The sequence below is a fragment of the Tenrec ecaudatus genome, chromosome 7 (genome assembly GCF_050624435.1).
Source record: "Tenrec ecaudatus isolate mTenEca1 chromosome 7, mTenEca1.hap1, whole genome shotgun sequence".
In the NCBI taxonomy this organism is placed as follows: domain Eukaryota; kingdom Metazoa; phylum Chordata; class Mammalia; order Afrosoricida; family Tenrecidae; genus Tenrec; species Tenrec ecaudatus.
In genome coordinates, this window is record NC_134536.1 from 108,259,045 (window position 1) to 108,331,133 (window position 72,089).

Sequence of the window (72,089 nt, forward strand, 5' to 3'; positions counted from 1 at the left end):
ATAGCAACACTGTTGAGAATCACAGAGCTGGGCAATGCTTTCTGATGCAGAGATGGTCCCTATGCATTACAAATGGCATGATACCTCACAACATGAACACACAACTGCGATGGAAATGTTTCCAAGTTTATCCGAGTTTCTGTGGGAGTGATTTACAGGAAAGTGCAAATGAGACTTCACTTTAAGAGAAGAAGTAAGAATAAGAGATTATATTTTAGCTTCTAGAAGCAAGAGCAAACAGCTTGGCAATATTAGGCTTATGAAACTGGAGTTGACCTAGATATGTCGCGTGTATATATCATATCTACGCTAAGCCCACCTAATAGAGGTCATATTCTCTCCCATCACCTGAAGGTTGCCTAAGCTAAGCCCAGAACTGTAGTGTGGGTGTGTGTGTTGCCTTAATATTCTCCACTTGATTTCTAGGTTGTAATACACATTGAAATCGCTCCATAGAAATCTCAGAGAAACTTCATGATCAATGGATTTATTCAGGAAGATAACAGATTGTAAAGCTAGTGATAATAATTTCTCAGGGTTGAATTGTTTATAAGGACATGTGACACAGTTATTTCAGGTCTGCTAATAAATGCACAAAGGGGCATGCCACTTCTCCATAAGCCTCAACTCAAAGGCATTCAACTAAAGCACCATGCAAGCTCAGCCCCTTGAATTGAGTGCCCAGTGGAACCACAATCCAACGAGCCTCTGCTCAAAGGCACTCAGTTCCGCTTCTGTGGGTCAACAAGCTCAATTTTCTCGATTAATCACCCAGAGGCACCCTCCTGCAAAAGTCAGACTCCTGCATTTGCTCCATCGTTCAGGAAGTTCATAACTCTAATCTGTGCTCTGGCATTGGTTCTGCTCCTGCTACTCTCAGTGGTTCTCAACCTTCCTAATGCCACGACCCTTTAATGCACTTCCTCATTTTGTGGTGACCCCCAATCATCAAATTATTTTCCTTGCTACTTCATCACTGTAATTTGCTACTGTTAAGAATCAGGCAACCTCTGTGAAAGGGTTGTTTGACCCCCAAAGGGGTTGAGACCCATAGGTTGAGAACCACTGGCTACTCTGATGTCTCAGGATATCTTCTGTCTTCTGAATCCAGGAGGTTCAGTGCACAGGGATGTCAGGCCCAGAGAATATGCCCTACTTTTACTGGTAATGAGATCCCTCCTCCTGCTTCTCCAAGAGCTCATTTTATACCCCGCAAGATCGGATCCCAGAGAATCCTCTACACAATTATTCAAAGCATCTTCCCACACTCTATGATCAGACCCATGCAAGAATGGGTCATTTGGTAGGAATTAAAGACTTTTGCTAGGAAAAAAACCCCACACACAATAGATAACTCATTGCTCATACAATGTGTATGTCTGTATGCATGCATGTAAAATATTTGTAGTTTTGACTTGGGATTCATGGTGATTTGAACAGATGGGAGCACCAGTAATACCTGTTTTGTTTTACAGTAAAAGTTGACATTTTTAAGCATCAATGTTCCTACAGAAGGGAAGTAATGGAGGAATTAGTATGAAAAGTAATTCTGATTCCATATAAGGATATATTTAATAAACATGACTCTTGATTTATTAATTGCTGAGAATCTGCTATGCACCAGGAAGTGGTCCAACCTGCCGTCATGTCCTTCTTAGTGACATCATGGGAACCAGAGCTGAGTTATTTTTAGTGACTGGTTTTTGAAAGAAGATCATTGGCTCTTTTTTTTAAGATCATTTTATTGGGGGTTCTTACAGCTCTTATAACAATCTATTTATCAGTTGCATCAAGAATATTTGTACATATGTTGCCATCATCATTTTCTAAACATTTACTTTCTATTTTTGCCCTTGGTATCAGCTCCTATTTTTTCACTCCTTGTCACAGCGGTGGGATCCATAATTACTTAATGCTCTTTGACATTTTTGAAGACTTGGTTTATTCACTTCAAACGCACAGCAAACAACCTGACAATCTTAATATTAACTTAAGTCATTACACAAGATGAATTCAGCATCATATCAGTTACTGGCCCTTAGTCCCAGGAGACATTGCCTTCATCGGTGTACTCCCCCAGGTAGAGATGGAGAGAGCAGGAGCTGATGTCTCCTCATTGGTTGCTAGCTCTCTGAGGTCAGTCTCTCTATCCCAGCCTTTGACAGGCGGTCTTGATGGCTCTTTGACATCATTCAAGGTCTCATCAGGGGTCCCCAGATATGTCTGGGGAGCTTCTAGGTGCCACCCAGGTCGGTGGTTTACTTATTTTCAGTGAGTCTGCAGTGGTTCAGCATTTCTCACTGGGCTTTGAGTCTCTCTCAAAATGGAATCATATGTTCATAGACATAGGTGGAATGTCATTCAGCATCTTGCCATGACGTTCCGCATCTTATAAGGTACATCCACATCTTGAAAGGGAGTTTTATGTCTTGTAAGGTAGTTTTAACATACTCTCATCATTCCTTCCACCACCCTCCCACCCTCATGAACCCTAGATGCATTATAAATTATTATTTTCATATCTTACACGGACTGCTATCTCCCTACACCTATGTTTCTTTTATTCCTCTACCTGGGGACGGGGGTGAGTTATACATCAATTATTGTAATCGGTCCCCACTTCTTCCCCTCTCCTCCCCACCTTCCCTCTACCCTCCTGATATCACCTCTTCCATAAAGTGCCTCTGTATGGGCTTGAATCATCAGCTTTTAGCAAATAGCCAGGTGTGCTAATGGCTTATACTGCTGATTTTTTTCTAGGCCCTAGGTATTCAGAAAAAGACAACAGATGCAAAGAAACATGAAATATAATTTTCTTGGGTTAATTTTCATTCTGAAGCATGTGGAAAATCTTCTTGGAGTCCTTTAATAGATGCAGTTATTTTATTTTGAAGCTCATTTCTTGACAAACCCTTTTAGAGAATAATATACATTGCAGGTGTATCCAGGTTCCCAAACTATGGAGAAAAAAAAAACCACAAAAAAGATAGATCTGCTTTTATTCAGCTGAATCCAACTCATAGCAGCCCTATATAAGGTTCCCAAGGATTTGGAAATCTTTATAAGAGCAGACAGTCTCATCTTTCTCCAACTGAGCAGATAGTGGGATTGAACAGGTAACCTCTCATGGAATAGACCTATGCTTATCCAACAGTATCACCGGGATGCTGAAGCAAATGGTTTTTCTCTTTTTTGTTATCCCCAAGACCTGGCTAACATTTGATACAATATCAGCCATAAAATACCCTAGGTATGTGGATATTTTTTTCCATGTAATTCATTGATAGGACCACATTTTTGACTGGAGTAACAAAAAGAAAATTGAAGACTCTGTATAGATGCCAGATTTCACTTGGGCAGAAAACCCAACAGGAGAAGGAACGGGATCACCGCTAGTTGGGGGTTCACCGGCACATACAGCGTATCATCAACTACCTTGCCTTGTGCGTTGTGTTGACTCAGCAGTCAACTACCCTGGTGCAAAACCAGACCACATGTGCTGCTGCTCCCTCCTTGTTGTTCTTCCCCTCTCCCCACACCTGCCTTACTCAGTTAATTCCTCAGACAGGTAAGCACATTCTGTTCAGCAGATCTTTTTCTTTATTTTGGTACAGAAGTAACAGTATCATTTGCTGTAAATTATTACCATATATACTCTTGTATAAGCTGAGATTTTAGCACATTTTTAAATTGGTGGTAAAATTAGGTACCTTGGCTCATATTTGGGTAAGCTTATACTCAAGTATGTATAATAGTATTCCAATTGGGGAAATATTGTTTCCAAAATTTAAATATTTTATCTACTCCATCTCCTTCTTTCATAAAATTATTAGTATTTTAAAATTAAATTTTGATGACAAAACAGTACAGCTGAGGTTTCATTCTTCTGAATGACACAAAAGTGTGCTAGGAAACAAGCCAAGAATTTAGTTTTATGTTACGTGTTTTATTTTATTGCTTTATTTTACTAGATGGTTTTATTTTTCTTGTCCGTGGTGTGAGCCTTTACTGTGTCTTCATAATGAAATGCAGATACTCTGGTTCTATCCTCAAACATTTAAGCCCCATAGACCGTGATCGGGTCTATCCACAAGGTGGAAAATGTATGCCTGCCTAAGAGAACTCCAGGAGGTGTAGTGGCTTACACAGGGTCAGCGGTACAAAACCACCAACTGCTTCTTGGGAGAAAAATGAGCTTTATTTCCATAAAGATTTACAGTCTTGGAAATCCATAGGGGGTATATTTACTCTGTCCTACAGTGTTGCTCTGTGTACAAATTGACTCAGTGGCAGTAAAGGTGGTTGTTGCTTTTAAAATGCCTTTCTAAAAAACAATAAAGAAATTGTTCAACACCTCACGATTTGACACATTTGGAAAGCATGTTCAGTAAAATTAGTCTCATAAACATAAATACTCTATGAGGCTACAATTAGGAAAAATCAGGGAAAATGATTTTACACCAAAAGAAATAGACTTTGATGGTCACAGCAAGGCTGGGGAGAGGGAGCATGGAAAGGAAAGAGGGAAGAAGAACGCATACACACGCACACACACACACACACGAACACACACACGAACACACACACACACGAACACACGCATAGTGACCTACGTAGGCACTTACGTAGGCATTCATATTCTTGAAAGTTGAACGTCAAATAAGGAAGACTGAAGAAGAAATGAAGTTGAGTTATAGTGCTGGAGAAGAATATTGAATGTGTTATGGACTGTGAGAAGAACATACTACTTGGTTCTGAAGAAGTACATCACTAATGTTCCTTGAAAGCAAGGACGGAAAGACTTCATCATATATACTTTGTATATAACATTAGGAAATGCTAGTTCTCAAAAATGGACATCATGGTTGATAAAGTAGAGGATCAGCAAAATGTGTGAGACTGTTGTGGTAGGTACATAATCTATTCTCAATTTGAGACTTAGGAGTTTAACCTGTCAATCAGGTCACAGCGTGTATGGGGCCATAGTCTAAAGGCAAAGTGATCAGTGGGCACCCTGGTGAGGTTAAGTGAGGCAGCCCACATTGAGGTGACCAGAATCCGACCAGATGAGAAGATTTTTGTGCCTGTGAGCTGGTGCATAATGCTGAAGACTTTATGGATGGCCTGTCCTGATTTGACTTTGCTTATGAATGCAGACTTCACAAGGTTGCAAGTGGATTGAAGATTATTTACACCAAAGAATCTGATTGTATCCTCAGAGCACTGGATTGATTTAAGTGGGTAGTATAGATATTATATACCCAAAATGGGGCAGATAAAGGCATGAAGTAGCTTTAGATGTCAGCGACGTCATTTGCCAGGGACGAATTTCCTCAGAATGGAAACAGCGTGGACTGGAATGTTGATTTGTGACAATCTCCAATCTTGTTGGCTTGTTGTCCCCCTCCCTTTCGAGTCTTTGCTGGAGATGTGACCTCATTGTTTGCCAGTTCCCTACAGGTTCTATTGCCAGCATGTCTGCCCACCATTTTTGCAGCCCCAGAGGCAGTGCCCAGTGCCTCTAACCCCTTTTGCCAGGAGGGCAAAGACACAGCATCCCTGGTATTGGCACCGCCATGGTCCACTCTGGTGGCCAACCTCTCCAGCATCACACCTTTCCTATTGAGTCCCACGGTGGTGCGGTTCAGTGAAAGATGCACGGACCAGGAAATACAGAAGTGGCCAATTTGGATTTAAGAGACATTGACACACATCAGGGGACAAAGCAAGACTTGAGACCACAGAGGCAACTGCTCCCAAGCCCATCTCGACAGAAGGAGTCTTACTTCAGGCACATCTGATACACCAAATCTCCAGGCACTGCCGCATGAGGCATCTGTAACTTTTGAGGATGTGGCTGTGACCTTCACACAGAAGGAATGGGGACAGCCGGATCTGGCCCAGAGGACCCTGTACCAGGAGGTGATACTGGAGACCTGCAGCCTCCTGGCCTTACTGGGGTGTCCTGTGCCCAGGCCAGAGCTGATGGATGAGCTGGAGCTCAGGCAGGCAGTAAGGACCATGAAGAAAGACCTGGCTCAACACACTTGTCCAGGTGAGAATAAGGATGAGACAACAAAACCTATCACTTGTGAGCTGGCCTTGTCTGATGAAGTGTTACCCCAGGAAAAACTGAAGCAGGGTACCCCAGGGAACTTCAGGTTGGAGAGAACCATAGATCAGAAAGGACCATGGTGTATTCAGGAAGAAAATGCAAATCCAAGGATTGACCTCCAGAAGGAAATGTTTCCCAGAAACATGAGCCCAGCACATGATGGCATGTGGACAGATGAAAATATCCATTCATTGATTGCACAAAAGTGAATCTTTCCAGGAGATACTCTCTTTGTTCATGATGCAGGACAAGGACTCTGTGACCTTTAAGGATGTGTTGTGTATTTCTCCCAGGAGGATTGGGGGCTCTTTGATGAGGCTCAGAGACTCTTGTACCACAATGTAATGCTGAAGAATGTTGCCTTGGTGGCCTCATTGGGTTGTTGGCGTGATGTGGAGGAGGAGACACTCTCTGAGCAGGATGTTTCTGTGGAAGGAGTGTCACAGGTCATGATTCTGCCCACCCAGAAAGCCCACCCCTGTGAGAATTGTGGCCCATTCTTAGAAGACATTGTACAACTGGCTCAGCACCAGGGATCAGTTCTCATGCAGAAAACATACATCTGTGGGTCAAGTGGAAGAGACTTCTTGCCTCATGTAAACTTTGAGCAGTAGCAGGAGCAACACAATAGAGAGAAGCCTTTTAGATTAGGATGACCGTCAGACCTCATTTGAAAAGAGCTGTGCAGTCTATATTTCAAGGTGGCCTTTCATGTACAGGGAGGACGGAATGCACTTCCTGGACAGGCCTGATCTCTTCCAGGAACAGACTGGGGTGAGCTTATCCAAAAGGACTTCGTGCACAAAATCCTTCCCTCAGAATTCAGCTTTGGGGCAGCACCAAGGTGCCCAAGATGGACAGACCTTCTTCAAGTATAGCAAGTATGGGGAAGCCTTTCTGAAGACCTTTGCTCTGCTCAACATCTGGATCACTCAGACTGAAATACCCTTCAGATTCCTCACCTGTGGAAATGACAAGGAGAAATCAGCTCTTATAAAACGCAAAAAAAAACTCACAGTGGTGAAAAAGCTCATGTGTGTAAGAAATGTAGAAAAGCCTTCACTCACCTACCCAACCTCAGAACACACCAGAAATTTCATACAGGAAAAAGGCATCACTCATGCAATGAATGAGTGCCTTCAACAAGAAAGACACCCTTATTCAGCACTAGAGAGTTCACACCGAAGAAAGATCTTATGACTGCAGTGAATGTGGAAAGGCCTACAGCAGGACCTCTCACCTTGTTCGGCAACAGAGAATTCATACTGGAGAAAGACCTTAAAAGTGTGATGGATGTGGGAAAGCCTTTAGCCGCAGACACCCTTGTTCAGCACCAGATATTTCATGCTGGAGAAAGGTCTTATGAGTGTATTGAATGTGGGAAATTCTTTTTTAAACATTTTATTAGGGGCTCATACAACTCATCATAATCCATGCATATACATACATCAATTGTATAAAGCACATCCATACATTCTTTTCCCTAATCACTCTCAAAGCATTTGCTCTCCACTTAAGCCCTCTGCATCAGGTCCTCTTTTTTTGCCCTCCCTCCCCGTTCTCCCCTCTCTCATGAGCCCTTGATAATCCAGATTGTTATTTTGTCATATCTTGCCCTATCCAGAGTCTCCCTTCCCCCCCTTCTCTGCCACCCATCTCCCAGGGAGGAGGTCACACGCGGATCCTTTTAATCAGTTCCCCCTTTCCAACCCACTCACCCTCCACTCTCCCAGCCTTGCCCCTCACACCCCTGGTCCTGAAGGTATCGTCCACCCTGGATTCCCTGTGCCTCCAGCTCCCATGTGCACCAGTGTACAACCTCTGCCCTATCCAGTCCTGCAAGGTAGAATTCGGATCATGGTAGTTGGCTGAAGAAAGCATCCAGGATCTGGGGGAAAGCTGTGTTCTTCATCGGTACTACATTGCACCCTGACTGACCCATCTCCTCTCCTACACCCCTCTGTGAGGGGATCGCCAGTGGTCGACAAATGGGCTTTGGGTCTCCACTCTGCACTGCCCCCTTCATTCACTGTGGTGTATATATAAGGCATGATGCCTTATACCTGGTGCCTTTGGCACCTCGTGATCGCAAAGGCTGGTGTGCTCCTTCTATGTGGGATTTGTTGCTTCTGAGCTAGATGGCCGCTTGTTCACCTTCAAGCCTTTAAGACCCCAGACACTATCTTTTTTGATAGCTGGGCACCATCAGAAAAGCTAACTTTTAAGGTTTCAGTATTACCATTTGATCTCTTTCCTCCAGTAAAATTTTGAGTTAATAGTCCCAGACTAATAAAAAGGGCATATATGTCTTATACACAAATGTTAAATAAAAAATTACCACTTAGATATTTCAAAAACACCACAGTTTCTTGAAAAGGAAAAAAAAAACTTTCCATCTTGAAAAGGTGAAAAATGGTGGATACATCAGCAGTTTAAATTTTAATTAAAATACAGATTAATTTGAATTGGTGAAATACAGCATTTTTTAGTGTTTTCCTTACATTAAACATTTTTTAGACACACTTGTGCAGTACCAGCAAATCCACACTGGAGAAAGGCCTCATGGGTGTGGTGAATGTGGGAAATTGTTCAGTCATAGTTCCAACCTCATTGTCCACAGGAGACTTCACACTGGAGCAAAACCTTATGAGTGCAATGAATGTGGGAAATGCTTTAGTCACACTCTAGCCTTATTTTACACCAGAGAGTTCACACTGAAGAAAAGCCTTATGTGTGTGGTGTATGTGGGAAAATCTGCAGCAGAAGCTCCCATCTTGTTCAACACAAGAAGTACACACTGGTGAAAGGCGTCATGGGTGCAATGATTTTGGTGACCTTTTAGCTGTCACTCTATAACTTGTTTATACTAAAATATTCACACTAGAATGATTTTATGAGTGCATAAAATGTACTGTTTCCCAAAAAAGGCAAGAAGTGGATCACTTAAACATTTTCATAGGTGGAGAATATATTCATAGGATTATAGGATTAAGGTGTAATTGTTATTAATTGCAGTTGTTAGACATAGGATATTTTTGTTTTGTTAAACTTTGTGTTTAAGTGAGGGCGGCACATTGAATTATATGCATTTTAATTTTATCCTATTAGGTACTGATATTATTTTATTATTGTTTGTTTGAATATTATTTATGGTTAAAGAGTTGTATGAAAGTGGCAAATTGACATAAGGTTGTCTGTGGTAGGAACATACTCTGTTGTCAATTCGAGACTTTTGAGTCAATCAATGGTGACCTCATTTGGAGGTGCTAAGGAGCTAAGCTAAGTTCATTGGAGGCAGGACATAGGTTCGCTCCCTGTGAGACATCCCTGTGGAGATGACACTTGGAGAGAGGCTGATGGAGCCAGACTCCTGGAAGCCTGAGAAACCACATGGAGACCCTTGCTAGTGTTGATGTGCTTATAATGCCACTGGATCCACAACACTTCCCATTCACTGGCCTGTGATCTTTCTGCATTCAGTATGATTGCATGTATTTTGTGAGTCTGAAGATGTTTTTATAGATAGGTATCAGACATAGGGGCTAATATCAGACTTATGGACTTGATCTGGACTGGGCTGGGATGTTTTCTCAATATTCAATTGCTCTTGTATATAAAACTCTTTCTTATACACATATGCGTATCTTCCTGGATTTGTTTCTCTAGTCTACCTGGACGAACACACCTGTAAAGGAGATGAACTGACACATTGACTGCAAGCATAATTGTGAGGATGGCCCAGAACCGGGCCTGACTTCTTTTTGTTGCATGTAGGTTTCCTGTGAATCATAACTGACTTAAATGTACCAATCAACAGTAAGAAGTGGCATTTAACTGAGAACACAGATATGTGTATACCTTCTTAGGTTTTGTACAAGATAATGTATATTTTAAATGCTATTTCACAGCAATGATACTTGTGACTCAGATTACATGTTATCTATATTAAACATTTCATGGGTATGGTAAAATTTGAAGAAACTGCCCTCTGATTTTAGGATGTCCGAATTTTGCCCATAATTTTAAAATGTCAAATTAAAAGAAATACTTGTATAGATAAAATATGCAGAAAATTCAGGAAAATATATCCTTTAAACATAGGCACTTGGACAAGTAACCTCATTTATCTACAGGATCATATTTACTTAACAAAGAGTTCTCATAGTTTTCAAATTCTATTTAAATTTTAAAATATTCCAACACTATATTTCATTATAATTAGTGATTATTATACACACATAATTTTGAAAATTGAAATCAATTTTCCTAGTTCTTCTTTAGCTTTGAATTAAAAGTTTTACTGTAACTGTGCTATTCAGTCCATTCTGACTCCTAATGACTCAATAGGACAGGAGAGAAATCCTCATCAGATTTCCTAGGCTACAAGGTTTAAATAAAGAGCCCTGTTAGCACAGTGGCGAAAACATTTGGCTGCTAACCAAAAGTCTGTGATTCTAATCCACCAGCAGCTCTTTGGGGGTGTGCAGGGAGGGGGTGGGGTAGATGTAGCAGTCTGCATATGTAAAAATTTGCATCCTTGGAATCTCTAAGGGCAGTTCTACTCTGACCTATAGTCCTCTTTCAGTTGAAATCCATAGAACAGCCATTGATATTTGTTTTATTTTTACAAGTGCAGTGATTAAATGACTATTCCTTGATAGAAAGATGTGGTAGAAAACATCCAAAAAGATTAAAACTGGTTACCATCAAATTGATTTAAACTCAACTTCAGAGACCATACAGAAGAGCTGTCCTCTATTCTGTAGGGTTGCCATTGGCTGGAATTGACTCCATGACAATGGAAATCTCTATGGGAGCAGATGGCTCGATCTTTATGCCCATGAAGCAGGGACAGACCAAACTTTAACTGTGTTTGGGAAAAATATTGAAAGTTTTGCATGATAAAAAGTAAAGAATTCTGCTATTCTAGACCCCAAAATCATCTTGTTAAAAGTTATTAGATCTTTAGAAGTATATTTTTAACAAATAAATTTTCTTTGTAATATGCTTGAAGTTAACCTTTACAAGTTGCTAGGTAACAAGGCCACTGAGACCAGAAAGGCTAGTTTCATTATGCATTATCTTTTACCTAAATAAATAATTTCATAAAAACAATAAAAACTAACAACACACTGTATTTTTAAGAAAATGTTCCTCTTTTCACAAGTTTAGGAATTTTATAACCCAGACTCAATGATTTTTTGATTGCCTTCTGTAGTAAATTATGTGTCAACCAATTTGAAATTTTGTTCAAAAGTTAGTGATAACTTTGTGTATAAGCAATTAAAAAATTCCAATGAATCAAGTTTGCATTTACTGAGTAAATGATGAGCAGCCCAACTTTAAAACTGTCTAGTAGATCTCCTGATTTATTTAATTAGGACACCTTTCAGTTAGCATCTGAGGATTTAACCTGTTTTCCACCAAAGTTTTTTCTATTGTAATAATAACATAAATTGTATTTTATATTTTTAATTTTCCTAAGTCAAATATTTACTATATTTATATTTGCTTCAGTAGAGTTTGTATGTGCGTGAAATTTTAAAAAACACCTATATTTGTGCCCATCTTGTAACAAAGTCAATGAGATAAAACTGACAGTAAACATGGGTTCAGGAGTCCAGACTTTGAAGCATTTAGTGATGGGCACAAGTGGGTTGCCCTCTTCTTGGTAAACAAAAGGTGCAGACAATGCCAAACCGGAGGAAGAGAATCATCTGAGACACCGGCGTGCAATCTGAAATGTGAACCAGTTGCCCTCAAGTCTCAAAATATCCTATTTTTGGAGCTGAAATGGAGGAATGACTTTTCACCCGCCACAATGAGGAGACTCAGGCTGAAATGCCACATGGCCACACATCCTGGAGTTCCGTGTTTCTCCTTGGTGAGCACACTCTGAGGCAGATTTTCAAAGCCACACTTGGAGTGTGATACTTGCGCTTTCTCACTTCTAGGATTTGTATCAATTTTAGATTCATTTATTTTTCTTTATGTGTTCTGCTGACTGATTTACAATTTATGGAAGATATACATATCTCCACTAATGTTCAGTTTCATGTAGCACTGTCTCTTTTCTATAAAGAATTATACTACAAAATGCTTCTAGTTTTCTTGTAAGAGATATATTAAAATGTATATTAAATCCTGGAGATTAAGATGCATATTTTTTAATCCACATTTGAGAATAGTTTGTTTTACTTAAAAGGTTATTTTTCAGCTTTCAGATTTTAAAGCTGGAGCATGACTTTGTTATTTATCTGTACAATAAAAATGAAAACCTATTAGTTTTATTGAATTAAAAAAGAAATCTCTAGAAACAGCTTTAATTTGTTAAATAATTTCTTCAGAATAGGTGAAGAATAAAGGGGAAGCAAGAATAAATCTTTGCTATACCCTTAGAGTAGATTTATATTTTTATATAATTACTTTATTTTCTGATAATGGAAGTTAGGACAAGATAACATCTTACAGATAATGCAAGTTCCAACAACAACAAAAACAAGCTACAGGTCTATGGCTCTCTTAACCCAAGCCAGGGCATTTTCAATAGTCCCATATTCAGGTGACAGCTCAACAATGAATAAGCAAGACCATAAAAGAATTGGTACATTTGAATCATAGCACTGATGAAGAATATAGAATGTGCACTGGGCTGCCAGAATAATTCATGAATCTGCCTTGGAGGAAGTACAGCTAGAATATTCCTTAGAAGCAAGTATGGTGAGAATTTGTTAAAGCAAAGTGTCATTCAAAAGAGGAAGAACCCAACAAGATGAATTGACACAGTGAAATGGGTTATGAGTAAAAGAAAGCTAGAAAATAAAAATGTGTGTAGTCTCACAGATGTATGTGTGAGTGTATCTTATCTGCTCTCTCCTATACACTCAATTTTCAACATGCAGACATCAATCTTGACTAGACTGACGTGAAGTTCATAGGCATTTCCATCTCCAATTTACTTGTCAATATCAGAAGAAATTAAACTTTTCAATGAAGTCAGATGTTCTTATTTCCCTAGACAAACACTGTTTTAACTTTTTCCATTGGCTATTTCTTCATTTCTAATGTCTGTTTAAATATCAATAACCAAGTCAGTAATGTCATCATAATTACAAAATGGAGTGACAATAACAAGCACTAAGTATGGAAATTCACGGGCCCAATAAAGCAATCAATGCACCCTTACATACACAGACACACTACACATGTTTTCAGAGACAATCCTACTACAATGTAAATGTGTACAAAGCCACAGAAAACAAACAGGCAAATCTGTTTAATGGCTCTTAGATGCTCAGATTTTTAAACAGGCAGTTACATAATTAACTTCAGGGTAACTTCCTCTCAAGTTGTGACTCTCCAGATACAGTTGTTCAGTTTTTGTTATTGTTGTTGGGTACTTTCTAGCTCACTCAAGCAATCTCTATCATATGGAGTTGAGCTGCCCCATCGCATGTCCTGACCTTTAATATCTACACGAGCAGACTGCCAGGACTTTCTCCATGGAGAACTGCTACCCACCTTTGGCTAGCATCCAAACTTTTATCACTTCATCACGAAGACTCATTTTGCAATGAAATTTAATGTAGTTAATGTTGCCAACATGGAGAAAAACCATCAGAAGACAATATTTATGGGGGTAAATCCTGGTTGTTTTCATATTAATTTCATATTGTCACTGTAATAAATTACTACTAATTTAAAACAATGAAAACGTATTACATCTAGCTCTAGTAGTTCCAGATTCTGAAATGACGGTGAGATCATGGCTACAAATTCTTGAAACCTTAGAGCAGTAGTTCTCAACCTTCCTGATGCCGTGACCATTCAATACAGGTCCTCATGTAGTGGTGATCCTCCCCACCCCCAACCACCAAATTATTTTTGTTGCTACTTCATAACTGTAATTTTGCTACTGTTATGAATCAGGTGACCTCTGTGATAAGGTCGTTTGAGCCGATGTAGTGAATAAGATTTCTGTGCTTTACATATGGAGAAGTCCCCAGGTATAGTCCCCCCTTGAGTTATTGGCAAAAAGGTATTTGCTTTTGACAAATTGTTGATTGTTGAAAATTCCGTTATGTGATCTCCAGCTTTATTTCTTGCATCAAGACAATATTTTCCAATGACTGTTCCTTCTTTGTCTCCAATGTTTGCATTCTATTTGACAGTAATTATCCATACATCTTGATTGCATGTTTAACTAATTTAAGACTGAATAAGTTCCTAAAATCCTTCAGTTCTTTATCACTAGCTTAGTGGTTGGTGCATCAATTTGAATAATAGTTGGGTTGATTGGAGTTCTTTATATGTGTGCATGAATTATCCTAACACAGACAGCAAGGTACTTTGAGGAAGATCTTGAAACATCCTTTCTGATGATGAATGTGACACTATTCCTCTCACATGTGGCATTTCTGGCATAGGTAATCATATGGTTATATGATTTAAAATGGCCAACACTAGACTGTTTCAGCTCATTGACACCTACCATGCCTGTCTTTATGCATCCCATTTCACTTTTAATACTTCCAATATTCCCAGACTCATACTTCAGACATTCCAACTTCAAACTGTTAATTGCTGTTTGCATCTGTTTCTTCTCCGTTGGAGCCATGTCCCATCATCAAATGAAGGTGCTAAAGACTTTACTCCCATTTCTTTTACTGCAGTCTCTGTTCCTTTGAGAAGGCAGCTCCTCCTCAGTCATATGTTGCGGGTCTTCTGACATTTTCTGCCAGTATCTCTGACAATGTCCTGCTTCTCTTGATGAGGTTTTCGATATCTGAAAATGTGTCAAACTAGGTATAAGGGTTTACTTGTCTACTTTCTCAGAAGTAGACAACCTAAACCTTCTTATAGTCTGCAAGCTCTGCTGAAACCTGTTCACTCTGGATGACCCTGCTGGTGTTTGAAATACCAGCGATACAACTTTCAGCATCCCAGAAACATACAAGCCGCTATAGGACAACAAACTGACAGACAACTGGTGTCTGTAAAGATTACGCCCTTGAAAAACTATGAAGAAGGTTTACTATGTTCTACAGGATCAGTACAAGGCAACTCAATGGCATCAAGATCCCTGTAGTTAAAATCTCATTCGAGGACGAGGTTTCTTCTTTACATTAAGGATGCAATATTGGTATAGGATGTATTTTAATTCAATCTTGTTTGGGAGAGAAAAGAGCAGTTTAAGCAATTAGGAAGCTTCCAGAGATAGGAGAAGACAAATGCCACGTTACACAAATCTCACCAGGGAATCAAGGTACGGAAGATTAAAAAAAGAAGCAAAACTTCTCCAGAGCGGATAAGAAAGAAAGTCTTCCATTAGAAATTGATGCGCTGAATTTGGACACTTAACTCCCTAACCTGAGGAAATAAATGTCTCTGTGTTAAAGTTATCCGCTTGTAGTATTTCTCTTACAGCAGCACGAGGTGACTAAGATGTGATGTAACACTCACATTCCGATACAAGCTGGGATTCTGTTATAAGATCAGGATTCCTAATGTTATGATATCCCCTAGACATCTGCCCAATCTTTGAGAACTACTTTGATCTCTGGATCTGGAGGTTGGTGGTGAAGCATATATTGGAGTTATAAATGTGGGCAGCACAAGTTCACAGGCAATATTTCATGTTACCACAGTAGGAGCTGAGTATTTGACAAACAATGAGCAAGATAGTGATTAAGGGCAACTTGTTCTGAAATACATATTCCTAGACTCAAAATAGCTCTGACATTTATTACCTAGGCAAAAATTCCTGTGTAATTTCACCTATCTGAAGTTTTTCATCAGAATTAAAACAAAATGAAAAAAACTAGAAAATACTTTAATATAGGGAGAAATACGATACATATGTTTACAGGAATAGTAGTTTCTGAAAATGACTGAATATGCTGTTTAGGTACTCTGCGGGGGTACTCTTCTGAGTCATTCACATGAATTATTTCGGTGAAGTGTTTGTTTTTTATTCTTACCACCATTTTACAAGTGAAAGATCTGAGATACAGGAACACTGAGCTACTTAACCCTGAGCACATAGTAAGTGGTGAAGATTGATTTCAGACCCAAAGTCTTGTTTCCATACAATTGTTCTGAACCTCTGTTATGATAGGACACTTGCAAAATTTTGAACATTTTTTAAGTTTATGAAAACAATGCAATTGAAAGATAATGAATGATTTCATGACTTTTTGAAGCCCCCTCCCTTGTACATAATAGAGCCATAGTGTTATAACTTGATTTATAGAGAGGAATGGTGATATCTAGCCATGTGAATTTGAAATGCGTAATAACAAGGAATTAATATCCAAGTATAAACTGTAAGGCTTCAAATGGTTATTCAGAAATGGTATCCCAGCAGAGAGAGCAATCCAAGAATCCTTGCACAGTTTGTTGTTGCATGCAATGCAGTATCAACAGAAACTGCAATAAGACTGCTAAGCCAGGACAAAAGGATTGAGAAATGAAAGGCTCAGTGACCAAGAAAGAAAAAGCCAAGGATAGAAACAGGTTTAGGGAATTAAAAAGGCAGCCTGAAAAGGCTGGGACATACACGACCACGTTCATATTACATACCTTCACAGGTAGGAATGAGTACTCATTGCAATATGCCAGACTCAGTATAATCTTTTAGTATGCGTTATTATTGTTTAAAATCAAATTTTTATGAATTTTTGAGCTCCTAGGAAATTTGTATTATGCAGACTCAGAAATTTCCTTTGGTGGAAAAAAATTTCTGATCTGTAAACTCACATCTTCACTATCTGATATAGATAATACTGGATTAAAAAAGGAGGGGGAGGAGGAGGAAGAGATGCCAAGGTCATAAAACATGCAATTTAGAATTTATCTACAAAGGGTCAAACTTCAATTTGTGTCAAGTAAACCTTATATCCATGCAAAAACAGAGAACAAAAATCAATTTATTTTATATTGTAAAATAAAATGCAGTCCCTGAATCCTAGCCCATAAATAGAATCTTGAAAGATCATCTGTTGACTGGGAGAAATACACTGCATTAGAAGCAAGGAGATGAAGTATGCTTTGAAGAAATGTTAAGCCCATTTTACTGTGTGTTTCAAGCCGTGGGATAAGATTATCTAGTGGAGTTGACCTGGGGACGTGAGATTGCCACTGTGTGACCTAAATGCTCACTCTATCCAACTTCTGAGGCTCCTGCATAATTCACTTAAAATGAAAGAAGGAATTAAAGGGTCAGGAGAACAGTTAGACTTGAGCTATTTGTATGGTCTCTCTCAGTCTCTGTTTTATTTTTTCTTTCCCTTTTGGTATCTATCTATATAAGATAGGCAGGATAAGTAATCCCAAGGACACAGCAACGGAACTGATGGTTCTAGGGTGACATGGGGAGGAGGAGGCAGGGGGAGGGGAGCAATGAGCCAATAAGACCAGGGAAAGGGAATAGCAAGGGATTTAAAATTGACAAAGAGGAGGTGCGGCATTGCTCGTTCTGTTTGATCAAGTGTAATGTGTCTGAGAGGACTTCCTGAAAACTGTTCATTTTCCTTACTGGAGAATATATTTTTCCACTTATTGAATTTACTTTGAGTTACTTGTAGTAGTACTATTTTGTAGTTTTCTTCATGCAAATAGTATTTTTCTCTTGCTGAATTTTCTTCTAAGTATTTAATCTTTTGATTGCCTTTCTGAATGGTACTGTTTCCTTGATTTCTGTTTCTGAGTTATACTCCTTAGTAACAGGAATTTAGGTTTTTTTTAAATATATGTTTATCTTGAATTAGCCTCCATCACTGCCACCCATTTGAAGGTAGAACTTGAACTAGACAGAGTCTAGTTGATACTCGTCTGTACTCAAACCTAAAGAACCTCACATCCACAGAGTCCTTTGCAGCACACACTGACTCTATGGAGAAGAGTAGCACTGCCTCTGTGAGTGTCCGAGACGGGAACTCTTTTTGGAAGTAGGCACACCTTGTCTTTCTACTTAGAAAAGTTTAATGTGAAATTCTACCTGGAACCAATCTGGAATCTGTTGTAACCTAGAAGAAAACACAATAAAACCGATGACACTTGCTGATCAAACTTATATAGATTGAAATTTTTTAAAACAATTTATTAGGGGCTCATACAACTCTTATCACAGTTCATACATATACATACATCAATTGTATAAATTTGAATGTAATTAAAATACTTTATTTTAATTGCTACCACATTATATTTATTTATTCAAAATTGTAAAAGTGCTAATATTTTGAGGACTAGGTAAGCACTGGTGAGTTTATTTATTTATTTTTAAACAGCTTTATTTGCACTCCATCTATATATCATACAATTCAACAGTATAATCATATCAAGAAGAGTTGTACAATCATTACAATATTTTTTCTTTAAAAAAATAATTTTATTGGAGACTCTTACAGCTTTTATCACAATCCATACGTCTATCTATTGTGTCAAGCACTTTTGTGCATATGTTACCATCATCATTTTCAAAATATTTTCTTTCTACTTGAGCCCTTGATATCAGCTCATTTTTTCCTCCCTCCTGACCACCCTTCCTTCATCACAAACCCTTGATAAATTATAAGTTATTATTATTTTCATATCTTACATCATCTGTGGTCTTCCTTCACCCACTTTTCCGTTGTTTGTCCCCCTGGTAGGGGGTGGTTTATATGTCAATCATTGTGATTAGTTCCCCTTTTCTTCCCCCATCTTCTCCTTACCCTCCTGTTATCGCTGCTCTCATTATTGATCCTGAGGGGTTTATCTGTTCTGGATTACCTGTGTTGTGAGTTCTTATCTGTACCAGTGTACATACTCTGGTCTAGCCGGATTTGTAAGATAGAATTTGTAAGGATTTGTAAGAGGTCATGATAGTTAAGAGGAGGGGAGGAAGCATTAGTTAAAGAACTAGAGGAAAGTTGTATCTTTTATCTGGGCTCTACTGCACCCTGATTGGTTCACCTCTTCCTTGTAACCCTTCTGTAAGGGAATTTCCAAATGTCTACAAATGGACTTAAGTCTCCAATTCACCTCCCCTGTCATTCACCTCCATGTGGTTTTTTGATACCTGATACCTGACCCATCGACATGTCATGATCAGGCCATGCTGCTGTGCTTCTTCCATGCGAGCGTAGTTGCTTCTCAGCTTGTTCACCTTCAAGCCTTTCAGACCACAGATGCTGTATCTTTTGATAGCCGGGCACCATCAGCTCTCTTCACTACATTTACTGACGCATCCATTTTGTCTTCAGAGATTGTGTCAGGAAGGTGAGCATCACAGAATGCTGGGTTATTAGAACAAAGTGTTCTTGCATTGAGGGACTACTTGAGTAGAGGCCCAATATCCAACTGTTTCCTTAATACTTAACATTTAAGTGTATACACATAGATCTATTTCCCTATCATTATATATAAATATATTTACATATAGACATCTGTATTTAAACCTCCTTTGCCTACTAGTTCTTTCATCTATTTCTTTTTACTTTCCTCTTGTCCCACTATCCTGTTTGACCTTCATTTGGGTTTCAGTAATTCCTCTCAGCTACATTGATCTTGATCAGGCCCATCAAGCATCCTACACACTCCTTACCATTGATTTTAGATCACTTGTTGTTGCCTTGTACCTGAGTTTGTTGACACCCCTTATCTTTCCCTTGCCTACCCCTCTCCTCTGTGATCCCACCCTCAACCCCAACCCAAATTGTCAGTCCTGTTGTTTTCCCTCTGGATTGTTTATCTCGCCTATATTATCTAGATAGACAGGCAGAGACAATAATAAACACAAAAACAAGACCAAGCAAAACAAAATAACAAAAGAAAACAAAAATCAAAACAACAATTACAAACAGGCCAATGGCAAAAAAAGGAGAAATCTATAACTAGTTCCAGGTCTGTTTGTAGACTGTTAGGTGTGTTTTCTGGTTGAGTCTGATGGGGTGCCACACCCTGGCCCCAAAGTCTCTTTTTGGAACTCCCCAAGGACTTCATTGCTTTGCTGCTCTGTTGTCCAGCTTTAGTTTTTGCCACGGTGTGGTGGTGTCAAATTAGGTACAATTCCTGCACTGTCTCCAGTGCTGTCCCCTGTAGCACTATGTGTCAGTGAGGGATGTCGTGTCTCATGGTGGGACCTGCTCTATGGTCCTCTCTGTGCATTGGCTGCTCTAAGCAGAACTATCATCCTCAGGGCTTGGTGGGCCAGAATATGCTTCACTCTTTTTCCCTTCCCCTTTGGTAAGCAGGGTTGTGTCATCTGTAGGTCTCAGGTTGCTAGTTAGCCTTCCTCCAATCCTGATGCTGCATCTTCTTCATAGAACCCAGTTTATCTGACTATTTTCTTAGCATATATAATGAATAATGATATTGAGAAAATCTAAGCCAGACACACAAATATCTTGGTTTTAAACAATTCAATATACCCTTCTGTTCACCTGACCCTTGGTCCATGTTTACGTGAGCACAAGGAAGTATTCTGGAATTCCCATTCTTCTCAAGGCTATCCATAAATTATGACCCACACAGTTAAATGCTTTGACGCAGACAATAAAACACCAAGTTAAGAATGTTCATCTCGTGCGTTCCACCAAGAGCCATCAGATATCAGTAGTGAGATTCTTGGCTCCTTGTCCTCTTCTGAACCTGGCCTGAAACTCTGGCCAGCTCTGGCAGCTCCATGCAATTTATTGCTGGAGCCAATATTGAATGAAATACAGCAAAATTTTACTTCTATGTGATATTAATCATATCATTCCCTAATTTCAACATTCTATTGGGTCAATTTTATTTGGAATATTTACAAATAGGAACCTCTTCCAGTCAGTTTTCCAAGTAGATGCCTTCCAAATTCCCTAGCACCATTGATTGAGTTCTTCCAGGACTTCTTTAGCTTTTGGAAGCTCTTCAGTTGGTAATCCATCCAGTACTGGAGGCTGTTTCAGGCCGGTGCTTTCAGTGCAGAGCGAATGGTTTCCTTCAGTACCATTGGTTCTTGCGCATGTACTGAAATGGTTGCGTGTCAACTGAGTATTTTTAGTACATTGACTCTGTATTCTTTCTATCTTCTTTAGATGTTTCCTTTGTCATTTCATATTTTCCCATACAATATTTTAATATTGTAATTGGTACCTTGAATTATCTTTAATTATTTCAGTTTAAGATATGTTGATATTGTTTTATATTCCCCCTAACGCTAAGTTTTTGCACATTTTATTATATTATATTTATTTCATTATATTATATGTCATTATACCATATTTAATTTCATTTTATTAGTTGGTCTTTTCAAGGTACACTTTCGGAATTTGTGTTCTATTCTTGACTTACCACATATATTTGAATATAAGCCAACCCAAATATCAGCGGAGGCACCTAATTTTATCACAAAAACTGCATTAAAAATCTGCTGAACGAACCCCTCAACACCTGTGGTAGGAGTGGCAACACCAGGATGGAAGGGGGTGTAGAAAGGGAGAACCGATCTTGGAGATCTATGTGTAACCTCCTCTCTGGGAGATGGGCAATGGGGAGGTGGGTGAGGGGAGATGCCGGGGAGTGTAAGATAAGATATAATAATTATTTATAAACTATCAAGGGACCAGGGGGAAGGGGGGAGCAGGGAGGGAGGGGGTGGGGGAAAAAGGGAAACTGAGCTGATTCCTGGAACACAAGTGGAAGGTGAATTATGAGAATGATGAGTGCAACGAATGTATAAGGGTGCTTTGCTCAATTGATGTATGTACGGATTGTGATAGGAGCTGTATGAGCCCTAATAAAAAGATTTATTAATTAAAAAAATTGGAATTCTAAAAAAAAAATCTGCTGAAAAACTCGGCTTATCCATGCGTATATACAGTAATCATTTCTTCCATTTGCCTTATGCACTACAGCTAAAAGCAAGATCTAGCGTCTCTTCTGACATCCAACTGACATTTTTTTTCTCCCCCATTTCTTTAATCACTTTTGCTTTCTTCATGAATGATGACCTAGGTGTTCTCCCACAGCTTTCACATCTTGTATCATTAGTGCCCCTTCATTGAAGCACATTTGTTCATTACATGCTCTCGCAATCCAGATAGTTCTCAACATTTGGGTAGGTTTAAGGTTATATTTTGGTTCTTGGAATTATCTTAATTTCTGTGCTTCCATATTTTAATTTATGTATTTTAATTTTAATAAATAAATAAAATGTATACTTTTAAATTTTAATAAATACATTTCTGTGCTGTAATTTTAATTTCTGTGCTTACATATTTAATTTTAAATAATGGAATTATTTTAATTTCTGTTCTTACATAGGAACAATTTTTGGGTCTTTCCATAGTCAGTCTCTGGCATGGTTTTAGCTACTGATACAGCTTCGTGTACCCTTTTAATGATTGTAATGCCATTTCTCTTGATTGCATAATTTCCATCGTAATGAGCCATTTGATTTTCAGATTCAAAATGGCCAATATCAGTCCACTTCAGGTTACTACTGCCTAAACTATCATTATGCATTCCAATTTATTTTTTAAGATTTACAGTTTTTAGATGCATACTTCGTATTTCCAAGTTCTGATTATTAGTAGATTGTTGCAGCTGTTTCTTTTCAATCAGAGTTATAACCCATTAGCAAATGAAGGTCCCAAAGGCTTTGCTCCCACAGGCTTTACTACTTCCCCTAAATTACTTTGAGAAAGCTGCACTTCCTCTGTCATCCTTTGGGTGCCCTCTGATCTGAGGGACTTATCTTCTGAAACGACCTCTAACAATGTTCTGCTTCAATTAATTAGACCTTAAGAATGTGATAGTGTTTAGATTCTGTGCATATGGTTTTCAGCAGCTCAAACCTAAGAACAATTGTGAGGATGGAGCAGGACCAGAGAGTATTTTGTTCTGTTGTGCATAGAGTTGCTGTGATTTAGGCTCCCCTTGATGGCACTTAAAAATAACAATGCTTACTTAAGTAAAGTGCTAAGCCTTCTTCATGTACTCTAAATGGTGAAGCAGCTTCCAAAGATAGGTGATAGTGGAGCCGTTGGTGGCCAATGGTATAGCCCAATGGTTACAAAGGACTAACGAACATACATTTATTTTCACACAGTTTAGGAGACTAGACTTTTGAATTCAAAGTACCAGCTCTAGTGGAAGAGTCTCTGGTGCTTCTAGGAGGTGTAGTGGGAAGCTTTGTATAGAACTCTCCATCCTACAATCCTTGCAGTTCCTGGATTTATAGACTATTTTGCCTCTTCCTTCTTCTGCTAGCATGTCTTTCCTGTGCCACCCCCCTTCTGTGCCTGACATGCTCTTTTATATCTCAAGAGTAATAGGTTTGAAGCATACCCTATACTTATAGGTCCCATTAACATGATAAAAAAAAGCTCATTCCCAAATGGGTCTTACTTCTGCACTGTAAAACCAGTGTTCATAATCATACCAAGTATGTAAATCACTTACTACATTGCAGAAAAGGTAAAAATTCAAAAGTCATTGCTGTCCAGAACAAGATATTTTCCAAGACTAATTAAAAATCAAAATTCATAATTTAGGACAAAAATAAAGCTACAAAATTATCTAGAAAAGGATTCGACAGTATATCTTTCCTCCCTGTTATGAACATAAATTCAGAAGTGTAATCTCTAGACGTGTATCTGCACCAAGGCATATATAAAGTGTGCTTTATAATGTTTAATTGAGAATAAAGTATCTTTAAATAATGAGAGTAATTTTATATTAATACATTTAACCAACAAGTAATCAGTGGCAAACTTTAATTATAAAAATCATGCTTAGTACCTTAACATGAAATTTATTGAATGCACTACAGAGGACAGCACTGAAGATACAGTCCGGGGAGAGGGGCAGCTCTATTCTGAACATACGAGAACAAACTCGGAGGGAAAGAAAGAGATTCAGAGAGTAGACTACATCCAGGCACACCAAGGATGATAATCCTGCTCAGAACAGCCAATGCACAGAGACCGTAGGGCCAGCCAGAGTTTGAGACAGACCATCCCCTCCCTGACCCATACTGCTATGGGGGACAACACTGGAGATATAATGTGGGAATTGGGCCTGGTCTGACACCCCCATGCCCACTACCACAGGGTGAGAATTGAAGGGGGCTTTACAGAGCACCAAGGGGAGCAAAGCCATGAAGTCCTTAAGGAACCCCCAAAGTAGACTTTGGGGGCAGGACTTGGCACTTCATCAGACTCAATCAGAAAAAGTTCTTCAGGGAAAATAGACTGACCTAGAACTATTTACAGGCTTTTTACTTTTCTCATGTCTGTCTATATAAGATAGGAAGAATAAAAGTCCCAAGGAGGAAACAATGGGACCGATGGTTCAAGTGGTGGGAGGTGTGGTATGGGAGAGGAGGAGGGGAAGGAAAGGAAGATGAGAGTCAATAAACCCAGGGACAAGGGAACAACAAGTGATCTAAATTGACGGCAAGGAGTGGGTAGAATGCCTGGTGGGGTTTGATCAAGTGCAATGTAGCCGAGAAGTACAGAGAGACAAATGAAGGTGGTGGGGGAGGCAGAGTGGAGACCCAAAGCCTGCCTATAGCCAATTGGACATCCCCTCACAGAAGGGTCACAATGAAGATACAAGTCAGCCAGAGTACAGTATAACACTGATGAAAAATGCAACATTCCTCTAGTTTTTTAATGCTTCTTTCCCCTCACCCCTCCCCATCATGACCCCAGTTCTACCTTACAAATTAGCCTAGACTATAGAATGTACACTGGTAAAGATAAGAGCTCTCAACACATGGAATCCAGGACAGATAAACCCTTCATAAACAATAATGGGAGTAGTGATACCATGAAAGTGGTAATGTGGGGAAAGGGGGAACCAATCCCAATGATCGACATATAACTGCCTCCCCCCAGAGCAGTGAACAACAAAAACATGGATGAAGGGAAACAGTAGAAGGTGTAAGATATAAAAATAATAATCTGTAATTTATCAAGGGCTCATGAGGGTGGGAGGGTGGGGAGGGAGGAAAAATGAGTTGATACCAAGGCTCAAGAAGGAAGAAAATGTTTTGAAAATGATGGTAACATATGTACAAATGTCCTTGACACAAGGATGTACACATTGTTATAAGAGCAGTAAGAACCTCCAATAAAATGATTTATTAAAATTAAAAAGAAGAAATTTATAAATTATTTTGAGATTAATTTCCATATATATTAGATCCTCTTCACACGGTGGACAAAACCCATACATTAATTTCTGTTTGGGTAGAGACTTGAAGGATCTAACTTTTTTGAACTCAGGAACAAAATATACATTTGTAACTTCTAGCCTAAAAGATGATAAATAAATGCTATCATGTATTAGAGAGGGGGAAACAAGCCAAGCCTTAGAAGAGTATGCATTATCTAGCACACTTTAGCAGTTCGGTTTCTGCTGGTATTATCTGAAAAACAGAAAGACACTGCGAGAGTCATGAGCCAAGATTTCCCTCCTTGAATTAGGTGAGATGACTTGGCAGCTGACATCAATGATTTAATATTTAACAGTCAATTCAGTAGCTCCCATATATCACTAAAAAGTGGAAATATAAATACACATAACATCTGCATGAGAGTGATAACACACAATTCAATTTCTGTATCTATGGCAGGAATATAAAAAGCTTGTTGGAACTAAAATTAGGCAATTATTTAGGCTAATGTACCTGCAAATATGGCAGGTATTTCTTTAGCTGACTTTGTTCTGAGGTGACTTTTGAATTAAGTTGTAACAGGAAAATGTGTTAAATAAATGGTGTCCCTTAAATAATGTATATTTTGGTGTTTAAAATAGTATTAAAATATACTTCAAATTAGATGCAAAAAAGCATAGGTAACATGAAATCATCAGAACAGATTAAAAACAAGTTTTTACACACCTTCTTTAGATAAGCTAAAACTGAATATAAAAGTACATATAGATGGTAAATACAGGATAACTTTTCAATACTTTTCAGTACTATAAAATTTTCACAGTGGATGGTTTTCTGTACATTGAAAAATGTGTTATATATTTAGTCTAACTTAAAGTGTATTCAGAGACAGTCCCTTAATGCACTTTCTAGGGTATGTTTCTAAGACTTTCAACATTCTCCCTGAAATATTAAACTATAGCTTAAAATTAGTTTTAGTTCTGTTATATTTTTATTAAATATCTTAGCTTTAATTAGTTACACACAGCTTAGGTATTGTGACTCTACTGCCAATCACTTCATTTAGGATGAAAAGAAAGCTAATTATGAATTGCTTTGGTGGTATGTACCTCAGGGTAGGGAATGTAAAACAAGAGCAACTAAAAAGCAGAAAACATAAGGAAGTCAGGAAGATGTGGTTTGGAGTATTGAAGACAACAATGGTTGTTCAGCTACTTCATTTTTAACTTCCCTTCCCATGTTCTGGTTCTGCTTTAAGACTGGCTGTACTACAGAAAAGGCTGGTTTTTCGTGCCTGCTCTGAGTCTGAAAGGAGATAGTTTACTTTCTGCCACTCTGAAGATTACTGTCACTGAAATGCTATTCCAGGGCTGCTATGAGTTAGGATCTACTTTAAGGCAATGGATTTGCTTATTGATTGGTTTTTGCATTACTTTATTGATTAGTTGGGAGAGAATCTGTAGTGAATCAGAATGATTAATAACATTGGATATATAACTTATGCTTTCCTGATTGGTAATCATTCATACAAGAGGTGTTTATGTTTTTGGTAGAAGAAAGTATCATTCATCGAAAAGATTTTTCCTAAAAATTTATGAATAGTATGATTGATATCCTTAACTGGGAAATTCCATATGGATACAGTCTGGCTAGAGTTCAAATGGACCTAAAACTAAATACTATTAAAAATATAAATGCATCCTATGTCAAGCCTAATTATTATTTTTAGATAAAAAATTAAAAACAAGAGATGAATGTTACTGACTGTTATTAAAATTAAGATTTCTAACTTTCAATATTACATTATATAATGTCAATAAGATTTAAATTTACTCAATTACTTTAAAAATCATTAAGCTATTTCTCCTTGTGAAAATAATCAATTTGTAATTTAAAACAATCTATAGCAATGCAGTGCATGCAAGATATTTAGTTGACTCAGTACAAATCTAGGTGTGCCTACAGATTATTATATGAAGTACATATTACATTATGATCTCAGCCAAGTTCATTGTGTCCATTTCTCTTTTCTCTTTTTTTCATTTTCTTTTTTTTTAAACAATTTATTAGGGGCTCATACAACTCTTATCACAGTTCACACATATACATACATCAATTGTATAAAGCACATCTGTACATTCTTTGCCCTAATCATACTCGGTTCTGTTTCATTGTGACCTAGAGACAGAGGAGAACTGCCCCTGTGGGTTTTCAGAACTGTAACTCTCAGTGGGAGGAGAAAGCCGCACCCGCTCCTATGGACTGGCCGGTGTTTCCAGGTGCTGAGCTTGTGTTAGCAGCTGCCACCCCCCCCCCCGCCCCCACGCCCTGTCCCCCACCCCCTCACGCCCCCTGCACCTCACTGCTTCACCAGGGAGCATCGCTTTTCTCTCACTCGCCCTTAGATCAGGGAACTTCTGAGTGCCGGGGTTACTGTTAGATAAAAAATTACTATTACTGCCTGGAAGGTTAATTCTTCACAATCCGTAGCTATTTAAGGTAAAAATAACTCATTCATGCCATTGAGAAGTGTCGTAAAATGATGATTTTCTTTATTCTTTAATAAATATGGCCTGGTTGGCAATGAAAGTAGAAGATACGATTGATTTTAAAGTAAGTACATTAATTGTTAAGCAAAGATTTAAATCTCTAATCAACTGGAATAAAAAAAGAGGAGGGTTGAAAGGAAAGAACAGGAGATTCAGGCATTGCTTCAAATATGGGCTGTAGCTAGATGAACCATTAAAAATATTCCATAATGAGAAATGGTCAGCAAAATGCATTGTAGTGGTGACAAACGCCTTGGAGTTGGTGCTTATACAGTACTAAACTGTTGATTTCCGAATTTTCTGTTCAGTATTTGAGTCAAATGTTGTTCCGTTGTTTTATTTTAGTGATATTTTGAAAAATTAGAAATTAGTGTTGATAAACGTAGTCTAGAAATGTAATCATCATAGCAAAAGTGGAGATGCCAAATTCAAAGCCAGTTGGAAACTACAGGTGAAGTTGAGGGAAAAGCATTGGGAACAATAATCACAATCTCCAACTAGCCACACAGAAACAGCGGGGGCTATGTTTATTTTCCCATTACTTCAAAGTTCAAGCAATCACAATTAGCTAATGAAATGATTACTGCAATGGGTTGAAAGACTTTTATATCCACATCCAGCTCATATCTTGGTTACCAACACCCCCTCCCACCCCAATGCACACAAATACTTAAACTCACTGTTAAACTAAATTTAGTAAGTGCTTGTTCAGAATTTAGAATTTAAGAATGATAATAACAATATTATATTTTGCTTGGAATTTCATCATTATATCATGATTAATAGCTATAGCTCTAATGTACAAGTAGACAAAGAACTATAAAAAAGTCAAATAACAATTAAGAGTTATCTTAGTAAAAGTATCATAAAGGTTAAACTTTCAGTTTCACTACAATGTCAGTGTAATTTAGCAGGGGTCTCCAAAATAGCAATTGTTTATTTTTTAAATAACTTGATCAAACAATGTCACTCAAATGTTCATTCATCAGGCTTTTTAATATTCACTTTTATGCCAATATCTGTATTGCATGCTGTGAGGAAAATTTCCAAGCCTCCTTTTGCCATTCCCATAAGTAAGCAACTGATTCATACTTTCAACTAAAAGATGCAAATAAACCTGATGTTGCTATTTGATTTTGAAAAAAAAAAGGGCTTCAAAGGCTTACTCCAAATTTGCATATAACAAGAACAAATGAATTTGAAATTGGATGAAAATGTTTATTTATGATTTCTATTATTCTTTGTGTCCCACAGAATACAAAGATTGTTAGAAATTAGGTATTGATATTCAAAGTGCATAATACTTGTTGTTTGAGCTGCACCAAACTATAAATTAATGCAGTCATATTTAAAAGAGTAATACTTATTTTCAGTGTCAACTTCACCTCAATCATACCACATTTTCTGCTTTGAACAATATAAAAACACTGAAAACCACACTCACACGAAGTCTACTCCCACTCATGGCTAGGACACATTACAACTCACACTGTGGTTTCAGAGGCAATCCATCTCTAGCACACCAAAAGCTTATTATTTCTCCCTGGAAGTAGCTGGCAGGTTACAAAGGATGACCCTGTGCTTACCAGAGCAATGTGCAATCCTCTATGTCGCCAGGACTCCTTCTCATCTATATGGCTACCACTAAATATTTTGAGTACTAAAAATCATTATAAATATTTTATTGGTTGTGGATATATTTGACTATCAATTTATTTATAGATAAGTAGGAATTTGGATGTGGAGATCTGCTAATGGTAATAGCAATAACAAAACACTGGGTCGCAATTAGTAATTATTAACTTTTGATACCCCAGTTTTTTAGATTACACTAATCCTTCAACTGTGATGCAATTCCACCTCGCACGGTGTTCCTGCTTAACTATATTGTTTTAGAGTTTTATGGCAACTAACTGATCTTCAAGACCTGCCTTCATTTGTTACATGGAATTTTCTGGATATTTAGTCTCTATATGTGTCTTAAGAAAGAGGTAAAACCAACTGCTTTACTTGGCATATGAAAATTTAGTTACAGGGTTGTCATACATGTTGTCCTGCAATACATTTTCAATTAAGGATCACTCAACTTATCAAGAGATTATCATCATTCTACAGAAAAAGGCAAAAAGTACTTGATTACCAGAATAGTAATTTTTCAAAGAAAACTTTTGACAAAAGATCATGTGGTTGTTGCATAACCTGATGTCAATTTGGGACTTGAGAGGATTAAGAGCGAAGGGCCAGAGTCTAGTCTGTCAATCGGATCATAGCCAATGAGGCCTCTGCATGGGCATGGCTTTCTCGTGAGAATTCTGGGAAATCTCTCGTTTCCTCCTTGGAGGCAGAAGACTTCTCTCTCTCTCTGCTCACTCCCTGGGAGAAGTTCTATGGCATATGGCGCAAAACCCTGGCAGTTGGAGAAGCCACAAGGGCCTACTCTGAAGCAACCAGCCCTCTGAAGCAGGAGAAGCCATGCAGAGACCCCTGCCAGTGTTGAGATGCTAACAACGTAACTGGATCTACAAGACTTCCTGCCCACTGACCTGTGATCCTCCTGCATTCAGCATCATTGCATATGGGCTAATATTGGACTTATGGACTTGATTTGGATGGGGCTGGGACGTTTTCTCAATATTCAATCTCTCTTTTATATAAACCTCTTTCTTATAAACATATATAAGTGTATATGGATTTAGTTCTCTAGTCCACCCACAATAACATGGAGTGTTTTTAAAAAATTGCTCACTTATTTCAAAGACAATGAATTTCTAGTTCAATAATATTTACCGCTGAAGCATTATGTAAAAAGTTTGTACTATATGACTTGTCACTAGCGTCTAATAACAATTTGAATAATATGTAAATGAAACTGACAATTGCAAGCAATTGTAACCTAATTTTTCAGTAAATATAGAATAAACTATGAGAAACAATGCTTGAATGAAATTTAAATATAGTTTAATGTTTTCTCTAGTAACATTCCCATTACCATGTTTCAATGTTTCAATATGTAAGTTCTGTAAGTACTGATTTAATTATAACATACAATGTATTGATAGTACATTAGTCAGGGTCTCAGAGCCTGATTTTTCATCTATAATATTTAATATACATATTTTACAAGGTTGTTGTTGTGATAATGAAGTGATATCTACATCTTGTGAAAATACCTCATAGGTAAAAAATCAGGAACATCAAACATGTTAATTTTACCTGAGCTATCTCTGAGATAGATCTGGATAGATTTGAACCTTTCAGCTAGCATACAAGTATGTCACTTGTATCACCAAGGACCTGAGAAGTGTCTTAAAAAAAAAAAAAGATTAGTCCAAAGATCTACATAAACCATGAGATCAGAAGAATAAGATGGTCCGATGAGGTATGTTATCCACTCTTTTTATTGTTCCAGTGTATATAATAGTCCTCCTCTCGGTTCCCTTCAACACTTGCACTCCCCGCATGTCTTCCTGTGCTTCCATCAGTTGGTGCCGACCTCCTTCTTGCACATGCCTTTCCCTCACCAAAGTTACTATGCATCTAATCTTTGGTTAGCGATTTAACTTTTCTGCCCCCTCCACCCCTTGTAGCTATGAAAGAATGCTTCTTTTCACATGAAAGCTCTTTATTGACTAATAAGAATAGTGGTCTCATACAATATTTACCCCTTTTTGATTTACCAATTGAACTCAACTTAGTATCTTCCCAATTCATCCATATTCTATGGTGTTTTAGAGAATTATCTGCACTTGTTAATTCTGCTTATATCCACTGTGGACCGGCGCCATAGTTAATCATCTGCTGATAGGTGTTTAGATCATTTTCAATGATTTGCTCTTGTCTATAATACTGTGATAAACATGGATGCGCATTTATCTATTGGTGTCATGGCTCATATGTAGCTAGGATGTATACCTGTAGTGAAATTCCCAGAACATATGTTATTTTCATGGTGGTCATACCATTTTACAACCCCATCATCAATGTTTGAATGTTCCAGTATTTTAATGATGTATCCCAAGAAGCAAATATTGACTGGTGCAGTGCACAAGTATAAAGAGTTATTAGCCTGCTTGATATCAGCTGTTATCCATATGTCATTATAGACAATGTTTTAAGTCTCATTTATCAAAGTATAATTTACATATAGTAAAATTCACTACCTTTAGTACGTATGTAATCATGTAATCACATCTAGATAAACAGCATGTCCAAGGACACACAAGGTTTTCTGGTAATTAGTCACTTTGCTTTCTGGTTCTATAGTTCCCTTTATTCAAAATGTCATACAGATAAATTTGTTTTGTTCATGAATATTATAATATTTAAAGATGAGAGGGAAACATGTTTCCTACCCAGATTATGAAGTCTCTCATGTTCACTGTAGTATATTTTAAAATAATTCCCCTCATGCTTTGGAAGCAAAGGTGGAAATAGTTTTGAAGTCTGAAGTCACAGAGAATTCATCAAAAGCTTTGTGATGTTGTACAGACTGCTAGAACTTCCTAATATTCATATGAAAAATGAATTCATTTTATAATATAATTCATTTCATATATGATAATATAATCATAACACTATGTATGATAACTTTTACATACAGTTTAATAGAGCAAAAATAATACTAATCAGGTATGAGTAATATTAACTTATTTACCACAACTATTATGGTAATAAGGAGACCTGTAGAATAATTGACACACTTGATTCACGGTGTGGGCAGAGAATATTGAAATTACTGTAGACAGTAGATGAAACAAATAAGCTCTATTGAAAGCTTACTTGCTTTCAGCTCGGTTTGGACCCTGCCTGTGCGGACTCCCTCCAAAATGGTATTATGGGCACAAGCAGAGTGCAGAATTCATGTAAAGCATCATGGCTCCTGGGGCCTTATTAATGGACTCTGTCTCAATGTTGTGCATCGGATATCTGTGAGTATGAACCAACTACAAGGGAATCTCATAACAGCAACAAAACTAGTATTGCCTTGCACAGACCAATGGAATTTTGGGTCTGGGAAGTGAGTTACTCTTTCTATGTAGCATTTATTTAATGATAAGATTTTGGAAGAATAACAAGCTTGAAAAAACTGTAATATTTAACAATGAAGAATAATTCCTTATGTGGGCAAGTTGTGCCTGGATTCATAGTCTAAAGAGATGTAATCAGAGACAAGATATGTGCCTCTGTGGAGGTCCTTAGACAGAAAAATGTGAAGAATAGCTTTTTATTTTTAAAATTTTTTATTACTTATTATTTTAATAATTTTATCAGGGACTCATACAACTCTTATAACAATACATCCATCCATTGTTTCAAGAACATTTGTTTATTTGTTGCCATCATCTTTTCCAAAAAATTTCTTTCTTCTTGGGCCCTTGATTTCAGCTCCTTATTTTTCCCTCCCTTGCCCACCTTCCCTCTCTCATGAACCCATGATAATTTATAAATTGTTATTATTTTGTTCATGTCTTACACTGACCGATGTCTCCCTACACCCTCTTTTCTGTTGTTTATCCCACTGGGAGGAGGTTATATGTATATCATTGTGATTGGTTCCCCTCTTCTCACCTCACCTTCCCCTTCCCCTCCTGGTATGGCATCCCTCAATATCAGTCCTGAGGGGTTTTTCTGTCCTGGATTCTCTGTGTTTTCAGTTATTGTTGTTGTTTTGTGTGCTCTGTCTTTTCCTTGTCCTTATAATTGTCTCTGCATGCTTATCTATATATGATAGGCTAGAGAAAACAATGGGACTGATGGTTCTGGGGCAGGGGCATGGGAGAGGGAGAGGCCAGGGAAAGGAAGTGGGTGTTAATAAACCCACGGACTAGGGAACAACAAGTGCTCTGAAATCAAAGGACAGGAGGCCATAGAATGCCTGGTAAGGCTTGATCAAGGGCAATGTAACCAAGAGGAATTACTGAAACCCAAATGAAGGTCAAACATGATAGTGGGACCAAAGAAAAGTAAAAGGAAATGTAGTAAAGAAGTAGGAGGCAAAGGCCATTTATAGAGATCTACATACAGGCACATACATACATAAATATATATAATGATAGACTTGCTTTTTCAATAAAAAAATCCTTTGAACCATGAAAAATTTTAAATTATGAACCTAAATTAGCCTAAGTGTGAAACAAGTCAGTGTCATGGAAACTAAAGCAATTGAGAATGAAGTCATACAATTAAAAGCAAGCAAACAAACTAAACAAATTGACTGCCTTTGAGTCAATTCTGGCGCGTTGTGGTCTAGAGGACAGAGTAGAACTACATCAGTTTCCTAGTCTGTAAATCTTTACAGGAACAGAAAGTCTCCTCTTTTGGTCTCTGAGCATCTGCTTGGTTTGATCTGCTGCAACAGCCCAACGAGTAACCCACCGTGCCACCCGCGCTCCTCAACTGGTGCAGGAGAGTCCAATCCTAACCCCACTGACATTGGAGCCCACACAGCCTCAGTGAGACAAGAAAGACGAGTAGGAGGATGCAGTGTCATAGAAACTAAGAAAACAAAGATGTTCAAGCCAAGAATCAGTTGAAATATTAAACAGGAAGAAGGAAGACAGGATGGGAGTAGGCAAGAAAAGGAATGTATTTAATTGTATTGTGCTGAGAATCATCACAAATGTTTTGAATTTTCCCTCCACAAAAAAGCCTGAGAAGTGAAAAACTGAGTTTCATAAACATTTAATAGCTTGATAAAGGGCAAGCAACTAGACAGAGTTATAACTAAAACTTAATCCTTTTGGAGAAATAGAATTATGAAGACTGTTGAATGTGTTTGTATGGTTACTGATCACCATAGAGAGAGTTCTTGCAGGAGGATTATGCAAACAAGGGAGATTGAAAGAGATTAGAATGTCAGCAGGTAGTGAGAAAATGGGGCACTAGGATTTCAAGGTTTAAAAGGATATAACTAACTCAAAGGAGTTAACAATGTTTCTACTGAAATTGAAGGGATTAAAATAAACAGGTTGCAGAAATTAGTATTAAAGAATTAGCAAACATTATCACCCTTTGCAATGAATTACTCTAGTGGATAATTGAAAGCCCACCCATCCACTGCCTTCATGTTGATTTTGATTCATCAACCCCCTATAGGACAGTGTAGAGCTCCCGCACATATTCTCAGAGGTTGTAAATATTTACGAAATTAGCCAGCTTCCTCTTCCTCCCACAGAGCAGCAGTGGATTCAAATCGCTAACCTTTCACTTGACTTTAACAGCCCAGGCTCCACACATTGCTACACTGCAGTTCCAATGAATCAGACTCTACGTTTGCTGATCCCTACTTATAACATTTGAATAATAGTAGCTAATGTCTATTAAAACACTGGCCATGTTCTAAGTCAGTGTTTTCCAAAGGGGGCAATAGATAGCTCTCCCTTGAGGGCACTGGGACAAGCTGGATTATATGACTGTGGCATCAGGATTGGAGGAAGGTTTATTAACAGCCTTCTGGATGCAGATGGCAAACCTCACTGGCTGTAAGGCAGGACTTGAAGCACTGGCTGGTGATGATCAAGGACTGCAGCCCTCAGTGTGGCTGCCAACTCAATTACCCACAACTCAGCCAATAGGCAACATCACGATAAAAGGGGAAAAATGAAACTGTCAAGGGTAATACACTGAATTGGAAAAATCGGTGCAAAGACCTCTTTAAATTGTTGAAGAGCAAGGATGTTACTTTGAGGACTAAGGTGTGCCTGACTCAAGCCATGGGGTTTTCAATTGCCTAATGAGCATGTAAAACTTGGACACTGAGTAAGGAAGACTGAAGAAGAAATGATGAGTTTGAATCATGGTGCTGGAGAATAATATTGAAAATGCTATGGAATTCTAGAAGAAAAAATCTACTTTGGAAGAGACTGTATCTCATGTACTTGGACATGTCATCATAATAGACCAATCCCTGGGAACCCAATGGAAAAGAGGAAGACCTTACACAGCATGAACTGAAACAGTGGCTGTGACAATAACCTCAGACACACCAACTGTGAGCTCAGTGCAAGACTGGGCAGTGTTTTCTGAGGCGCCTAGGTGGTGAGTGATTATGTGTTGAGCTGCAATTGGCGTGGTGGGCAATTCACAACCCTCAGTGACCCCGTGGGAGCAAGGCTGGGCTCTCTACTCTGTAAACAGCTACAACCTCAGCCACCCACAGGGCTCAGCACCGACTTGATGGCAGTGAGTTTGGTTTGGTTTCTGACTCAATGGCCCCTCACAGCAGCAACACTTTATCCTGGTTTACGGGCCAGGATGCTAAGTTTTTCCTTGTCAGAGTCACACTGGGTAATATTTTTTCTGAAAAGGTAGCAGTACTACAAAACAAGTGTGGGAAACTCTGTATCCCCCACTTATTAATTTTTATACTCAACTGCCTCTGCCAAACGCAGACATCCGAAGAGAACGTGTCCCCTGAATATTGTAGTCCCACAAGTGTTTAGGAAGAATTCTGTTTGAGCAAAAGCCAGTTCCTTTATCCTTTGCCTTCCCTCATCCACCCCCCGCCCCCCGCCCCTTTACCTTAAGATGCAAGAAAGAGGTGGGAAACAAACAAACCCAGCTTCCAATTTAAATACAGTGTGTGTAATTGAGACTAGAGAGATGCTCAGTGCCATCAAGAATTTCACGATGGTAACGTTAGCGGTGTCTTCCTATCGTGTAGAAAGGGTAGCAAAGAGAGCCTCTTCTGATGTCAGGAAGGAAGACACTGAGGCCGACCACTCAGTTACACTTTCTTCTCCCTTGTGACTGGAGAGTGATCCCCTCCCATTTCCTCAACAAAGAATGAAAGTTAGATCAATGAATTGGCCTTTGGTCCAAAAGATCTACCTCCCTATACCATGTCACACAAATTATTACTTCCTCTTTCTTGTGTTCAGTTGCTTTTGGAACTTTATTGTTTTTTCCCCCCGTTCCTCACTTTTAATCTCTTTTCATGTTCATTTTCTGATTACTTAATCCTAACATCTCAAAATGTTTTTGTATCCTAAAACTCATTACATATCATCTTTAAATTCAAATAACATGTTCGTTAGACATTTTTGTTTGTTTTCCTGTTTTTGCAAAGTGTTAAAACTCCCTTCATGCATTAGTTCTCTGCCTGTCCTATGTGTGTTATTTATGTAAATGTAATATTCCCCATGGTTATGAACATGCTAAAATTCTTGATTTATAGTTCCAACTAAGACCTTGATCTCCAACCATGGGCATTTAATTGCTTCCCCAGTTTATTCATTTTGCTGTTGAATCATTCAATATTTAAAATTGTAGCTCTTAATTCTCTTCCATACACCATTCCAAATTTGCCTGTTCTATGTTTTTCTCAATAATTAAAATGAATTTCCCCTATTATTTCAAGTTATGAATCTTATAGTTATCATTCTTTTTAAAAACATTTTATTAGGGGTTCATACAACTCTTATCACAATCAATACATATACATACATTAATTGTATAAAGCACATCTGTACATTCTTTGCCCTCATCATTTTCAAATCATTTGCTCTCCACTTAAGCCCTTTGCATTAGGTCTTTTTTTTTACCTCTCCCTTCCCGCTCCCCACTCCCTCATGAGCCCTTGATAATTTATAGATTATTATTTTGTCATATCTTACCCTACCTGGGGTCTCCCTTCACCCCTTCTCTGTTGTCCATCCCCCAGGGAGGAGGTCTCATGTGGATCCTTGTAATCGGTTCCCCCTTTCGAACCCACTCACCCTCTACTCCCCTGGTCCTGAAGGTACCATCCACACTGGATTCCCTGTGCCTCCAGCTCCTAAATGACCAGTGTACAACCTCTGCTCTATCTAGTCTTGCAAGGTAGAATTCGGATCATGGTAGTTGGGGGAAGGAGGCAACCAGGATCTGGAGGAAAGCTGTATTCTTCATCGGTGCTACATCGCACCCTGACTGACTCATCTCCTCACCTAGACCCCTCTGTGAGGGGATCTCCAGTGGCTGACAAATGGGCTTTGGGTCTCCACTCTGCACTTCCCCCTTCATTCACTATGGTATTTTTAATTTTTGGATGATGCCTTATCCCTGATCTCTTTGGCATCTCATGATTGCACAGGCTGGTGTGCTTCTTCCATGTGGGCTTTGTTGCTTCTGAGCTAGATGGTCACTTGTTCTCCTTCATTCTTTAATTTACTTACTCAGTGCATTTATTGAACAGCCATTGTGTATTATGCAGTGGTACATAAGTGCGTGTGTGTGGGAGAGGATTATTTGTGTGCTCCTGATGTTTATAATATAGAAATAAAGTGCTGGTGATAAAATGCATATGCTAAATAAGAATATAATATAGCACCTCAAAATAAATATGTTCTGGATAAAAGAAAGTTATGACAGAACAAGGCAAATTGAGAAGAGAGAGGCAGTTTAAATACTAAGTGGGAATGTGAAGGAAGTCACCACTGAGAAGTCAAGAGACATAAATATAAAGTCTTGGAGGTAAGAGAGTTCACCCAGCAGATAGTTGAAAGAAAGTGGTTCAAGCAGAGGGGCGAAGAGAGAAAGGACCTGCAAGGGAGTCATCAATAAAATAAAATCAATTAGGCAACATAAGTGCAAATTCAAAACAACCCTCTAGGTCACTGTAATAATTCTGGCCTTTTTATTCTGAATGGAATAAGAAAAATATTTATATTTAGTGGTAGACTTATGTGTTAACTCCAAAAAGAGACACTGTTCAGAATAAATATGGAAAATGGTGGACAACAGTTGAAATAAAGAGGGTTATGGTTTCTCATTAGGACAATTGCACTAGAGTTGATAATATGTATATTTGGGATATATATCACTCATCTTTCATATCGATTGTATTAGGGCATTCATTAACTCTATCTCAAAATTGAAACCCTGTTGGCATAGTGGTTTAGTTATTAGGCTGTTAATCTCATGGTCAGTACTTCAAACCCACCAGCTGATTACATGGAAAAAGATGAGGATTTGTACTTTTATAAAATCTTAGGAACACATAAGTGTAATCTTACATGAAATAAAAAAGCATTAATAATTATTGGGGAATGGAATGCAAAATTAGGAGACATAGAAGAAGGAACAGTAATTGTAATATATGGCCTTGGGGATAAAAAAAAAACTGGAGATTGCATAATGGATTTTTGCAAGACCAATCATTTCTTTATCACAAATTTCATTTTAAGCATATATAATAACTGTCATCATAAATTCCACCAGATAGAATACACAGAAATCAAATTGGCCACATCTGTGGTAAGAGACTAGGAGAAGCTTAATATCATCAACCAAATGATGTCAGCAGCGCAATGATCATCAATTGCTCACATGTAAGTTCATTTTGAAACTGATGAAAATTTTTAAAGTGTATGAGAACCAAAATGTGACCTGGAGCATATCCCGCCTGTTTTGCAAGAACACCCCTAGAACAGATTTGGCTCATTGACTACGAATGAGCAAAAACTTGATGAGCTGCTGGAAGACATCAGTACATCATTCTACAAGAAAGCAAAGTGATCATCCCAAAGTGAATATCAGGAGGGACGCTGAAACTTGTTCTTAATCATATGGAGTAACTAAGGGGATTTAAATAAATGATTAAATAGAAAAAGGAAATGATTAAGTCAAAGAACTGAACAGAAAATTTCAAATTTCAGCTTGAAAAGACAAAGTCAAATATTATGAGGAAATATGCAAGTATTTAGAGTTAGCATACCAAAAAGGAGAGTGCACTAAGTATAATACAAGCTGAAAGAATTTCACACAAAAAAATCAGGTCTCGAGTTGCACTAATAAAAGGTTCTATGGACAAAATATTGAATGATCAAAGACCTATCAAAAAAGAATTGAAGTAATCTACATATCTACCATGTCAAAAATAATTATTCAACCTTCAATCTTTTCAAGATGTAGCAACTGATGAAGACCAAATTATACCGAGGGAAAAAATTAAAACTGCACTGGAAACTTTACAAGAAAACAAAAATGAAAAACAAACAACAGATTCCAAGAGTTGATGTAATACCAATTGGAATGTTTCAACATATGGCTGAAGCACTGGGAGCACTCACTCGTCTATGCCAAGAAATATGGAAGACAAGTATCTGGCAACAAACTACAAGTAATGCATATATGTACCCATTGCAAAGAAATGTAATCCCACAAAATGCTGATATTATTAAACAACATGATTGATAACACATGCAAGTAAAATTTTGCTGAAGGTCATTCAACAAATGTTGCAAGAGTTGACAGGGAGCTCCAAGAAATTCAATCTAGATTCAGAAGAAAGCATGAAACAAGGAATATCATTCATGATGTCAGAAGGATCTTGGTTTATAGCAGGGAATACAAGAGATTAATTGATTATTTAAAGGTATTCTACTGTGTGGATCATAACCAACTATGGATAATTTTGAGAACATTGGGAATACCAAAACACTTAATTATGCACATATGGATTGCCAAAATAAATCTGTCCTAGAAGAAGTGTTGCCTTGGTACTCCTTAGAGACAAAGATGGTGGTATAGTTTACATAATTCGGACAAGTTGTCAGGAGAGTCCAATCTCTGGACTAAGACATCATGCTTGGTAAAATAGTGGCTGCAACAATGGGCTCAAGCCTAGGAATAACTTCAAAATGGAACATGATGAGGCAGAGTTTCATTCTGTTGTGCATAAGGTTACAATGTTTTGGAACCTGTTAGATGACATCTAACACTAACAACAACACGGACTGCCAAAAGAATACAAGGATGTTTCTTGGAGGGTGCACAGCCAACATGTTCCTTAGAGATAAGGTTGATGAGACTTTGTCTTGGGTATTTTGGACATTTTGTCAGGCAATGCCAGTACCCTAGAAAAGGACAGAGAGTACAGTGAAGTAGAGGATCAGGGGAAAAGGAGGAAGACCTTTGATAAGATGGATTGACAGTGGTGGCTAACAGTGGGTTCAAGCTTAATAATTTTGAAGATGATGCTAGAATGGGCGGTGTTTTGTTCTGTTTTATATAGGGTCACTATGGACTGGAACTGACTCAACAACGTCTAACAATAAGCCAATGCATTACGTTCCTGTGTGGTCTACTTATTTTCCCTCCCATACTCACTGTCAGTCCTCAGGAAGCAATAAGATTGGTTCAACACATAAGTCAAATCTTACCATTTCTTTCTTCAAAAGCTTCATAAGATTTTGGTCATATTTAAAGTAAATACAGTTTAGTTCCTTCACTATTTTTGAACCTCCTATCCTCCAAGATTTCTGCCCCCCCCCCTGCCCCTCTGATTCTAGTTTTTTCAATTCTATGATTTTTGCACTTATGTATTCATTCAACCCATGTGTCTCTTCCACGGAGGCCTGCATGGTTGAATCTCTTTCTGGGTGTTGTTCTTTGTACAAGTGACACTTTATCTAGGACTTCCTGGATCTTTTTTAACAAGAAAGGGAGAGAGGAAAGGTAGATTAGATAGAGTAAAAAATATACCCTTTATGAACAGAATTTGAGCTAATTTTCTATTGGACCTATGAAAAGTAACCCATCTAAATATGAAACCAAATTCTCTGACATCAAATCATAGTAACCCTGTGCATCCACACACTTCTCTCTGCAGGGTTTCAGGGACTGCAGTACTCTATAGGAGCGTTGCCATCTTTCTCCTGAGTTTGAATCACTGACCCTGTAGTTGGTACTCCAATCAGGACTTAACCAGCTGCACCAGGATATTTCCTTAAGCAAGGTAGAACCAGATGAACAATTTTTAACAGATATTGCTGCATGTGTGCATGATAATATTATATAGAGTATGAAAATGGTTCCATGACTCAGGAGATTTCCTTATACTCAAATCTGACCTGTTTCCTAGGCTGACTAGCAGGCATTTTTCTTCCCTTTGGATAATAAGTGTTTGCAGGTATGAAGTGCCATCGATAGGACTCTGCCGCAGAGAAACCCTATGCACAACAGAATGAAACACTGTCCGTCCTGGGCCATGCGAGCCTTCCTCTTTTCACCATTCCTCCGACTTACCAATCATAATGTCCTCTCGGACTTGTCTTTCCTGACAAGATGTCCCAATGTGTATAAAACAAAATCTTTCCATCCTTGTCTCTAAGGAGCACTCTGTCACTTGTCCTCTGGGCAGCTCGTGGTGCTTTTAATCTTCTTTCCCAGCACTGCCATGCAACTGAATTGATTCTTCTTAGGCTCCCTCATTCAGTGTCCAACCTTCACATGCTTACAGGTGATTGAAAATTAGTTCTCCAAGTAGCATCCTTGTTTGTCAATACTCTAAAGAGGTCTTGTGCAGCATATTTTACCAACTCTGATGTGTCTTTTGATCTATTGGCAGTCACTTCTGTAAGCATTGATTGTGAACCAAACTAGACAAACTTGAAACTTTTCTCCATGGATTATGGGGATACCTTTGGTCTACTTATGAGGATTTTGATCTTTACATTGAATTGTAGGCCATACTAAAGAATGCAGCCCTTGATCTTCATCAGCAAGTAATGAGTTTAATACCATTGTAATTCATTTGAGGTATTAAATATAATTTATGATTATATACTGATATATAATAATCAATGGATTTTTTATTTACCAAACCACATATGTATAATTAATTTGTTGCTACAAATTGAAGTAAACTTTAGTCTCTAATATGTCTTTACTGATAAATACTTTAGAATACTATTTCTTTTTTCTTAGAAGATTCATTGAGTAATACACAATCAACTATAATGCAAATGATTTATGCTTACTTTAGCGATATGAAGATATGCTGAACTGTAAGATCAGGATATACTAATAGAATCTTATTTCTATAAAATTCTAAAGAACCCAGCAAGTCCAATTTTCTTTATAAACTCACAGATGGAGGTGAAATTCATTTATTCTATATTTCAAAAGTATAAACTCCTTGAGGCTTTCTTTGTTATAGTCCCATAATTCTTCTTTAGAAAAGAGAGAGTCTGCACTATTTCTTTTATAAAGATCATCATAGAATCAATAGGCAACATTTTAGCTCATTCTTCGCATCAGCAAGCTCTCTTTATGTTCCCTCATCCTGCCAGCCCTTGCTGTACAACCCCATCTGAGGTTGTCACTACACCTTTAGCATTGTGTTTCCCTAGTAACACAAGGCTTCTTCATTTCTCCCACAGTCTGAGTCTGATTTTAATATGGATACACATATATATTGTATATACGTGTATATTTCTAATAACAACAGAAAACAAAGCATTCATTTGAGTCATCTGATGTTTAAGTGAAAATGATGTGTTACAAATGAAGTTGTAAATAATGAAATTATAGACATGTATCCTGCTTATGGATTTAAACATAAAGCCAGATGGCGACTTGCAGTGTTCATCTCCAGATTAGCTACATAAAGGCCTGGCCTTATGTCAGTGTGCACAAGGTTAGAATACATTTACCTTCATACTGCAAAGGTTTGGGCTTTTAGTGTTATATTTCAGAAGCCACATATAAAAGATGTTTTATTAGATTAGAGTTCTGAGAAGCAGTCATATGTCTTAGGCATGTGCAGATATTAACAGTAAACAGGAGCCTCCCAGGTTGCCAGCTTCCTTGGCTAATGGTTGAAAATCAAGGGTAAGTTCATTTGATTTCACCTAGCATTACTTTTCTATTACCAGATAATGAGAGCGCCTAGCTGCATGCAAACAAAATATCTATAGCAGTCATTGTAAGTGTTTCTTTAACCAAGTGTTTTAATAGTTCGCTATAGAACCTCTTAGCACACAATGTTCTCTGTCATATCTTTTAAGATATTCATGCTGGTTTTATTTTTTTAATATTTAATTTTATTTTTGGCTCTGCAAACAAAATAAACAAAATATATTATTTGCACTTCCTGTGAAGAAAACATAAAATACTTCTGATTGTTTAGACAATTGAATGTTTTTCCCATCATCCACCCAGAATGCATAGTACTATAAAATGTCAATTGCAAAAGAAATTGTATGGCTTTCACAATTCCTGTACAAAAGTATCAGATATGAATCTGACAATCCTTGTACTAGTTTGGGGAGGTCTTTTATGTTCACCACACTCTCCCATATTTTTTCCTCAGCGGTGCTCCAAAGAAAGTTCCAATGTTTCTTGCTGCTAAACTTTTCTATAGCACATCAGTGATGATAGAGTTTCATAACAGCTCTCTGTATCATCAGTACGTTTAAAAGAGAAAATTTAAATGTTTTCCAATTATGAAACATTCTCATCTTATTAAGACCCTACCAATATTATTATACAGTTTTTATCTTTACAAATTTTATCATTTTTTTTAATCTTCTTGATTCCAATTCAATTAAAAGGTATCAGTTATTTACTTTAATTTTTCAGGAATCTGTTGAAGTATTTAAAATTACATAGTATGGAATATTAAAATGACAGATTATATCTCAAAGGAAGAATTGATAATATATTTTAAAAATACTATACGAATGTTGTCATGAGAACTAATATACCTAATATGAGTAGGTCTTCCTATAATTCTGCCTCAAAATTACCACATTTTAAAGTTCATAAGTGCTTATGATAATTAGTATTGATGTATGTATGTGAATTTAGAGATGTAATGTTATTGACATTATTAAAATTGCCATTACCATCACTACTAGATGTTTTATTTAAACCAAGTGTTTAAGCAATAATGATATTGGTTTATATATTTAGCAGGATTCAGGAAACACAATATTACTAGTGAACAAGGTTTGTTTATATTATTAACCAAACTGCAATGTGGATGATTCAGAGTTTTAACAAATAATTAGGGAAACTCCTTAGTCTTTTTATTTCTGATTTTAAGTTTGAGTTCCCCTTTTGGGTTAAATACAGCCTTTATGAAGAAAGGAAATTCTGAGTATATTTTATCACTGTGTAAATGAAAACGACTTGACTAAAATAGTTATTAAAAATGAATGGTATTCAATTAATACAAGACATCAATAGAAAAAAATTCCTTTAAATCATTGCATTCATCTGTATACTTTGATTGGATAGGTCAAGTTGTGTTAAGAAAACATGGTACCGCTCCTAGGGAAATGCATGTTTTCTTGTTGAAGAGCCAAAATTTTTTATTAATTTCTAAAAATCAAAACAAAAAAACTGTAACTCAAAGCATAAGAGCTTGTACACTTAAATATGAAGAAATTTCCATGATTCAGGAGCCACGCCCAAAGAAAGTAAGAAATAATTATATATATAGTATCATAATCAAATAGAGAATAAGTTTTGTGAGAACATTTTCAAACACATCTCCCCACTCTAACCACTGCATTCCCTAAAGCCTGACTTTGTGGTATTTTTTAAAAGGACAACTACATTTACTAATTCTAATCCACTTTCCACTTTTATAATTGTGTATTAATGATAATAATTATACCCCAGAAAATAAAAAGGAATGAAACAAAGGTACTAAAAAAAAGCACTGACATATATTTCCCCATTTGTTTGTCAAGGACATTCCCAGGGAACTTTAAACCCAGCAAGCACTTTGAGATAGTCCAAGGTGCATTTTCATCCTTTCCAACAACTCCTGACATGCTCTTACCCTAAACGTCAGCAACCCAGAGGTTATGTTTTAATGTGTATCACTGCTCTGAGACACTTGAGTTGAGAGCTCACCATGGTGCATCCTATTTTCAAATCACACTTATTGCATTCAAGTGTTTGTTCTAAGAGAGACTACCAAGCCAAAACAACATCGACAAAACCACAAACATTCCCTTGGTGCGCCGACTCATACTCAGTGCAGTTGAGCAGAGGCTGACCTCTAACTACCATGTAGGATGGAGTAGAACTGCCCCTGTGGGTTTCCAAGACTTTACTGGAGTCGCCAGCATTATCCTTCACAGGTGGAAGGACAGGGGAGCCTGAACCAATGATCTTTTTGTTAGTAATTGAGTGTGTAACCTACTATGCCACATAGCTGCCTCACGGGTTTCTGAGACTGTAAATCTTTAAGGGAGAATTTTCACATTTCTCCCACAGAGCAGCTGGTGGGTTTGTATTGCCCAATTGTTGGGTTAATAGCCCAATGCCTAAAACAATGGTTACCAACTGTACAGTCCTAAATAAAGTTCCTGTAAAACAAATAGAAGAAGCTTATTAGTTGACTGTTACTTGTTTTTTTTTCCAATTTGGAAAGCTACAAAGAAAAATATATATATGCTAAAGTATAATTGTATGCAAATTTTAATAATTCAAGATGAAACATAGAGTATCAACAGTACCTGCAGATTACACTATAACCTCATCTCTGTCAGGGATTAAAAATGAAACAGAGGTTTTGATTCTGTAAGACAGTACTGTGATGTTGGAAGAAACACAACTGCCAGCCACATAGACACGCAAAATCTGAAATGATGAAAAACAAAACAAAATGTGAGATTGTTCAATATAGATAAGAAAGCAGACACAAGTAAACCTATGCTTATCTTGTTTTTGGGTAATCTTGCATATTGTTTAAATGTAATACAGGACAGGGTTTGGTGATATAAAATTTCTAACCATATTCTTCTTTTGAACAAGAAAAGAAACCACAAGTTAGCTCTTCGTGGTGAATTTATAATCTGAATGTGGAAGAAATGCTATTTAAGAACATGAGCTCTGAAATGGGATACAATCGGTTTAAAATTCTTTGGTGAACAAGAGGAGCTATATTGGTTCCATGGCTTAACTCTTGGACTGCTCCCATGGTGTAGGTGGCTCAAACTAATCAGTTACTCCATGGGAGAAATGTGAGGTTGTGCCCTCCCATAATGATTTGCAGTGTCTAAAGATTTATACTTCTCGGTAAAATCTACACAACTGTTATACCCTGTCTTATATGGCTGTTTTGAGTCAGTATCTACTCTCTTTTGGTGTTTTTGTAGTTTGCTTATGGGTGGAATAGAAGCATCTCATATCCAGTTAAAATGAGAATGAAATAAAACACCATATGAATGTTCTTAGCATGAGATCTGTGAATTGAGAACACAACACATGCTCAGTGTAATCTGATATTTTTGTGATTCATTAAGTAACCCTAAGAACGCTGTGGCCTCCACGCATACAGCAACGGCATGTTTCACACTGGGCTTATTTATACCTGGGGAATTCTTATGCCAAGGTGTTCTCCTTCTTTGTGCTGAGTGACAGCCTAGGAGACCTGGATGTACAGTTGTTCTGCTGCTAACCACAAGGTCAGCAGTTCTAAACCACCAGCCTCTCTGTGGAAATAAGTTGTGGCTTTCTATTCCTGTAAAGATCCACAGTCTCAAAAACTCAGAGGCAGTGCTGCTCTGTCCAACTGGGTCTCTACGAGTCAGAACTGACTCCCTGGCAGTGAGTGTGGGGTTTGGAAGAGAAGGTTCTCCTTTTCAGTGTCCTTAACAATTTTTAATTGCAATCGCTCAGCAGTCCTCCAGACATGTAAATACTATCTTTATCATATTACAGCCAGGTCTGACAGATTAGGAGCTATTTTTTTTAACAATTTATTGGGGCTGATACAATTCTTTTCACAGTTCATACATATATATACATCAATTGTATAAAGCACATCTGTACAGTCTTTGCCCTAATCATTTTTTTCTCTTTTCTTCTTTTACATTTTATTAGGGACTCCAACAACTCTTACCACAATCCATACATATACATACATCAATTGTATAAAGCACATCCATACATTCCCTGCCCCAATCATTCTCAAGGCATTTGCTCTCCACTTAAGCCCCTTGCATCAGGTCCTCTTTTTTTTCCCCCTCCCTCCCCATTCCCCCCTCCCTCATATGCCCTTGGTAATTTATACCTCGTTATTTTGTCATATCTTACCCTATCCGGAGTCTCCCTTCCCCCCTTCTCTGCTGTCCCTCTCCCAGGGAAGAGGTCACATGTGGATCCTTGTAATCAGTTCCCCCTTTCCAACCCACTCACCCTCCACTCTCCCAGCATCGTCCCTCACACCCTTGGTCCTGAAGGTATCATCCACCCTGGATTCCCTGTACCTCCAACCCTCGTATGCACCAGTGTACAGCCTCTGTCCTATCCAGCCCTGCAAGGTAGAATTCGGAAAATGGTAGTTGGGGGGAGGAAGCATCCAGGATCTGGGGGAAAGCTGTGTTCTTCATCGATACTACCTCACACCCTAATTAACCCATCTCCTCTCCTAAACCCCTCTATGAGGGGATCTCCATTGGCCGACACTTGGGCCTTGGGTCTCCACTCTGCACTTCCCCCTTCATTTAATATGGTATATATATACATATATACACATACATATATACATATACACATACATACACACACTTATATCTTTTTTTGTGTGTGTGTGATGCCTTATACCTGGTCCCTTGGGCACCTCGTGATCGCACTGGCCGGTGTGCTTCTTCCATGTGGGCTTCTTTGCTTCTGAGCTAGATGGCCGCTTGTTCACCTTCAAGCCTTTAAGACCCCAGACACTATCTCTTTTGATAGCCGGGCACCATCCGCTTTCTTCACCACATTTGCTTATGCACCCATTTGTCTTTAGCGATCCTATCATGGAGGTGTGCAGTCAATGATATGATTTTTTGTTCTTTGATGCCTAGTAACTGATCCCTTTGGGACCACTCGATCACACAGGCTGGTGTGTTCTTCCATGTGGACTTTGTTGCTTCTGAGCTAGATGGCCGCTTGTTTATCTTCAAGCCTTTAAGACCCCAGTCACTATCTCTTTTGATAGCCGGGCACCATCAGCTTTCTTCACCACATTTACTTGTTCACCCACTTTGGCTCCAGCCGTTGTGTCGGGAGAGTGAGCATCATAGAGTTCCAATTTAATAAAAGAAGGTATTCATGCATTGAGGGAGTGTTTGAGTAGAGACCCAAGGTCCTTCCGCCACCTTAATACTTGACTTATAAATATAGACACATAGATCTATTTCCCCATCCTCCTATAGATATTTGCATGTACATGTCTTTGTCTAGACCTCCATGAATGCCCTTTGACTCCTAGCTCTTTCCTCCATCTCCCTTGACCTTCCTCCTGCCCTACTACCATGCTTCATTGCCACCTGGGCTAGAGTATACCTCTTCTCTAAGCAACCTTACCCTTGATCATTTCCCACCAGGCCTGCCACTCCCCCTTCTCTACCATTTGGGGTCCCATGTTTTTCCCTTGTCCCTGGGTTTGTTAACACCACTTCCTTACTCCCCCTACCCCCCCACCCCAAGTCTCCCCGGAACTGTCGGTCCCGTTGTTTTTCATCCAGATAGTTCATCCAGCCTGTCCTATTCAGACAGACCTGTGGAGTCACTAACATGCACGAAAACTAGACAGAGGAAAACAAAGCAACAGTATACAACCAGACAACAAAACAACCAAAACAAACCACTGAAAAAGAACAGAACAAAACAGTTCACAAGAGAAAAGCTTGTAGTTAGTTCAGGGATCGTTTGTTGGCCCTTAGGAGCGTTTTCCAGTCCAGTCTGTTGGGGCACCACGCCCTGGCCCCAAAGTCCACTTTCAGCATTCCCTGGGGACCTTGCCACTCCATTCCCTTGCTGTTCCGCTGCACTCCCCCAGTGATTTGCCTCGGTGTGGTGGCATCAGGTCAAGTGCAATTCCCACACTGTGTCTCCGGTGCTGTCCCCTGTATCACCCTTAGTCACTGAGGGGCATCATGTCTCATAGTAGGGCCAGCCATGTTGTTCTCTCTGTGGACTGGCTGCTCTACTCAGGAACATCATCATCACGGCCTGGTGGGCCAGGCTGTGCTCCACTCTCTCCTCCTGCCCCTTCATCTGCTCCCGTGTGCTCTGATCAAATATGTCCATCTCCCATAGCTGCAGAGTCAATGTAGGAACTATTTTTAAAAGCACTTCTTAACCCCAGGCCAATCCACCTTGGGTGAATTTGCACAGTACTGCATACAAGGCAACTTCTCTCTATTAAGTGACTTGGTAGGGAGTCATTATTTTTCCTGATATCAATAATATGCTTTCTCACATTAAAGTTAGTTTCTCAAAATTTTAAATCAATGAAGTTATTTAAACTAAGGCTTTTTTGCTACTATTTCTAAAACTTAAGAGGAACCAAATTTACTGCTATTAAGTCCATTTTGACTCATAACATCCCCAGATAGGATTTCTGAGAGGATACATATTTATTTACAGGAGCAAATAGTCCTATCTTTCTCCTCCGTAGGACCTGGTTAATTTAAACAGGGGCTTTCAGCCCAAAGTCTAACCCTCAGGGCCACCAGAGCATCTAGTGACTTCTAAAATCACCTTTTATTCAACATACACAGAATTACATGTTATTTATTAATATTAGTTGATTTTATAGTTTCAATGAATAAGACTATTTTTATTTCAAAAAAAGATATACCTAGAAAAAGAAACTTTGCTTATTAAATTGTTGGCTAAGATGGTTTAAATTAAATCTAATATTAACATAGCTACTAAAAGTTGAATTTTCAAGAATTAGTGATAATATATTATTAAATGTTTATTAAATATATATTATACTTAGAACACAAGTCTGAAAGTCATCAATTAACATAATTATATCAGTAAAGTAATACAATGTTCACTAAATATGCTGTTACATATTTAATATATATATAAATCCAATATAGATATACACTATGTTTTTATTTAATACACATATTGGCTTATGCAGTTTATAAGCTGTTTTCTTGAAAAGGTTTTAAAATTAGTAAATTTGATTATGTCAAGCTAACAAAAATCCTATATAACTAAGCTAAATTAATCAGATTTTTCATGAACAAACCGTACCTTATTTTGAAACTGGTTGAACTGTAAAGTAAAACTAATAAGTTTACCATATACAAATATACTTTAATGGGATTAAAATATTTTTATTCTTGAAGAAAGAATCTAGATACAAGATAGAAAACACTCCTCCCAGAATGCAGAAGGACTAACAGAGTCTAGGAGGAATTGGTAGGGAGAAAAATGATTCCTAGTTTCCTCAGTGGCCTGTGGATACAATAACTTCTTAAATACATGTCAGCCATTAGCCTCGACAACACAGCATCCCCAAAAAGCTTGTTAAATATGAGTTTGGCCTCAGTTTGCTGGTTAGGTATTTAAAATCTCCTTTGTGTATGTGTAATAGAGCCATAGAAATATGTAACAAATCCATTATGAAATGTTCCCAAATTGTAACAAAAGTACTAAGTTTTCTGTTTGGGTGGGTGGGGGTGGGACTGATATAACAGATCTAGATATATGTGTATCTGTTTATTTCTTCAACTTTATCTTGCATTTGTATAGGAATAACTGATGTTGTTGTCCACTGTTGACCCTGACCTGTAATGACTAATATAGAAATTCACCTTCAGCTCTTCCCACACATGCAATCAATTTGACTCCTTTTTCTCAGTTTGGTAAAGTCCAAGTGTATAAACAGTGTTTATATTTTTGAAAATGGTATTCATAGTGAAGAAATCGCCAGTCTTGCAAAACCTCTTCACGCAATCTTTAATTTCATTTCTATCACCAAGGCCACATTTCCCAACTCTTGATCCCTCCACTCATTTCCAACTTCTGCACTTTGAAACTTGCTTTCAATGCCAAGGAACTAAAGAAAATGGAAACAATGATGAAGTCAGAGAATGAAAAAAGAATATTTCAAAAGGCAACTCAAGAAGAAAAAGTAAATCATTTCAATGGAATGTGATAAATCCTGGAATTAGAAAATCCAAAGAGATGAACATGCTTCCCATATCTGAAACGGAAAGAAATGAATAAATTCAAGCCATGAAATCCAATTGAAGGATTCTATGGGAGAAATATTGAACAATGCCAAAGAAGATGGAATGAATACACAGAATCACAGTAAACAGATTTGGTCAGCATTCAATCATTTCAAGAGGCAGCATATGATCATGAACAGATGTTATTGAACAGCGAAGTCTAAGCTATGCTGACAGCATTAGCAGGAAAGCAATATTCCAGTATAGAACTTGAAATGTGTCAACAAGATGATGAACACTGGGAACACTGCCTAGTCTATGCCGAGCAATCTGGAGGACAGCTACCTGGAGAGCTGATGATGACAGCACTGTGATAGATTGACACGCGGTTTGCACAATGTCTCAAAAGTAACAGTAGTTGTAAAAACGGGGCAGAATGAGCAGTGTTTTGTGTTCTTGTATGTAGGGTCACTAAGAGCTGACATCAAATGAAGTGCACCTAAAAGTAATCACGAAATATTTTGAAATGTTTGAAATATTGCCCAAGCAAGACAGAGCACAGGGATTGGTGAGGCTGAGGACTAAAACAAAGACCAGCCAGCAGACAAGGCTGGAAGGAGGCCCCCCTGACCTAAGAACTACCTCCCAAACGTTTCTAATCTTACTTTGCAACCGATTTTCCCCTAATAAACGGTAAGTTCTGTGAGTTCTATATGGCCGTTGCAATGAATTGTTGAACCAAGCTGAGAATTGGAGATGGCATGGCAGGGATGACTGGGGTCAGAACTGGTAAGAAGGTGAAGGGCTCAGAGGCATATCTGGCCTCTCCTGCACAGAACCCTGCCTGGCGCTACTGTGGTGGTGAACTCTCCTTCTCCTATTTCAGTCCAAGGAGGTCAGCTAGCTATGGCCTCTGTGCCCTTTCCACAATACCCGTCTCATTTTGTGGTGTATTTTTCTCTCTCACATTCATTGAATCATGCAAGTGTCTCTTTTTATATTCAGAGTAAAATGATTTTTCAGTTTTCTTTGAGTAAAAAAGATATATGTATGTGTGTATATATAGGTATAATCTATTCTTCCCTTTGGGGGTATATACTCCCAAAGAATTTCTTGCAGAATTTTATATAAGGATGTTTTGCATCATGGCAAGGGGTAGTAAGCAACCTGTGTGCGCATCTTTAGGAGAAGAGTTAAAGAAAGTGCATTGAATCATATTATTAAATGCCATAGAGAAATAAACCGGATAAGTGGCATGGATTTGTCCTTAGCAAGGCTGGATAAAATAATAAGAAGGTAAATGGGATTTCTAACACCCTTAATAAAACTAGAAACACATAAACACACATCATATTTTATAAGGCTATGTCTATGCTTAAAAAGGTATATAAACTAATGACCAATGATTTTTTATAAGGGTAACCTTGTATTATGGGGATTAGGAAGAGAAAGAATAAAGTAAACTAAATATACAAACAGTTAAATCCCTCAAGATTAAGGCATCTCCTTTTAAGCAATGATAGTGATATATTAGGATGGAGGAACATTTTACATTTCATTATACCTAAAACATTCTAGACTATGATGCATCCCAATTTCAGGATAATGAATATGAAAAAATGTGTCTCCAATTCAATTAAATATGGTACATTTTAGGCACTGGGGGTTTCATTTAAAAATGAAGAATAGGAAAGAGAATTTCATCAACATGACCACAGAGTAAATACGTTTTAAAAGTTAAAATAATTAAAGCACGGCAAAGCCACAGCGTCCTCATTTAACCTCACGGCATTTCTGTTTGAACCAGCGTGATTCCTGGGCCTGTTACTTTCCATTCATCATTACCTTTTGCCGACCTTGTACCTGGATGTCTATTACTAACACGTCTTTTCTCCATGTCCTATAATTGCCACAGCTGTAGTTCACAGCTCTATTTATCTCTTACTTGAATTCTTACACCAGTTTCCTAATTGGCCTCAGAGGATCTGGTCTTGACTGCAGCCATAATACAGCATGATCTTTCAAAAAATGTAAGTGTAACCGTCTAACATCTTTTGCTACCTTTCTTGATTTTTCCGTTGTTAAAATGGTAAAAGCCAAACTCAGCTTGCTTAGTTCAAGATCTTCATTGTCTTTTGGCTCCATCCCTTGTTGATATACTATTGATATACTGTGATTCCCTTGCCATTTTCCCTTCTCTAGCCATCCCACCAGGCTAGTAGCTCATATCTTTTTATAATGCCAGACTCTTCAATGGCTAATATTTTTAAATAAAACATATTAATCCCTTTGGATAAATTGATAATTCAGTTCAGTGTCTTTGGCAGTGACTCTACAGGCAATACGGCATTCTATTTTCACATATCGAATATTATATTTAAATTTCTGTATGTAGGCTCATATATTTCAACACTACATTGTAAATTTACTCAAAACAAAGTTTACATATAAATTAGGTAATCACCATTGCCTAAGATGATGGATAATATAATTTAGAATTCAATAAATATTAAGTAAGAAAAATTCATAATCATTTAATGAAAAATAATAGTAACTTTCAAGAATTAAAAAGGAAATTATCTGTAAAATAGCAATATAAAATTTTGGAAAATTGTGAAAAAATATAAACTAATGTTGTATACTGTGGAATTCAAATGAATCTTACAGAACAAACTAGAACTCTCTTAGCAGCCTTTATCAGACAAAAAACAAAACCAAAATCTTAATGCCCTTGTCCTGTAAGACAGGATAGAACTTCTCGGGTGAGTATCTGAGACTATAACACTTTATGTGAGTTGAAAGCCTCTTCTTACCCCCTCAAAGGGTGGCTCCAAACTTGTGACCATGCAGTTAGCAGCCCAATGTGAAAGCCCTACACCATCAGGGATCCTTTTTTACAGGAGAAGACTGGTGGTTTTGAACTGCTGACCTTACAGTGAGCAGCACGATGTGTAACCACTATGCAATCATGGCTCAGGGTTTTCTGCTGCTGTTGTTACCTGCCATAGAGTTATTTCTAACCCAAAATGACCCTCTGCACAACCACTCTCAATACTGCCTGCACCTGCCCATCCTCACTGTTGTGATGCTTGAACTACTTGTTGCAGCTACAGTGTCAATCCATCTCAATGAACTCTTCCTCTTTTTTGCGGCCCTCCACTTTACCAAGCATGATGTCTTTCTCCAGGGAATGAACCCTCATGACAACATGCCCCAAGTACTTGAGACAAAGTCTCCCTACCTTCGCCTCTACAGAGCATATTGGCCTTACTTTTTCCAAAGCAGATTTGTTTCCTTTTGAAAATCCATGTTATTTACTTTATTCTTCACCAGCACCACTACTGAAATACATTGATTCGTTTTTTTGTCTTCTCTTTCAATATCCAAATATCTATGAGGTGATTGAAAATACCATGACTTGGATCAGGCGCACCTTGATCCTCGGAGTAACAGCCTTCAATCTTTTCTTGCTGTTTGTATCATGATGGTAGCTACTGGTCTAGTTGTGAGGATTTGGTCTTCTTGACAGTGAGCTATAATCCACGCTGAAGGCTGCAATCCTTGATCTTCATCAGCAAGTGCTTCAGGTCCTCCTCACTCTCAGCAACCAAGGTTGGGTCATGAACCTATCAGGGGTTGTTAATAGGCCTTTCTCCAAGCCTGATGCTGCGTTCTTCTTCCTATAATCCAGCTTCGGACAATTTGTTTAGTATATGGTGTGAAAAAGAATGGCAAGAATACACAACCGTGACACACCCCTTTCTGATGTTAAATCATGTGGTATGTCCTTGTTCTTTTCGCACAACTGCCTCTTGATCCACGTACAAACTCCACATGAGCACAATGAGTGTTTTGTAATTCTCATTCTTCTCTAGGCTATCCAGTTTGTTACCATATATACCTTCAATAAAATACAAGTACATCTTTCTGGTATTCTCTGCTTTCGTTCAAGATCCATCAGACATCAGCAATGATATCACTAGTCCCATGTCATCTTCTGAATCCAGCCTGAACCTCTGGTAGCTCCCTGTCAAAGGACTGCTACACCTTTATTGAATGATCTTCAGTGAAAATTAATTTGCAGGTGATATTAAAGATATCAATCTAGACTTTGGGCACTCTATTGGTTCTCCTTTCTTGGAATGGGTACAAATCTGGATCTCTTCCAGTTAGTTGGCCAAGTAGGTGTCTTCCAAATTTATTGGCATAGATGGGTAAGTGAATAGTATATAAAACTTGTGATGAGCCAAATGTGAGAATTTTAGGTGATTTATTTATTATTAACTTGAATAGTTAAAAGAAATACACATTATGCTGCTGTAACTACTTAGAGAATTTGGATAAAAGGCCATCTCTTTTGAGTGCCGTCAAGAAGGCTATTCTTTATGCTTATGGTGAGACAAACCATGTTTGCTTCTTTTCATGTGTAATATTTGAAAATAGAATAAGATTCTGGAATCAGTAATCAAAAATCTGTGCTGATGCAAAAAAAAAAGATCAGAAAATATCGTGTAAGGGAAGTTAACAGATGTCCAAAACGAGGCTTGTCATCTATCAACATTTCACCTTTTTTGAAATGAGAAAACGACCCTTGCACTTGAGTGATTGCCATAGTGTTGTTCTTATAAAGCTGTGTTCAACATCCCAACAATTTATTTGGCATTTTTCCCAAGCAGGAAATAAAATCTCACAGCCTCACACGGTTCTCTTAAATCAGCCATCACAATATATGAGGTTAGAGAGAAATTGCTTTTACAAAAATTTCAGTGACTAGAGAGAACCTTCTCAGGGGACGCCACTGGGTGCACTAACTCACAGTGAGTTGCTAGATAGTCACCTAGTGAAAAAATTGCTCCACTCAGAGAAATTTTGTGTTTTGGGGGGGTTTACCCCCTCATATTTTAACCAATTGTGGGTTTTTATTAATTTTTACCTTTTGTCAGTTTATAATTATAGAAAAAAGTGATAATTACACAATAAAATTTGGATTTATATTTTATTTTGATATATAAAAATTAATTTGAGAATTAATTATATAAGAACCACCGATATATGTTGAAATATATTATTAATTGGGGTTAATACATATAATTCCATAGTTAAATCATGTCAAGCAGTATTGCAAACATTATTTTTCTCCCTGGACTCCTTGATATTGTCTCCCTTTTCCCCCCCCCACAAAAATGTACCCCCCACACATATATTCTATATTCTGTCCTATAGGTTCATCAATCCAGGGAACCACAGAGATTCTGATTTATCAACCAATAAAATATTGGAACTATTTATTGCTTGATGAAAAATACTTCCTTTGTATACTCTCTGCTTATCTGTTAAAATACAGAGATTATGCTTAGGTTATAGAGGATGTAGACAGTTGAATGTTAATCAACTATCTATACAACAGATAAATATTTCTTGTTGAATCAATGCTTAGGAAGGCAATGCGTCTTTTATATAAGACTACACTGCTGTCAAATGAATAGGGATTATCTTGATATACTATTTGAAATATTGTCATTGTGTCCCAGAAAATGGCATAAATCTGTCCTTCTGATGCACAAATGCTACATTATTGTGCTGATATAACTAACCTGTAGAATGGCTAAGTAAGCACATCTTTGTGTGATGTAATTTATGTGTGTTACTTGGTATTTTAACAATAATTGTGGAAATGGAGCACTTTTGAAATGTCATATGGAACTTGAGTTGCAGGTTCTTGAACTGTAAGTTGGCTTTTTGCCTTACACGCTGTGGCTGGTGAACTGATTTACTAGGTGCTGGACAAACAGACTGTAAACTGCAAACTGAGGAGTGCTGTGTGCCCAGCAGCTGGTCCACTAGAAGAAAGATGTGACTTTATTTCTTTAAACATTTACAGCCTTAATGTACTAGGGAAACTTCCCTCAATTCATAATGAAAAGCTTATACATATGTGTGTGTGTTTGCTGTGGGTCATTTATACCCTGTCCTCCAGGATCAGTATGAGTTTTAATAGAGTATGGCATTGGGTTTGGCTTGGTTTGATTTGGTTCTAGAGGGCATTGCATCAGGGCGGTCATGCCTACAATGATGAAACAGTGTAATGATTTCTTGGTCTGTTTGACTGTTACATGCTTGTCGTTGATCCCACAATTAAATGCCATTACTTCATAAATCATGCTCTTTCACTCAGTAAAACCCATACCAAACCAAATACCCTGCTATCAAATTGATGCTAACGCACAGCGACCCTATAAGACAGAGTAGAATGGATCCATAGGGGTTCAGAGACTATAAATCTTCATGGGAGCACAGCGCCTCATCTTTCCCCATTGGGGCCACTCGTGCATCCAACATTTGGTTCTCAGCTCAATCTTTAACTAACTGCATGGCAGGGCTTGTTCCACTTTATAGATTATTTGTTTTCAAATTCAAAAGACTCTAAATGCAATCATCTGGTAAGAATTAATAAATTGAAAAAAAATCACTGTTGTTTTATTCTATTTTAAACATTATTGAAAAAAAACCCGGTTATGTCCAACAGAAGTATGATGCAAAGCTGTAGTGTTTTCTCTGCAGGCTTGCAAACATTTACTTATTTTGTTTACAGAGTCTCATAAGATTAGCAAATCAAATTGACAGATGATCAATGTCACATATATTGAGAAACTGCTTGTGCAAACAGAATACAAGATGAGACTCCAATCAGTCACTTAAGCCCTGATGATCATGTGTACATTGTAAAACATGCCTGCAGATAAAAAACTTACTGCAAAAGTCACCTTGGTCTGAAAAATGCATTTAACATGAATTTCACATTAGCCAGTGAATGATAGTATTAAAAATGTCTAAAGTACATGATGAAGCAGCTATTCAAAATGATAAATATATTCTGAACATTGATTTCTTCCTGTATAATTTTAATTACTAGAAATTGTTAATCATAATATTTTTTAAAGAAGTGACTAAAAATTAATTTTTCCCCTCTAAATTGAATTTACTGTGATATATATTAGGCACATGTTTGGATTTTTTAGTTACCTTATCCTGTGTTGAAAACGTGATAGAGTGGTACTCATTAAGTTGCTAATCGCAAGGTAAGCAGTTCGAAGCCATGAGTTGCTGTTTTTCCCCATAAAGAATGACAGTCTTAGAAACCAAAAGGGACAGTTCTACCCCATCCTATGAGGTCACTGTGAGTTGGTGACTCAATTGCATTTAGTATTTTTTGGTGGATCCTTTATTATGGTCATTATGTATATATATAGTCATAATAAATAAAAATATCTAGTGATATTAATGTCTGTCTTTTTAATGTCCTTCCTATTAAAATTAAGTTTAACTTATTAAATTTATTTTTTATTTTGAAGTATACATATTCATTATTAATTATATCTTAACTTTGAAAATGGAAACATGAAAGAGTAAATAGCTGCTCTATTTCAGTGATTCTATGAGATTTTAAATTGTATTTTCATTTTTGCCTTTTGAGTTTTATTAATTCATTTTTCATAAGAAATTTATGCTAAAATCAGTGTAAAAGTTAAAATTTTACTTACACAGACTTTATTTTCAAAATAAATTATAAAATAAGATTAAAATTGCCAAGTTAATTGAGAATTTTTAAAATGTATTTATGTACCATGAAGAAGATAATTAATTATACTTTAGAGTTTAGATTCTCAATCAAATGTAGTCATAATAAATAAAACTATCCAGATGTGATATTAATGGACCTCTTTTTCTCCTAACATAGTGTAATTTAATCTATCTCTGAGAATTTTGTGAAAACGTTTAATGAAAACAGGGATATTGGTTAGATATCCAAGGTCAATGGTTTTAAATATAACAATAGAACCTTCATCTTAATATTCACTAATGCAGACAGAAGGATACTTTTCATATGATTGCTGGATTGAAATGATATCTATTAGGTCATTTTTACATTGTCTTAACAGACCAGAATAGATCATTCCTTTCTAACACAATCAGCACACATTGTAAATGACCTCTACTGGTCATTTACAGATGAAATTCAGGATTTCATATAGGTTTAATATAAATATTTTAGGCCATACTTGATATATAATACCAAATATGTCTATATGAATTACCATATGCATGTGCTTACATGCATGTGCATTTTCAATATTCATGGGATATAAACTAGCCAGATTTCCACCTTATGATTGCACATATGAAGCTGTCTATTTTACTAGAAACAAAGTTTTTCTTCATGAAATGCATCAATCCCTGTTATATCATATGTATATATATATGAGAAGACTTCTTTTAAGCTCATTTTTCTGTAATTTTAAAGCCCCTTCATGGATGTGTGGGTCTTTGTAAACCCACTCAATATTTCTCTGAATCAAGTTCTTTTTACTTCTGTCTTCACTGGCCTCCACTGCCTTTTTAATCTCACTGTTATTCTAACAAGTAGGAGGAAAGGCTACAGTATGTTATTAAATCTGAGGACAATTTTCTATCACAATCTAACAAATGCATTAGCATACTTTGAATTTCAGAATCAAAACTGGTAACATATAATGGTTTTTAAAGAGAAATCTAATTTATAATAAGTGAAAGCACAGATTGTGTTCCACCTGTTTCTAACTGGTTCTATGCCTTCTGTTGCCAGAAATATTATGAGTAGTGCATTTAAGATTATATGCTAGAACCTTACCAAGAAATAGAAATCGCACAAATTGCCTCTTTTCTCCTAATTCATGATGTATATCTACACATAAGGACATAAGTCACTTCCTGAGGAACTCATAGGAGGAAGAAAATAAACACTATACATATGTAGTCAACCTCTCTGCCTCTGAACTCTACCAATGATGAAGGGAATGAAGTTTTCTTATGAGATGTAATTTTTGTAGATGTTATTTTCCCTGTTTACCTTCAAGCCCTACACACCCCTCTTTCTGAAACCTCCTCATATTTTCCAGGGAGACACTTCCTTTGCTGAGGGCTAGAAATTGGAGTGCTAAATCAAAGGTTTGTATACACCAGTTGCCCCATAGAAGAAAATTGAGGCCGTGTGCCGCTTCATAACGATGTGTACTTTCAGAAACTCTGTATAGGATCACTGTGGGTCAAAATCGGCTCGATGGAAGCATGCTAGTGTGCAATTATGATAGCAAATTTTATGTTTCTTTGTACCGTTTCTCATGCAAATCAGTCCTTTCTTCTGATAATAAACACTTCCAGGGCAGAGCCGCACATTTTCTCCTTTATATTCCCAACTACATTACTTTATTACTGTATTACAGAGCCAACTGTTGATCACGATGAGCCTAAGTCTGGTCCAAAGATTTGTTTTAATGCCACATGTAGGGAGAGAGGACCTTTTTTTTCTGCCAAGGAGCAATTGGATATTTATCACGTCATTTGTGGCCATACCAGTCAAACATTTCAGTAACTCGCCCTTAATGCGATGACTGGAGTTGCTGCTCTTTGGTGAAGCCTGAGATGTTAACTCTACTGGGGGTTTTCAGACTGTGTATGACCCAAGGACAGAACACCCCCCCACCCCTGCACAGTAACCCACACCTTTTGTGCATGTGCTAGGGAGCAGACTCTTTGATGCCTTATTAATTTGTGTGGTTTCAAATGGCATGAGAACTGGAATTCAAAGCCAGGAAGGCTGACTCTGGAATTTGTACTGATAACTATAGTTATAGTGATCTGACCAATACTGTACAGATAATAATAGTCCCTTTCCCATATAGGTAATCATACTCAAGGGGCAAAGATCTCTTCTTTTCCTAATAGAACTCAAGACAAAGAAAAAGATAATTATTCAATTTGTCTACATGATAATATATTTCTCTTTTTAAAAAACACGAATAGGTCTCTAACTGAAGAGATTATTGTCATAGTTAAGTAGGATGTGAAGAACTAATAATGTAAAATTTATTAGTCTGCAATCTCCATACATTTATTGTATGTCTAAGTCTTAAAATGCTATCAATTTGGGACCTAGATCAAAAGCTTCAGATCTTATATCGGTCTTAGGAAAGTCTTCTTTATCTCCTCTGTGTGGTTCTATGTTGATAGAATGACCATATATAACAAATCAAGACAAGTTCACACTAAGAGCCACTACAAAGCATTGGAGGAGATTAGTAGGACAAGCAGGAGAATCAGCAATGGACTTTAATCAGCAAGCAAACATGTGTGGCCATTTCCTCAGTTGTTTTGCAGGCTCTTTTACATCAGACACATGAACTCTTCTAGATTGCATTGTATTTATTTAGTGCCCCCTTTTATGCTCCAAACATGATTTCCAAAATCATATGCATAAAAATACGTCTTACTGACTCCTGTGAATCTTTGCTAAAATTTTCACTCATCTCTTTGGTACTTAAAATTCTACTATTTTCTAAAGCCTTAAACATCTCTAACATTACCTTACTACTTGTGACTGCTGTCAGTTTTATTGTGAGGTCATTTTGCTCTCAATACAGCTTCATTTTTAAACCTAGAATGGTACTAGAAAGAGCATTCCTCAAAAGCTGCACACCCTCTCCATCCATTAGCATTTCTAGGTTATTACCAGTACAATCCCATTGAAAATATAGCACCAGATTTTAAAAGGAAAAGATAAAAAGTGGTATTTTCTGTCAGACTTCTCAGTTCCAACATTTTTACTTTTACGTAAATGATAATTCAAGATTATGGAAAGTACAAGGCAAATAACAAACAAAAAACCCAAACCAAAGAAGGTTAGAGTGAAAGAAGAGGGGTGAAAATGAAGAAAGGAAGAGTGTAAGGAACGATGAATGAAAAGAGTAAGAAAGGACTCACTTTTATCCCTTGAATGCCTCTCCTTCAGCGCATGTACATTTGCTATGAGTACAAAATGAAGTTCAATATAATAAACAATAATTTATACAAAGAAACTGATAATTCATTGTGTTTTGCTTATAGCAGAATAATTTGGCTTATTGACTTATTTTTTATCATTTTATTGGGGGATTATACATTTTTTATCACAATCTATTCATACATCCATTGTGTCAAGCATATTTGTACATTTGTTGCCATCATCATTCTCAAAACATTTGCTTTGTGTGTGTGTTTCTTTTCTTTTTAAAAAAATCATTTTATTAGGGACTCAAACGACTCATATCACAATCCATACATACATCAATTGTGTAAAGCACCTTTGTACATTCATTGCCCTCATAATTCTCAAAATATTTGCTCTCCACCCAAGCCCCTGGCATCAGGTCCTCATTTTTCCCATGCCTTCCCAATCCCGCCTACTTCATGAACCCTTGATAATTTATAAATTAGTATTTTGTCATATCTTGCTCTGTCCCACGTCTCCCTTCAGCCTCTTTTCTGTTGTATGTCCCCCAGGGAGGAGGTCACATGTATATCTTTGAAATCTGTTCCCTCTTTCTAGCCCACCCTCCCCCTACCCTCCCAGTATCGCCAATCACACCACTGGTCCTGAGGGGATCATTCACCCAGGATTCCCTGTGTTTCCAGTTCCCATCTGTACCAGTGTACATCCTTTGGTCTAGTCAGACTTGCAAGGTCGGACCGTGACAGTGGAAGGGGGGAAGAAGCATTTAGGAACTAGAGGAAAGTTGTATTTTTCATCATTGCTACATCGCACCCTGTCTGTTTCGTCTCCTCTCCAAGACCCTTCTGTAAGGTGATGTCCAGTAGCCTACAAATGGGCTTTGTGTCTCCACTCTGAACTCCCCCGCTCATTCACTGTGGTAAGATTTTTTTGTCTTGATGGTACCTGATACCCGATCCCTTGGCACCTTGCGATCACACAGACTGGTGTGCTTCTTCCCTGTGGGCTTTGATGCTTCTGAGCTAGAGGGCCACTTGTTTACCTTCAAGCCTTTAAGACCCCAGATGTTATATCTTTTGATAGCTGGGCACCATCAGCTTTCTTTGCCACATTTGCTTATGCACCCATTTGTCTTCAGCGGTCATATCAGGGAGGTATGCACACAATGATATGATTTTTTTGTTCTTTGATGCCTGATAACTGATCCCTTCAGCACCTCGTGGTCACACAGGCTGGTATGCTTCTTCCATGTGGGCTTTATTGCTTCTGAGTCAGATGACCGCTTATTTACCTTCAAGCCTTTAAGACCCCAGACACTATATCATTTGATAGCTGGGCACCATCAGCTTCTTCACCACATTTAGTTGTTCACCCACTTTGCCTTCAGCGGTTGTGTTGGCAAGGTTAACATCATAGAATGCGAATTTAATAGAAAAAAGTATTCTTGCATCGAGGGAGTGCTTGAGTGGAGGTCCAATGTTCCTCTGCTACCTTAATACTAACCCTATAAATAGATGCACATAGATCTATTTCCCCATCCTCATGTATAAATATATTTGCATATGTGCATGTCTTTATCTAGACCTCTATAAATGTCCTCTGCCTCCCAGATCTTTCCTCTATTTTCTTTGACAGGTCCTCACTTTCTCCCGTCCCTCATGAACCCTTGTTATATTATAAATTATCATTACTTTGTCATATCTTGCACTGTCCAGCGTCTTCATTCACCCATTTTTCTGTTGTCCATCCCCCAGTGAGGAGATTATATGTAGATCCTTGTAATTGGTTTCACCTTTCTAACCCACCTTCCCTGTACCCTCCAGGTATCACCACTCTTACCACTGGTCCTGAAGGGATCATTGGCCTGGATTCCCTGTTTTTCCAGCTCATATCTGTACCAATGTACATCCCCTGGTCTAATTAGATTTTTAAGGTAGAATTGGGATCATGACAGTGGGGATAGGGACCATTTAAGAACTAGAGGAAAGTTGTATGCTTCATCATTGCTATATTGCACCCTCGCTTGCTCATCTCCTCCCTGTGACCCTTCTGTGAGAGCGCGTCCAGTTGCCTACAGATATGCTTTGGGTGTCCACTCTGCATTGCCCTTCATTTACAATGACATGATTTTTTTGTTATTGTTCTTTCATGCCTGGTACCTGATCCCTTCGACACCTTGTGGTCATACAGCCTGTTGTTCTTCTTCCATGTGGGCTTTGATGCTTCTAAGCTAGATGGTAGCTTGTTTATCTTCAAGCTTTTAAGACCCCAGATACTATATCTTTTGCTAGTCAGGCATCATCAGCTTTCTTCACCACATTTGTTATGCACACATTTGTCTTCAGTAATCATATCTGGAAGGTGGGCACCCAGTCATGTGATTTTGATTCTTTGAAGTCTGATACCTGGTCACTTCTACACCTCATGGTCACACAGGCTGTGTGCTTCTTCCATGTGGATTTTAATGCTTCTGAGCTAGATAGCTGCTTGTTTACCTTCAACCCTTTAAGATCCCAGATGTTATATCTTTTGATAGCCAGGCACCATCAGCTTTCTTCACCACACTTGCTTATGCACACATTTGTATTCACAGATCTTGCAGGAAATGTATGCATCATGGAATTAATAGAACACTGTGTTCTTGCATTGAGTAAGTACTTGAGTGGAGGTCCAATGTCCATCTGCTGCCTTAATACTAAACCTATAAATATATGCATGTAGATCTATTTCCCCACCATCCTACATAAATATATTTGCATATGTACATGCCTGTATTTAGACCTCCATACATACCCTTTTCTCTTGTTCTTTCCTCTATTTCCTTTCACTTTCCTCTTGACCCACTATCATACTCAGCCTTCATTTGGGTTTCAGTAATTTCTTTTGGTTACATTGCCCTTACTGAATCCCTACCAGGCTTCTCACACCCTCTTGCCACTAGTTTTGGATCACTTGTTGCTCCCCTGTCCCTGGGTTGGTCAACACCACCTCCTTACCCCCACAACCCCCTCTCCCATGTCCTCCTGGAACTATTGGTCCCATTGTTTTCTCCTCCAGACTATTCATCCAGTCTATTTTATCAAGATAGATCTGTAGAGATAATATACATAAAAAAACAAGGCCTAGCAAGAGAAGGCAACGAATGAGAACACAGTGATGACAACAAAACAGAATACCAATGACCTATAAAAGAATAAATTAATTTAAAAAGAAAAAAAATTTATAAAGAAACACTTGTAAATAGATCAAGGTCTGATTTTGACCTCTAGGCGTGTCCTCCAGTCAAGTCCCATGTGGTGCCATGCTCTGGCCCCAGAGTCTATCCTTTGCCCTCCCTGGGGAGATCCCTGCTCTGCACCCCCCAACCCCCACCCCATTGCTCTGCTACACATCTTTAATGTTTTGCCTAGGTGTCGTGGGGTTAGTTCGGGCCAATCCCGACACTGAGTCTCCAGTGTTGTCCCCTATAGGGCCCTGGGTCAGCGAGGGATAGTGTGTCTCAGTGGGATCAGCCATATAGTCCACTCTGTGCATTCGCTGTTCAGAGTGGGGATATTGTCCTTCAGGCTTGGTGGGCCAGGATCTGCTCCATTCTCTCTTCCTCCCATTCATTTGCTCCTGTGCTGTGTGCTTGGATCAGACATGTCCCTCTCCCCTAGCTGCAGCTTCAGTAAATTCTTCTGGGGGGAGGGGCAGTTGTCCATGTAGCTGGTATGGGAGCTGAGCCCTTAGGTCCCTCCACTGGCTCACCTCTCCATGCCAGCTCTCTGCATTCACATCCCAGAAGACTGGATTTAAGTCTGGTCCCTCTTTCCCGGTGGAGACAAAAACAATACCCTCCCCTTGAGTGAGTCAGTGCCCTATCCCCCCACCACACATCTTGGTTTTTTCCCCTTTCCACCCTCCTCCTCCCTTCTTTTTAGTTGGCTACTATATGTACCCCTGAATTTGATCTGGCCCCTCTTAAAATGCATCTTTGTTAGTTCCTTAATGGAGCTTCGGCCTAAACTACATGTCATAGCAGAAGCCAGTAGCAGTCCTATAACAAGTCATTATTTTCTCTACTGTCTTCCTGGTCTGTTCTTGCAGGAGCCCTGGGCTATAGTGGTTACATGTTGGGCTGCTAACCTCGGGGTCCGCAGTTTGGAAACAACAGCTTCTCTGCAGGAGAAAGATGGAGCTTTCTCCCTCCTTAGAGTGACGATCTCTGAGACCCACCGGACAATTCTACCTTAACCTAATGGAGAGCTATGAGTCAGAATAGAGGGTTTGAGAGTTTATTCTTGCTATGTTAAATATCAGGTTAAATCATTATTTCATCTCCCTGTCCAGCTAATCCTTTAGAATCTCTTCACATTCCTTACAACTAAGAATTCTCTTGTGTTCAATGACCTAAGACCACTCAGCCTCACCATTAAGTTTTCATGCACTAGGTACTTGTTGGAAAGGAGCCTCTGAGTAGCACAAGTAATTGAGCTTTGGACTACTAAATGAAGGTGGGTAGTTGAAACCAACCTAAAAACTCCTTCGATGTGCTTCTAAAATTCTCAGCCTTAATAATCCCATGGGCGCTGTTTCACTCAGTACACCTGGCACTGCCATCAGTCAGATTCATCTCAGTGCCAAGTAACAACACCAAGGGAAGACCTTCAGAAAAGATATTGTTCTGAAAGCCACTTCCTCGAGGAACCATTTGTCAATATGCAATAATAAAGAAAATTCAATTATAAAAAATAATAATAATAAATATATAAATAAATAAAAGAAAATTCAATTATAAAAAATAGAAATCCATGCTATTAAAGTATGGAAAATAGCCAAATACAATAGAAATTTTAATATTGTGCTTAGATTATTTTCTTGTGGATGAAAATTAATTAAATATTTTAGAACAAGATAAATTTATGAAATTTTTGCATCAAAAAATCAATATTTTAACAAATGTTGTTTATGTCCAATATGTAGTTTTCTATTTATAATTTGATCTGTATTTAATTTTCTTGCAACAGTTAATTTATATATATTTCAATATCTTTGGACACCCCTTAGTTTTTCAAATCAACCAATTAATTATAGCATGTTGGAAATTGACAATATGCCATGTTGTTATAGTGTCTCATACAAGTAAACATTAGAAAATGTATATTGCAGATGAGTTAGGCTGAGTTGAATAGAGAAACAAATCCAGAGATACTCATATAGGTATATGAAGGAGCTTTACATCAACAAGTATATCTATTTAAGTATGTCTATATCTCTATCTCTATATCTATCTATATCTATATAAAGAAAGCATCCCCCCAAAAAAAGAAAGCATCCCAGTCCAGTTCAAGTCAAGACAATAAGTCAGAGACTAGTCCATAAATTGTTCTTCAGACTCATGCAGTCATATGCAATTGTGCAGAATGCAAGAAGACACCGGCCAGTGGATGAAAAATTGAGTTGATCCAATGGTGTTAGGTATGGCAGCAACAGGACCCCCCAGAAGGAAGGTGAAGGCCCAGAGAGATTGGGAGGTTTTCAGGGCCCTCTATATGAGAAAGCCACACCAACAAGGAGTCACCAGGCTGTGACCTCAATGACAGGCTAACCTCTACCCTACAATTTTATATATCTTCAAGTTGACCTAAAATTATGTAACTATTGCAACAATTTTACTGTCATACATTACAACATTATTTTAATATAAGATGTTTCAGCAACCCTCTGTGGTTTCTGATCAAAATAATATTTATTGAATAAATTATTAAAATATTAGGGTTGAATAGGATATGGTGGAGCACTAGAGATTCAAATAAGTCTACTTTTGAATTTTGAATAAAGTATTATTTTATTAAATAATATGGACAAAACACTGAGTTTAATGAATGCTGAATTCCAAGTCTAATATGAATATTCACAATCATGATATGGCTTCACATAAAATTTCAATACTTCTGATTTTTTAGTCACTAAAAGTATGAATTCCACAAATATATTCGATTTAACTTTTATGTTGGAAAAGAAGGACAAACACTGTATGATCATCTCTTTAATGATCCTGCCTTTGGGGAATCGCTAGACAAGGCTATGTGTTCTGCTAATATTTACAATTATGTTGTTGTGTACTGTGTCTACTTATTATATAGCTAAGAGTCCAAGTATTTTAGAACTCACAAGTGCTTATGAGAAGAAAAAAATTGATTTGCTAGTGATAAAATTATTTTTTGCCTATTTGATTTCTATAACTGAGCTTCTAATTAAAAAACCTAATAATAGCTAATATGAAGCTCAAACTGGAATAAAATAATAAAATTCTGACATTAATATAAAATATATATCCTTAGAGAGAGTCTCATACACACACAAAGGAAAGAGAGAATGTTGTTATGAATTCCTAGAAAGCTTTATTAAACAGATGTATCAAAATAAAGAACTTCTGTTACTCTCCATATCCTCCATCGAGCTTTACACACTTCTGATGGCGGTGCTTCAATTCCGCTCACTAGTCCTCAAATAATTCGGTCCCCTAGGATTGGTACCAGGTCAAAAATGCCAGTTTAGGCCTCATTGGGGGAGTCAAAGTGCATTCTTTTTAAGTGTTCTTTGGGCTTGGGGACAAGTGAAGTCTGGAGAGAAAGGATTATAGGCAGACGGAAAAGGTTTCTCGTGAGACAGTCCTTGCTCTTCTTGAAGGCTGAGCAAGTGCATTATCATGATAGAAGACTCTTCCTCTGTGCAATTTCCCCAGTTTTTTCTCACCGACGAAGTATTCAGCGTTCTTCAAACTTCCTCAGAATGAATTCCTGCGACAGTTCTCTGTCCTTTGAGAAAATCTATCAAGATTCCTCCTTTGAGATCCCAGGAAAATAGTCATTATAACCTTTTGAATTGATCGTTTTGCTTTGAATTTAACTGGCCCTCTTGATGCCTTCAGAAGCCTCTTTTTTGAATGGTTTTTGAGTAAACCTGGTTTGTCTTTTTTAAAGCACCCAGACATGACTAAGAAAAGTGTATAACTGATTGCAGAGAAATATTTAAACACGTTTTGTATGGAACAAATCAATGCACATATGAATTGAAACCCGAGTAGCAATCCTTTCTGAATTACTCTAATGTGTATATGTATTTGTGTGTGTCAGCCCTTTGTCCTTATGCCATGAATTGCCTCTAATTCACATATATAACACAGAATGAGAGTAAAGTAGCATAATATTTTCTTACATTTTCTATTTAACCTAATTTTTCTGAAATGATCTGAATGTGTTCATATATTTGATTGTTCTGAGACACAGGTTTGTTTATTGCTAGAGAAACAACTTGATGTTTTATTACAAAAAGATGAATAATTGTGGTTTATTTTGATCTTGATAGTGACCTAAATTATTCAACTTTCCACTATATGTCACTTCATCTATGTCATATTAAAAGATGGAAATGTCACACTAGAATATTATTTTAATCAATCTGAACATATTATCTTGATTTGATATTTTACTTTCTGTACCTAACCTGAGGATTTTAAAAACGAATACAATTCAAATTGTAGTGTAGTCTTTCAAAGTAATCTCAGTACTGCTGTTCATAAATTTTTCATAAATTATACATTCACAAGTTAGATAGTTTATGCTTTAACATGAGACGAGCTCACTGCCATCAAATCAGGTCCAAGGCCCAAGATCCCTAAAGGACAGGGTAGAACTGCCCCTGTCAGCTTTGGAGACAGCACCTCTTTACCGGAATCTAAAGCTTTGTCGCTCTCCCAGTCTTTATGCTTTAAAGATTTACTGATTTAAAGATGAAAAACTTCTTGGTTCTAAACACACACAAAAACAAATCAATACCTAATTTATCACTCAAGTATAGTACTAGCCTACGTATAAAAGTGTGCCTAAAGAATAAATTGTCCTTTTTATTCTATAGAATGTATTTTTAAAATTTTAAATTAAAGTAATATATTATTGAATGTTGTTTTTATACCACATTAAATGTTTTAAAACCTTAAAAGTGTATATTAGATTAATGACCACTAAAACTATTTGAATTAATTATATTATGACCCTTATTGTGAGGTACCTGCCAAATTCTACTGATAGAAACTGATTTGACGAGTAGAAGGGCCTCATAGACTTTTCTAGGCTGTAATGTCATCAAGTTAATTTCCTACCCATAGCAATTCTATAGGACAGGGAAGAAACTGCCTCTGTGGGTTTCCAAGACTGTAACTTACCAGAGTATAAAACCTCATCTTTTCCCCAAAGAGAGGCTGATAGATTTGAATGACAGACCTTAGAATAAGCAAACTAAAGGGTAACCACTATGCCGCCAGACTTTACTAATTACACACACACATATAATCACTTCTTTTTAAAAAAAATATGAGTTGCAGTACTTTCAAAATCCATTTAGATGAAATTTTAAAGCATTTTTAAACTATTCTGAATTTTCTTTGCAGTTTCTTTAACAAACCCATGAATCCTGTTATGTTTACTCATTCTCTTAATGTGCATGTGTGTTTATATAAATGAGCACCCATAGAAGCATAAATAATCACATAATTACACATGTGAATCACATAAATCCACATAGGATCAATTGAAGTATGATAAGGACCTCTCACATATAAATAAATAATGGTGAAATAAATGATTAAGACTCTTGGTTGAAGAGGCATTTAGATATTTTTGTCACAGATTGTATTTCTTCAAAGGCAAGCATGTATGCTTTATACATGTTAAGTTCTCTTGGAATCAATGTCTGTGGGCTAAAGGTTGTTATAATTAAAATAATGCCCTCATCTTACTCCAGAGTGGCTCTCAACATGACCATTTGGATTTTTTCAAGATAGAGAAGATAAGAAGATGGTAGGGAAACTACATCAGTGGAAGCAAGACAACCTAAATGGAAATGAAAAAAAAAATGTTGACAATTATGGTCACTGTAAAAAAAATGTCACTGAATAATATTTATAGAAATTGTTAAATATTAACAAAAGTTCCCACCACTGGACTCATAAACATCATGCTAAAAGGAGATGTTCACAAAGGTTTTATTTTACTTGGATTTACAACTGATGCTCATGGAAGCAGCAGTCAGGAAATCAAATGAAGCATTACATTGAGCAAATCCGATGCACACGGGATACTTAAATTTTAAGAAGGAAAAAATGTGCCTTGAAGACTAGGGTAAGCCTAACCCAAACTGTGGTATTTTCAATTGCCTAAAATGCAGGCTGCGCCACAAATAAGAAAAGCTGGTAAAGAATTGATGTCATTGAATTATGTTTTATGGTGAAGGCTATTGACTATGGCTCAGATTGTTGGAAGAATGAAGAAAATTGTGTGGGTAGAAGTACAGCCAGAATGCTCCTTACAAGTGAGTGCAGAGAAGTGAAATGACAGGATCTGATTGTTCCATCCAGTCTTTATAACTCTCACCTAATGACTGGATGGGGACATGCAATAAAGCTACAGGGAACTCTAAGGAGAAATTGATTAGCTTTTCTATTCTTCTGGGTTTAAATAAGACATCTCAAAAGTAGAAAGATGGAGAATCTTATAACAACAGGAGAAACCAAACATGTCCAGGATCCCTGAGTTGAGAACTGGTGGCAGAAAAGACCAAAAAGTAGGAGATTTAGCAGCAGAATCTATGTGAAAAAGCAGCTGGCACCTGGCCCAAAGAAACAGGAAAGTTGAGTAACTTCTGGAAGGAATGTACCTTGCCAAATGGAGAACCCTTTAGGCATTTATCAGTGCTGAAGGCGCTGTTACCACTTGCCCAAACAGGACAGAAGTAAAGGAAC

At 37.6% G+C, this 72,089-nt stretch overlaps 1 pseudogene; it reads left to right on the forward strand.

Moving 5' to 3' along the window:
- The first annotated feature begins 6,355 nt into the window (after positions 1–6,355).
- Positions 6,356–7,545, forward strand: LOC142452447 (zinc finger protein 304-like; annotated as a pseudogene).
- The last annotated feature ends 64,544 nt before the right edge of the window (positions 7,546–72,089 follow it).